Raw genomic sequence first — 67,251 nt, forward strand, 5'->3', positions numbered from 1 at the left:
GCTCCTTTACTCTGCCACTCCTTTGAAGATCTAACTGTCATATATAACTAAGTTGCACTGGGTGAATAATAACTGTATTGTTTTGGACATTTTTCTTGTGGTTATTCGTTCTCTATCTTTCAGACTGAGAATTCATGCCCAAGGTTATCGGCCCTCTGGGCATTAAGCCAAATCAAACCCAGCCTCCCCTCGGGCATTTCTTTATGTAGACCTACCTATGACTCCTCAGCACTGAATTGTTCTTTCAAACAAAAGTTTCTCTACGAGCAGAGAAAGGAATGCTGCATCCAGTCGCTCCGTTTTAATGATTAAACCCTGCTGAGAGGGTGTCAGTGCTTTAATTTCATTTTTGCTCCTCAATCGTTAACTTACATTTCTCTTACTTTTAACGCAATGTTTCATGACAGTTTAGAATTGATTAATATTTGTTATTTTATTTTCGTGTCAGCAAATCGCACTAAGTGCATTTCTAGCAGGTTATATAGTCCATTAAGAACATTCCTGTCACCCCCAGCATTTGCAAAAACAATCTCAGTTGTTAGTTCTTCCTGAGATTACAGTGATTGGTTCAAGCCAAATAACCTCTTAAAGGTGCCTTTTTGCACCTTTAAGAGGTTATTTGGAGGCTCAGCGTTTCTCTCTCGTAGCTGTGTAGTACACTATAGCAAGCAGCCAGTGAGCTTCCCCTCTCTGAGGGGAACAAAAATCCGTCTGTGCCGACACTTTTAAAGGTCACTGGGTACTATGTTATTTATTTGTCTTGTTAGAGTCTTTGTCACCTTGAGGTTGCCAGGAAGTTACTGTTCACTCCTCAGAAATAACCTGGCACTCCCTGTTAAAGCTCAAATCATTAATTTCTTTCTTTTCTTTTTTTTTAGTTTGGCTTTTCTACAGCTTACAGAACTGGCTAAAGGAGAAATTAACCAATAACTGGTTGGTTTTGGGCAGGTAAAATTATGTTTTCCTTTTTTCAGTTTTAATGTAAAAGATATGAAATTGCTATCAATCCCTAAGTCAACTCTCCAAATGCAAAACTACTGTTTTTAAAGAAGTTTAAAGATAAAATGTGTTCGGTATCTGGGGACTGAGTTAGAAATGAGTGTGTGAATTGTGGAATTGAAGCAGCTGTCATGCAGTCATTACATCCCACTGTTTCCCAGCTCTCTATCTGAAAGCTAAGCTGAAAAACAGGTGCTTCTGGACAGTAGGGAGAGTGTTCAGGGCCACGCCTTCTTCTTCAGGCTATACATTCCTATGCTACAGCACCAGAGGACCACCCTACACCCCCCACCCCAGACATGCGCGGGTCCTAAACACCTGCTGCATTTCCTTCCCGTTACACACACAAACCAAACACAGACATGTGAATCCTGACATAAATCCCCCCACGCTCATATGAACAAATGTGAGCATATACTCTCAAATATTTACACCTACACAGACACATACCATGAACACATTTGTATACGGCACAGATGCATGGAAAACTTCAAACGCCACACTCCCACTCCCAAATGAGGATTCGGCAAAACCGCAGAAACAAGGAAGATGGAAATCTCAGGCAAACTGTTCCATATATAATCATAATGTGTGTGGTGGCCCTTAAGGGGGTTCCATCCTTTGCTTCCTCAATCTCAAGCTAAAGATCTGTCTAATAATGAGATTTCAGTTGATAAAATGGGTAAAATTCTTGCCTTCATACCAAACTGTCAGTTGTTTCTTACTGTTGTGAACATTTGTTGGGAGATATAATGGGGCGATGTGACTATGACCTCTTTATGGACTGCCCTACAGTGGTGCTGTGCTGCCTGCAACTTTTTTCTTTAAAAACTAGCTACAATATTCACGCTTATGAGAATAAATGTCATATTATTAGATTACGCTCATGTTTTATTCATATTTTGTTATAAAAATAGATTACCCTGGGGCCAGACAGCTCAAGTCACACAACAGGGAAAAAATGGAGTTTGTTGTCTTTTATCTCCTGCTGGTTGGACAAAAGTTCACTTTATATAGGCACACTAAGAGTGCAGAAGAAGTTGTGTCCACACTGCTATAAAGAACACATTATTTGTGTGCTTTGTGCATAAATACTCTTTGGTTTCCTGAATAGATTGTGTTCTGTCCTGCGAAAGGTCATTTGAGCCCAGCAAGAGGACTTGCTGGAGTTTAAACAGACCACAGTGTCCTCGACAGACATTACCGCCGCTCGGAACATACTGCCTTCATAGCAACTCTCAGCTCCATGGCAACAAGCAGCTCAGCCGTCACCGGGCAGCCAGGGCTCGGTGTGAGAGCGTGCTGTGTTTCATATTTAGTCAATGTTCTGCTCTGTATGTTCTGTTCTCCGGTTCAGCTAATGTGGATTAATATTCATAGAAATTCAAGATGAGGATGCCATCTAGTTATGCTTTTAAAAAATCTGTGTAATTTCAGGTTTACAAGGCAGGGGAGTACAGTACAAAGTCCTGTCAGGAAGATTAATTATTATGGGACTGTTATGGAGGATAATCATGCCCTCACATTTCTGCTCTTTCCACAGCCCTCTACAATACACAAGTCCATTTCCACTATCAGGCATTCAGATCAGAACTCCACATAGCATCCACCCCATCAGCCTTCAGCATTCTGTCAATGGAGGCCTTCATAGAGCTCAGTTTGGAGTATGTAACAAAGCACAAAGCAGCAGGAAAGCTGAGCATGAAGATGCTATAAGCATATAATCCTAACCTGATGAATTAAGTGGATGTTCTGGTGCAGAAAGACAAACATTGTAGTAATTTGAATTAGGGGAAGGGTTGAATTTAGGTTTTTGAGTGGGTTATGCACTATGGTGATGGGGGATGGGATGGTGGTTGATTTGGTAGAGAAAAAACAAAACAGGAAGCCGGCAGATAAATTGCAAATTACATTCCATGTGTGTCTTGTGGGTTAACAGTTCCAGAACAGAGACTCTAGGGGAACCAAGTGTATTTTGCTCTTTTTCCCCATGGTTCACAGAGACTGGTGTTAGCTTACATGTGGGTCAGGGGAATACATATTTAAAAGTTGGAACATTTTTTTTCTTCCTGTATGTAGGGTCTTAAAGTGAACTCCTGTTTTGTGACTAATTTAGATATTTAGATATAGTTTTTGTATTTTTTAAACTCCCATTAATTCTATGAAAAGAAACAGAGTCATAAAAGTGATTTACAGCTGGCTGTCAGCGCAATTTCACATTGCTAATACATAGAGACAGGGTTTGCCATTATCTGTCAGCTTCCCAGGGGACACTTCTTAGGTGATAAAAAGGCAGGTCTAAGAGCTAAAGGGGTTAAGGATCAGATGTTCTGCAGCCCTTTTACTATGGAATGGTATGGCACAGACCAGTCTAAAGGGGGAGGTCAGGCTGCTCATCTCTTGTTCTTTTTTCGCTTTAAGTTCCTCTCAGGACATTTGTCTTCCGCTGAGTTGGAGCACGCTCGTATCTGTTTAACGTCAGCGCTGTACCAGATGAGTGCCTCGATAAGGTCACAACAGGATGTTGACACTGTAGACACAGACATTTTGTGCACTCACCTGTGTAAAAGAAGAACATTCATTTGCAAGATAGTGCCCCAAATGTACCAATGCTGCTATACTACAACTGATTGAAAAGTATAGGGTGTCAGACACATGACCTCCAACCAATTTCCAGGGCAGACTTCATGCTACACTAAAATCTGTGGAGTGCAACTTAACCTGCTCGTTGCAGTTGTTCTCTTTGTTTTCCAACACACTTTTTCTTGTGTATATCCAAACAGTGATGTTGAAGACCTATGAGCAGTTGCAATGACTAAAAAACCTGCACTAAATACCTGAGACACACTTTTTTCTTTAAAAATAGTAGATGAAGTGTTTGCAATTTGCCTGTGAAAAGTGCACAGTGAACTACAACCCCCCAAGGGGCATTATTTCACTGGGGATGAAGGAGAGAGTACTTCTGGGAGAGAGCAACTCCTAAAGGATGAAGGGGGAGAGTGGGAGCTTACTCCATCAATTAGAGAAGGTCAGCTAGGCCAGGTTTTAGCCAGTGGTCAGCCAATAAAGTAGACATGATGAAAGATAGCACATTGCTGTGGAGTACAGGAAAATAGGGAGGAGATGGAGCTGCAGTTTCTTGATAAAGAAAGGAAGCAAGTACAAAAAAAACCTGAGAGGAACTGGGGTGGAGGGAGATTTGAGAGAAGGAAAGGCTGCTTTAAAAACTCTGGCCTGTTCCATGAACTCACTAAGGAGATTAAGGGTTTAATAAACTTCCCATTGGACACCAGAAGTTTGAGCAATAGGCAGTGGAGTGAGGCAAACGGTGGCTGTCACAAGAGTGCTCATGTGAGGGGCGGGCCATGTATATCATGCAACTCTTAGATTAAAAATACTCAAAATATAAACTGAAAATACTAAAACAGAGATCATTTAGCTGGAAGAAACTCCTCTGATGGTTTCATGATGTTGATAAGCATATGGAAAAGTTAAATATCTTTTTTTTTAAGCGTCAGAGCATTCAAGAGTAATCCTGATGTGTGAAATGCCTGATTCAAATTAGCTGTCTGCTACGAGCGGAAATCCTTTCATATTGAGTTTTGTTTCCTTTTCTTTTAAAGCAAACCATTCGCCACTGCAGCAGTGTGTGTGTGTGTGTGTGTGTGTGTGTGTGTGTGTGTGTGTGTGTGTGTGTGTGTGTGTGTGTGTGTGTGTGTGTGTGGTAACAAAAATAGCAGACATTTCGGTACGGTGCCATTTAAGATGCAGTCCTTAAATCAAAAGCTACTTACGTTCGTAGCTTTTGTTTAGTGTTCACAAGTCTTCCTCTGTAGAGTGACTTGCTGATTCTGTCAGCCAGCAGAGCGATAGAGAGCAGGAACAGGAGGTTTATAAGAGTGACAAGTAGTTATAGTGACAGACGAGGTTTTCACACCATTAACCACAGTTACAGAATGTCTGCTAGAGGTCCAAATATATATTGATACCAAAGCTGGTACTGGTATCGGATCAATACTAGTGTGATAGGATAGGATACTTTATTTCTCTTCCCCAAGTTCAGTATTCACCCCACTGCACTGATTTATTTAAATAATTTTCTTGGCAATGAAAAAATATACCTCAAACGTGCACAATGAAAAAATCCTATACAGCCTATAGCACATTTAAACAACAGAAGTTGACATAAAGTGCTTTAGAGATAGGCACGTCTACATTTCAGGTCTCCTAAAAAAATTAGCTTCAAATTACATTAAAAGAGACGAAAAGCTGAAAGGTGTGTTTTGTTGTATCAACTAATTATTGTGGAAAATGAAAATCGCACCGATCACGCGGTCATTAAAATGTGTAGAGGATTTCCAAATTGATGATACATTTCATAAATCATAGCACACTGCTTCTCCCTGTATAAGCTGCCTTTACAAGTATCGGTATTGGTATCAACAAAACGGTCCATGTATTTACTTGGTTTCGGATTGATATTAAAATTCGCTGTATCGCACACCACTAGAGTCTGCAGCTCCCTGTAGTTAATGCACTTGCTTCTGAAGGATGTCGAGATCTGACAGGAAGGGAGGGACACCGCTAGGGGCAGGGCAGCGGAGCGAGCATGAGGCGCCGACACCTAGGCAGTGACTTTGCACAGAGGGGCTGTTAATGGGCAGGTCTCTGCGAAGCAGCAGCCTACCTGTTGGAGCTCATTGCGGCAGAGTTGCCACTCGGACCCCATGCTCGTTCGCTGATCGTGGACCTGCGAGAGCTGAGTGCACCTAACAAGGGAGAAAACAACGGAAACATGTCTGAAAGACTTTTACTCTGCGCTGTTTTGGCCGTGTGCCACTGGACGCAAACTTGCACTGGATTTAATATAGATGAACGGTTTCCTGTGATCAAAGAGGGGAAAACCAGGGGGAGCTTGTTTGGGTTCTCTGTGGCTTTGCATGAGCAGACGGTGGGCTCCAGACAGTATCTGTAAGTATAGTTGGATAATGCATTTTTCAGAAATTGCTTTATATTTTCTTTTTTTTTTTAATTTAGAGGTAATATGTCGGCAGGCAAACAGTCGTGGTAAAGCAGCACTTTCTGTTCACCTCGTACTGTGCACGGTTAACTGCGCAAAAGTAGGATACGACGCTTTATTGTCACCTGTCGAGCGTTTCTTTGCTCCACTTACATACTACCTGTGAGAGAAACAACTTGCTGGAGACCACGTCTGCAGATTTAGTTAGACCAAACCAGACATTTGTTCTAGTACAGTGAGAATATAGGACAGGTGCTCTACGCTCTTTGGAAGTAATTCGACGAAGTTCGTACCCGGCGGCGTTGTAAATCTTTGCCGTGCACTGTCAACGTGTAGAAAACGTGTCTCATAACACGTTCGGCCTGATGTGACCTGTTTTGAAAGCAAAACTGTTGTTTTTTTGTTTTGTTTTTTTACACGATCACCATATTACATGACTTTTACACAAATTTGTTTTATCTCACTGTCAGTTTTTTTTCTTACTTGCTCGGTTTGTCTTTTTTTATTCATTATTGCAACAATAATGAACGAAACTGAAAATCGCATTGTTTAAAGTGAATAGATGAGATTTATTTTTAATAGTTTCTGCTGCTGGTCCAGCTGTTGGTGGAAACACTCACAAACACACTTGTTTTTAACCAGCATTCACAGTTCTCTGAACACAGATAAATCCTGGTTTGTAAACCACGTGTATGCTTCTAGTTTGGAAGCCAGTCCTGGTACAATAAGAGCATTTTTATCCTGATGTGCATTTCAGTGCATTGTGATTGAACTTTCAGTCATGATGTGGGTGGCTGTATTATATTCAGTTATTAAATATTTGTAAAGTAAACATTTGCACATCTACTCACTCTGTATTTGGAATTTGGGTGGAACTATTGTTGCCGCTATCGGCTAGAGAGAACTTGGGGTTGTTTCCTGTTAAAGCTTTTACTGGCCTGTAACACTTCACAGCTTAACACCAGTGTGGAGCACTTGCAAGGATTTACATAGGAAGTGACTGCTTTTGTATCTGTTGATGTTCAGGGATGTCGCGTCTTTGCTGTCTTCGTGGCATTTCTAATGAGAGCTCCTCAAACTGTGTTACTGTGCAGTATAGGATTTCACTCGGTCAATTAGAGCAGCCCCTTCATCCATCCGCTTCCATGATCACACAGCATGTTTGTAATGTGCTGTTATCAGTGTCGTTCTGCTTTGAAGAGTAAAGCATGAAGAAACGTTTCAGATCAGAGCCCACTTCCTCTGTGCTCTCATCAGTGAAGTTAGATATAAGGTTTATTTCTCATTGCAAGTCATGCAATGACAGATTAGATTAGAAGACCAAACTCACTCTCATGTCTGAGCTGTAAGTATAAACCTAGATGGTTCTGCATAAAACTGGAAAGGGGAAGAAATATATGTCTGCATGAATTACCTGAATAACATACTCCTGTACTGCCAAGCTTAAGTCCATATGTGCTGGTTATTGGCCAGTGTTAGCTATGCTGCTAGCTCTGTTTAACCCATAAAAACTAACGTTACTGCAATATTAATATAATTGTAGCCTAAATCTCCCACTGAAAATACGTCTTCTGCTTAAAGATTCACATCACACAGCAGGGCATGTCATGTTGTGGGCATGCAGTGTAGCACACATCTGCAGGGAAAAACACAATGCTGTTGATGTCACCTATTTCATCTTACGAGACATAAGTGAAACCCGCTTTGATATGTGGTTTGGAGATAGTGGCGCTCACAAAACAATAGTTGGCCGAGTCAATAGGCGATAAGAGTGCATGACTCTGTAAAGACATAACAGTGTGCTGGTGTCTGCAATGTCTTAGAGGAAGGGATTTTAAAATAAGTTTCTTTTGTGGTTGCATATCTGTCTCAATGAACCCCACAGCTTTTAGCGACATATTTTCTCTGGCTGGAACTGCAGTGTGAATATCTGAAAAACGCCAAGACGTATGCACCAGTCATGACATGTACAGAGAAGAACACTGTTCTTTGTTGTCCTTGTGAGTCAGAGTTCAGGATACCAGTCGAGTCAAATGGCTTCCACTCCCATTTCTGGAATAAAGAGTTTGTTTGTTGTTGTTGTTTTTAATTGAAACCTTCTAAGATGCAGGTTATTATCCAGTTACACTAAATGGTTGCTGAGCTGAATTTCAACAATATATTTTGAATATGGGTTGCACATCCAATTAGTAGATCAGCATTGCTTCTTGTTGGGGATGGGCTTTACCCAAATAATCCAAGAACTACCTGAGGCCAATTTGTACCAACTATTCACCTCCCCACTCCCCCTATCTGTTTGGATCACCCATTTAAGGTCTCAGAGAGATTTTTTTCCCCGAGAAGGTCTTTTTTTTTTTCTCTGTTGTTTCAGGGAAGGGGGGGAAACAGGGCAGTCAGCTGGCCACCTATTGGCTCTTCCAGTCCCCTGACCTTATGGTATTTTAGGAATGTATTACTCTTCTCTGCACAGTTACAACCTGCCAGGTTTCAGGTTGAGACAAGACAGGAGGGCGAATGATTATCCAAGAGAGAATACACATAAAAACTCCAAATATTTGACTCAAACTGATCCAAAAACTGCTTCATTTTACAGATGAAAGCTGAAAAAATAACACATTCTTTTGACTGATGAATACGCCAGAGTTGACGTGGCTGGGATCGAGGATCATCCCTGTCTGACTGCAGCAGCCAGAGGCTATGAAAGTCAACGATTTAATTTGACGGGGCCTTCCCCTTTCTGCTGCGAGGTGAAAATTAAACTGGTCCACCCACTGTACACACATCTGATGTTCAGTTAGAACATGCACAGGAACATACGTCACCTTTCGTCATATGTTTCGATAGAAGTAAACTTTTCTGGCAAACCCTGTTTCTCAAAGCACCCCGGTGATTTTACTTTTTCAATCTTTTATCACAGCTTTTTGTGTCGTTTACGTGCTCCAGTACAGTATTGTGCAATGGGTTGTAAGCTCTGTAAGGGCCTTATACAGTCAATAGAACTGTTCACTGGACTGATCAGTGATAGAAGTCTGTGGGCCGTAAACGTGACTGTAATCCAACATTCCTGCTAATACATATGTGATAGTGGTCTTTGTCATTGACCGAGGTCTATCAAAGGGCTAGTGTCATGCCTCGATGCAACACTTTCATGTCTATCCCATGCAAGCCAGTAGGTTTTACACTGACACAGAATCTTTTTCAAATAGAAGATCAAATAGAAATTTGGAGTAAAAAGTAGGTTAAAATGGGGTTAAAGTGATTTTATGCTGAGTGACGGCTGTTGGTATAAAATCCCTTTACCATGGTTACGGGCCCTGATCTTAACGCAGTTATTCGCTGTATCCAATCAGCTGGTAATGACATGAGTTGCATTCTGTGTAGCAGCACAAAAACGGCTTCTAAAAACATGTTGAAATGGATCCCAGCACGGCTCGGGGTTCCTGCTAATCTCCACAGAGCAGATTGGTTATGGTGGCGCTTTCATTAGAAATACCTGCAGTGAGGACTGTTTTTATCTTAACAAAAGTGTAAGAGATCCCCTCCCTCTTTCCTCCCCCGGTTGCATAAATGCCCTCAGCTGCACAGAAAAGAAGCTAGCCTCCAGGCTACTGGGAGCTACCTGTAGCTTGAAAAACCCATATGCTCCAGTACCTCTCTGTCTTCATGCCATTTTTCACCTTTGAAGAGAGAAATGATCCACAAGTATTGGATTACACTTGGTATTTTTTTTAGGAAGTGTGCGTGTGCTGCAACTTGTTGTGCGTCCGTAAAATACAAATAAGTGCTGGTATAAATATAGGATGTTCCAACGCTTATTACTGATAAAAGGCTAAATAAATATTTATAAATAAATAGATGTATGAAATGAATATGTAAACAAAGAGAGATAAAAAAAATCTGGCGTTGGAAAATTTCCAGGCATTAGCAGGTAAAGGCAGATGTTTCATGCACACCTGCACTTCTTTTATATAAGCTGAGTAATATCTGAGAGAAACTTGGCACTGAACATGCACGCCAACATGGGTTGCTGTCAGCTCTGTTACAGCTGTGTGGCTGACTGTCCATCTGTGTCTCCCACAGCTACTTCTCTTCTTTTACATACAGCAATGGACAACATTTTAATAGTAATACTGTTACTAATACTGTGAGCCTCTTGTGATTTCTGGCTTCATGGTTCACTACTGAGGTATGGCGTCACTGAGAAGCATGTGGTCAGGTTTAGTCCAGCGGTATGTGTATTCCTGTTTACATGTATACATTTGTATGTACACCGTTCAGGCATAACGTTATGACCCCTGCTTCATATTGTGTTGGTGCCAAAACAGCCCTGACCTATCAAGTTGTGGACTCCACTTGACCCTTCAAGGTGTAGTGTGGTATCTGGCACCAAGATGTTAGCAGCAGTTTTGCAAGGTGTCCAGCACATCCCACAGATGGGTGATTGGATTGATATCTGGGGAATTTGGAGGCCAAGTCAACACTTTAAACTCATTGTTGTGCTACTCAAACCATTTCTGAACCATTTTTGCTTTGAGGCCTGCTGAAGAGGCCACAGCCTTCACAGCATTCAGTTTCCATGAAAGGTTGTACATGGTCTACAACAATGCTTAGGTATTATTGTAGACCATGGGGTGGCTTTTGGACATTGGAGTGTGAATGTGTGTGAATGTTAAATAGAAAGCACTTAGAGCATAGAAAAAAGGGCTGGGTGAATGAGGTAAGTTGTGTGAAGCACTTTGAGTGCTCTGATAGGATGGAACAGCACTATATAAGAAGCAGTCCATTTAGATGGTACATGCCAAGGATGTTACATTGCCCAAAGCATCAAACTGCTTTGGGCAAGCCTGCTCTGTTAGCTTGTTTCTTCCCATAGTGCAACCTGGTGCCAGGTGTTATACAGTTAAGCGATGCGCACAAACCCGGTCATCCAATTGATGTAAAAGAAAATGTGATGCATAAGACCAGGTCACTGGACCATTACTGTGTGTTGCAGTTCTCTTGCTTGCGTGCCCATTGTTGGTGCTTTAGGTGGTGGACAGGAGTCAGCATAGGCACCCTGACTGGTCTGTGACTATGCAGCCCTATACACAACAAACCGTGATGCACTTTTTGAATCAATCTGAGCTACTGTAGCTCATCTGTTGGATCAGACAACACAGGCCAGGCTCTTCAAAATTTGGCACTTGTCAAACTCACTCAAATCCCCACGTTTGTCCATTTTTCCTGCTTTTAACACATTTCTATTTAAGGACAAAATGTTCAGTTAATCCCTAATATATCTTACCTACTGACGGATACTATGATGAAGAGAAGATCAGTTATTTACCTTTAACTGTCGGTGGTCACAATGTTTTGCCTGATCGGTATATTTCTCTGTCAGTTATGTGTGTGTGTGTGGACGGGTATTAACATCTTCATGGGGACCAAAAATTGGTAGTTTACTATACTTGTGGGGACAAACACAAGTATAGGACAAACAGTTTGAAAGCATTTTTGAGACTCAAAATGTGGTTTTAGTGTCAGGGTTACAATTAGGTTATGGTTAGGTTTAGGGTAAGGGTCACGGTTGGGCATTCATTTTTGATGGTTAGGGTTAGGGTAAGTGGCTAGGGAAAGCATTATGTCAACGAGATGTCCCCACAAGGATATAAATACACGTGTGTGTGTGTGTGTGTGTGTGTGTGTGTGTGTGTGTGTGTGTGTGTGTGTGGAAGGGGGGGCTACACCCTGCAGCAGTACTTGACGATATTATTCATCCAGTGACAGGAGACAAACCTGCAACCACAAGCTGAACTTTCTTTGCCCGCTTCAGACTAGGTTTCACTTGTTGCCAATAAAAAGTGAGTTTCTTTATCATCAAGGGGATGTCCTGCCATGTTTAATTTGTTGAGCTGCCTCTAAATTAGTTTGGTCTCCTGTTACTGTTTCACCAAAGACAGATGGTGGTTTTCAAACAGGATGTTTGTCCAGCTGAGATACCCTGTTAGTGTGGGTGCCTGTCTACAGGTGCGGAGTCCTTTCTTTTTTCTTTATTCAACTGTATGACATTGTTGTCATCTCCTCTTTCGTCTGCACTTAATTTCCACTAAAAAAGTATCCTGGTGAAAAAAAGAGAACAAAGTTTATCAGCAGTCTGCTATGTGTGAAAGTGGTTTGCAGTGTATTCCTACATTTCTCCCTTTTGTATAAACATTTAAATGCACTAACAGTGATGCTTGTCATTATAGAGAGACATTTAATCTTAGTCTAGTCCATATTGCAAGAATGTAAATCTTTAAAGTAGATAATTTGACATTATGATAGTTGTAAGGCTTAGGCTTTTGTAGTTTGCTGTTATTGTTCATGCTGGCATTAACATATATATATATATATCCAAATTGCCCTGACATAAATATATGAAAATCCTGAGATGCAAAGTGAAGGTGAGTCTGTGTGAGCCATGTTTTCTACTTCATGCACACTCTTTCATCACTGTTTGACCAGAGATGAGTCATCGACTTTGTTCTGTAAATGCAGGCAAATGTTCTTTAAGTGTGTTAAGAACTAGGCGTGCTTACTGTGAATGATATGAAAGCGAAGTGTGTGCTCACCGCCTCATGTAGTTTCTTTGTTTCCTGAAAGTACAGTGACCTGGATTCATCACAGCTACTCATTGTTTGAGTAATTACTCAAAGAAGTAATTTATTACACATTTATTCGTTTCCTAAGGCATTAAATTACTCGATGAAGAAAGTCTTTCAGCATGAATGTTGAAAAGACTGAAATGCTTTGTTTTATAATTAGCACTGACTATAAAGTATAGGCTAAATTATGTGCATATACTGGCACAGCTCAGTAGACACAGGTACAGGTAGGAATAAAGGCTGCACGCTGATTGGCTGTGGCAGGAGCCGCTCACATTCCACTTCCCTCTGACTCTGGGTTTCTTCTCTACCTTTGTGTTAGAATGCTGAATTTGCAAGTGCTGTGTGTTTTTGGCAGTGGATAATTATTTCAGGCCTTTGTGAAGTCTGCACTTTAAAGTAACGTTCCCAATGGGCTGATGGGCTTCCTATGTTGCACTGTGTGTTTTCTACTTCACTCTCCATGTGTTTGATTGTTGGGTTTTGTTTTTTCATGTGAAGGGCCATTTAAATTTTTATATAGTTGTCTGAGGGCCACACTATTATGAACACATACCGAGGGATGCAAAAACGAAAGACCAACAAAAAGGTCTATAGCTACTGTGTTACTTAGCCCCATTAGATTTCAACTTCTTGGCTATAAATTGCACTCACCACAAAACCTGCACACATAATATTCTCGCTGTCAGTCTGTTGTTGTGTGAAAGATGCTTTTTGAGCACTCAAACTCAAAAAGATGAAGATTCATTTTGAGTTACGAGTGCATTTCTCCTCTCTACTCATCAAGTTTAGCATGTTTCAAAACTGTAGCAGCGCTCAACCTTTGCCCTTTTCATTATTGCCAGCACCTCACCACAAAGGAAGCACACTGGCTTGCCTTTCACAAAAAAGAAAAAAGAATTTGTTCATTTTTCCTGGAATATGCGGCATTCAGCATTCACCTTCATTTTCTTGAAAGCTGCCATGATTCATCCCTTGTCATCTTTGTCAGTCACAAACAGGTTATGACGTGCTGTATGTATCACAGATGATGTGCTTCTACAAGTCAAGTGTGCAGTAGCTGGGATAAGAATTAGCACCTCCAAGTCATCAGCCAGAAAAGGGTGGAGTGCCCACTCTCTGTTGGGGAGGAAGTTTTCAGGGTTTTTGTTCATGACTGGTGGGAGAGGTGGATCAGAGATTCTCATCGTCTACTGAAGTCATTATGTCATTAGAAAATCATAAAAAGATCTCACGTCTAGTCTCTTCTCATTGTTAGGCTTAATTCAGTCTGCAAACTGAGTCACTATTTAGCATGATCTGTATTTATTTTCTTCTTTAGTAGAAGTGGCAGTGTTTCCTTGAAAAACAATGAGGATGCAGTAGATGAGACCATGCAGGTTTTTTTGTATATATGTGTGTCTGATGTTGTGTTTTTAAGATAAAGGGTGAGGATTAATAATATTTTATTGCATTTTTCTTTGCTTGTGCATTTTGGGTAATTTAGTGACCCACCTTGTGTTGCAGTTAGAGTGAGACAGTGTGGTGTCACCATACTGTACCCCGATCCACAGACAGCACTGGTGTGAAAAATGGCTGTGCTGGTCCAGGTCAACAGTAACATATTTCATAAAACTACTGTTTTGCTGTGGCTACTGTATAATTTTACGTACAATAATATTATGAAATAGTATAATCTTTACCTGGTGTCATGACAATTGAAATGGACTGGTTCTTATATAGTGCTTTTCTACTCTGAGCACTCACTCACACCCATTCACAAAAGCAGTTCTTTCTTTTCTTTGGAAGTGCTTCTACTCTTACATTTACACACATTCAACTTGGGGTTAGTATCTTGCCCGAGGATTTTTGGCAAGCAGACTGGTGACTGAGCTACAATCACCCCATAGCTTCTCTTTTTTTTAGCTAATTTCAGTTTGCTGTGCAAAATCAGTATCACTTATGCAAACTTGACATGTCATCGGTGGCACATGGTTTACTTTTAATATTATTAAAAGGGCTGCATTCAAATCCTGTGACAGACAGGTTGCCTTAAGCTATATCCGGAGGGCAATCAATCACGCATGTTACAGGCAGCTGTAACACCACAGCATACACTCTGCAGGCACAATTTATTAAACAGCAGGCTTGAGGCAGAAAGTTTCCCACTTTGCTTTGTGTCGCTCACCTTTCCTTCCGCCATCTGAATCTCTTTGTGACAGTTTCTCTCCCTCACCCACTTTTAAATGTTTCCTGTTCTTCACATATAAGATAAAGGCCTTTAAGGGGAAACAAATACAAATTTGCCCGTTAAACACCTGTATCCCATGTCTCATAACGGCTCCGACTTGATCGACGTGAAGATGTGTGTATTCTTAATGAGACGCCTGTTTGACTGTAAACGTGACTAACTTGCGCTTTGTCTCGTCTTGATAATCTCTCAAAATCCTGTGAGTTGGAAAGGAAATGTCATCCCAAAAAGGGTTTAATTAAGTTGGATTTCCTGGTTTCACTGTTGTTGGTGTTATCTTAGCAGCAAATAGACATGTGGGGGGTAAAGATTATAGGTGAGCGTGGCTTAATTTTAATTAACTGCAAGAGAAGTTGTTTGTGTTGACTCTGACATTTGCTTACAATCAGCCCTTTCCCTTGCAGCTCCCCTCATTTGTTGAGAGACTTTTCCCACTATCTGTTCTTGCTCAAGTCAGAGGCTTTTCTGAGGCAGTGCCAGCTAACATGACTAGATAAATGAACCACTGTTTGTTTAACTTAATGGCTGACACAAATATACAGTAGTCCATCAAACTGTCTTCTTCTTCTAAGATTTTTAGTCCTGTTGTCAAGAATGCAGCCTAAGTAAGTCTCACCTTAGCTGGGTGTAGGGCTGGGTGATATGGCCTAAAATTCATATCGCGATATAATTTGAAGCATGTGCGGTAACGATATATATCACGATATATTCTTTTCTTCTGTATAACGTATTTTCCAAACTATAAGGCACACTTAAAATCCTTTAATTTTCTCAAAAATCGAGTGTGTGCCTTATATATGAATTCTGGTTGTGCTTACTGACCTCGAACCGATTTTGGCGTGCAGAAATCTGTTAAAAAATGTTTTAGTACAACTTTGGTAAGCCGCACTGCTTGATGGATTGTCAGAGCATTACGGCTGCCATAGTGAGGAGCTTCGCAGAGTAATCTGGGTCCAAAACTCCGTCCGCTTCAGGTCCCAAAGTCAAACGAACACTAAGAGTTAAAAATGATCTAAATTCTTTCATCTTTAATTAAATCATCAGCGTTGCTGCTTTATCGGGTGTAACAATTAAGTTTAACATCCAGGCATCCATGAAAACAGAATTTATTAAATTTAACGGAGTTAGAAGTTAACAGGAAGTTAGCTCGGTAGTTTACACCTAAACATTTCATACCATTTTCTGACTGAGAGATTTTTGAAACTAATTAAAACGTACAGCTCTGCTACCACTTCCAACATAAATGAAGACAGAAAACTAAACAGCAGTGGTGTTTGCAGGGTTACTGAAGTTGGACTACCTGGTATATAATGTTGTGCTACGTGATTGCTAGCGACACAGCTATGTTAGCATAACATTAGCACAGTGAAGCTGGAGGATGAACGCCAACTTTTTTTCCACTCATTAAAAGTTAACGTGACGGATTCTGGTGGTTAGAGACAAATGCAATCGCATAGCGGGATGCTATACACGGGCCAAACTTCAGTCAGGAGAACAACTGAGATTATTCATTCACAATACGAGGTTAGTTATTAATATACTGCAACAACATGGGAATAGAGCAGCTGCGAGAGAATTCAACATTAATGAATCAATGTTACAGAAGTGGAGGAAGCGCAGTTTTTGTCTTTCCCCATATTTCAAAAGTGCTTCATCTCTTTGCTATGACTGTCACCCGCCATAATTTGCAGATGATAATGGTTTTAGCCGCTGCGATGCTTTCGACCAAAACAGGCGCAGCTTAATGACATCATCAACATGCGCTATCGCGATAGAGCGATATAGTCAAAATCTCTATCGTTGGCCAAATTTATATAGTTTCTATCGTATATCGTTTATATCGCCCACTAGTGATGGGAATTCCGGCTCTTTTTAGAGAACCGGCTCTTTTGGCTCTGCTCACTAAAAAGACCCGGCTCTTTCGGCTCCAAACCGGCTCTTCAGGTTGTTTTGTTGCTTTAATTAATTTATTATTAACAACAATATAAAATTATGCACAAAAGGAATTACTAATGTAAAAAAAATTGGTCCTATTTATATATGTATATATATAAATATATAAATATATAGGGTGGCCCCTAGAGACAAAGCACGTACAAACTCCAAAACACATTTCTAGCGTTAACTGAACTTCCAAAACAGAGCTACCTATATCAGTTAAATTACACAATTGAAAGCATATGTGTATTGTTTGTGTATTTATACAGAAGCACTCATATATATTCAAATAATAATAATAAAAAAAAAGTTCACTTACCTGTTACTACCACACACCAAATCCGGTCGTTGGTACTTCCCGGCTTGTGTAGCCACTAGGTAACAAAAGCTCAACACTGTGGGGGGGGGGGGCACATCCTGGAGCACTTCTGTTGTGTTTTGTACGTGTTTTGTAGTTTTTACGTGTTTTGAAGTTTGTATGTGCCTTGTCTCTAGGAGCCACCATAAATATACTTTTGTTTATTCACTCCACATAAAATGTAATAAAGAAATCATATAATACAAAAACCAACCATTTACATTTCATCTTTTAACTATTTACATTTTTGTGTTGTTTCACTTTAAATTTAAACAAATTTAAAGTGAAACAACACAAAACACTGCAAACCGCAACACAATTAAATATAAATTAAAATATGAAAACAAAAAGAAGATGCATATTCTCTGTCATATGGGCCTGCATGAATAAACTTTCTGAATCCTTTATCATCCGCAACTGAAAATAGTTGTGGACCATTACTATACCTTTCTAATGTGGCGTTGTTGTCCTTGGCTCTCTTTCGCCGTCTCTCCCTCCCGCTCTGTTCCTGTGCTACTGCGAGTGTAACTACTGCCCCTCCCCCCTCTGCCCAGCGCAAAGCACATGGCCCGCATGCGGAGTGAAGCGGAATAAAAGTGCGAGAAAGGGTGAGAGACACAGAAGAAAAAAAAAAACACGGCTCGCGATAAGGAGCCGGCTCGCGTCGTTCACGTCAAAGACCCGGCTCTAAGAGCCATTTCGTTCGCGACCGACACATCACTATCGCCCACCCCTAGCTGGGTGCAAACAGTAAATGTTTGGTTTAGCCAGCCTTTTGGATGACTTCTTAGACAGAAGGGGCAAATTGCAACATGTCCTGGAGTTGGAATGCAGCTGCCTGCTTCTCCCTTTCCATTTAGCCGAGCCTTTGACAGCCTGTTTATGAGGAGGTGATGAGCATGAAAGGCGATAAGAAGGAGAGCACACAACTAGGACAGGACGGGATATGACGTGCGAGTCACCTCGTTGTTAATCAGTTGTACGCCAAGTTTATGAGGGTTACGTATGCAACAGAGAAATGTGGGTTCATCAAAAAAAAAAAAAAAGATCTGCTTTTAATGAAAAAGTTGACATTTTCTTGCAAGTTGTTCACTCAAGATCAGGAATGTGAAGGACGGGCTAGTAATGATGTTTAGTCTATGGTTCTGTGCTGCATTACTTGAAAAAGTGAAAACCTTCAGTTATTATTGTCCTCCATGCATCCATGATCATGAGGATATCAAGGTCATTTTTCAAGCGAAACTTTGGAATTTTGGAAATTAAGCTCGTTCTTTTTTTTCTTTTTCTTTTTTTTGCCAAAAGTAGCTACTCTTATGTGTTTACATTAAAAATTAACAGTGGCAGTCTGATTGTTGGGAGCACTGGGACATTTCTCAGTGGGATTAGGGTCATTATGGCCTGTCAGAAACAATCAAACATGCCCAGTGATACATTAACAAGCAGGAGTTGACATGTAGGGGCCAAATATGAACATAAATGCACGCGTCAAGCTTCTCTTGGAAGGACATTCATCTCCCTGATTCTCTACCGCAGGATTTAACTCGATCAAAAAATTATAAAAAAAGACTAAAAAGAAAAGTTGCTAAAAGATGCTAAAACTAGAGCCTGTCTAATTCATCTGTAGTATATAACTACGCATAAATGTTGCTAGGGAAATCCGTTTATGTGTCATGTCCCTGAAAGCAGGGACATGACACATGTCCCTGCTTTCAGGGACATGAAAGCAGGGACATGATATATTAGTCAATATATCAAAATTATGAGCATGTATTGCTATCATCTCAAAAATCTTCTAGCAGTCAAACTAAAGCTAAAACATAGATATTATTTATTACAGTGACTTGTGCAGCGTTTTAGACTGGTTGACTATAAAGATAGCCCTTTGAACCTTTGAGCTAACCCTGCGTCTCATTTATTTTTAAAAACAGGGGTAGGTTCATTGTGTCGTGTGTCTGGTACAATTTTTTGTTTATGTAGTCCTATACACATCATAGCATACACTGGAAGCTATGGAGAAAGGCCTTTTGGTAAACCTTTTGTATTTTGCAATCTGCAACACTTTTCTCTAATGACAAATAGCCTAATATATGATATATATTATCCTCCAGTATTGACAATAAATGATATTTAAAAAAATATTTATTGATTGTTCATATTTGCCTGACACGTGGAATTCTCATCTAACACTTGTCAGTTAGCCGAATTGTCAACCTGTTCTTAAATGTTCATGTAGCACGTACATGGACCTAAGGTAGCTGATAACCCGTCTTGTGTTAGATGTGATGGTATCACACAGCTTTGTTAAATTTCAACAACAAACACTGATGACCCACATGGCACCACTGAGATAGTAAGATGATGACAGTAATTTTTTTTTCTAGTTTTCTGCAATCAGCACCCTGCTAGCCAAGATCTTCAAATGCCCTAAAGCATGCATGATTAACACTGGACTTTGTACCCTACCCCGCTTCCTCATGATTTCTATTTAGAGTGAGAAAAGTTCAAACTGCTATCTGTGTGTCAAGTTTGCCCAGTCTCCGGCTTGACGCCATTCCCTTTATGAGTGCTTTGGATAAAGCTCCCATGAGGCCTTGTGTGGCTTTACAATAATATCTGAGTTAGTGTTTTGGGACACTGTGTCCTGCGGCTCAAAAACACAACAGTTTTACACGCCCGCTTCTCATCGGCTTAGTTAATCTGTAGTGTAAGACCACACACACACTCACACACACACACACACACACACACACACACACACACACACACACACACACACACACACACACACACACACACAGATATCTACACCGATAAACAAAAGAATGTCAACGCCGCACTGAATAGGACTCCTTTCCATGTTTCTGTTAGGTCCATCCACCACTACAAACCTCTGTGGTATCTTGTATCTTATTTACTGTCCACATTACTGAATAATTACCACACCCAAGGTCTCCTCTGACAGTTTAACCTGGAAACTGTTGGCCCTCAGCAGCCGTCTTGTCTCTTTGTGGTTGTCGTCATACTGAGAAGTGGTTGTGCTGGTGCCGGTGCTGTTATACTGCATTCATAAAACGAAAGGGATGATGTCTCAACTTACCTATAAACATATATGATTAATGTCAAGGAATTAGCTATGTGTGCCACAGCGTCTGATCTGAGTTCAGTGTTTTGTCAGCTTATGTGCCACAATTCATATACTTTTTAGAGTAATTTGATCTAAAATCAGTGGAAGTCGGGCCATGTGACTAATTTACATGTCTGACTCTCTGCAGGCTCAGGTGAGACATCAAAGAGACAATAATTTTGTCTATGCTCTTAGGCCTGCAGTCAGATTAAGATTGTAAATGTTTATAGGGGCATGTTAATGTCGATATCACTGTGAATGTGTGTATATATGTAGACGACTGTGGTGGAGTGGTGGAGCCTGGTACATGGGCTCGCTGTGTTTAAACAGATTGAAAAACCACGAAACCTGTGAGCAGTGTTTAATCAGGTATGACTAACCAAGAGCAAGTGCTAACAGACCCTGTTCAGTGATTTCCCGCTTTGTCTTCAGACCTCCAGTTTTTAGCATAGCACAGCCTTTTGCTGTGATTCATCTTTCAGGAGAAATGATCTCTCCCCAAGTTGGAGTAATCCCAGGCTGACTCGTGGGAGAAAGTGGGATTTGAAAGTACAGTGATTTTACTGTGAAGACTTATTTTTAACTTTACATTTGGGACCTTTATTTATTCTAACTTGTCAGTGTGAATAAGAGAGAAAGCTGGATTCCCACTATACTCGCAGTTAGGTCAACAATCGTGAACATCTTGACTTACTTATTTTTCTATTTCTACTCTTTCCCACAATACTGATAACTCATTGTCAGCACTGACAGCACTGAAATCATTTTCAGGACGCTAAAATGAGAAGAATGACATGCTTGTGTTACCCACTTTGACCAAAGCACTGAGTGCTTTCATTTCATGCGTATGTCACTCGCTCACATATTGTAAACTAGCTTGTCCACACCTTTCGCCCACAAAGTGGAGCTAATAAATCTTCTGCTGTCGGTAAATGGTGTGTTCCTGCACAGAGCCTCAGAGAGCAGTAATCTCTTTACTTCAAAGCTCTGTGGTGTGGTAAGAGGTGCAGATGCAGGGAGTGTCTCGATGAGTGGACAAAAAGAGCCAAGAAGCAAATTTCTCTCTATATATGTGTGTGTGCGTGCATGGGGGTGTGTGCGTGTGTGTGTGTGTACGCTGCCCAAGCTTGTCACAGGTCATGGTCCGACTGCTTCACTCTTTCTTTTCTTGTGAAATGAGTCTGCTTTTTTGTGTGTGTTTAGACCCTGAATCTTAACATCTCAGGTCACGTCACACACTCTAAGTGGGTAAATGCTGTGCATAAAAGTTGTGCCTTTAATCACAATCAGAATACTTTCATAATCCTTAAGGAAATAATGTGAGTTACAGTTCCTCCAAGACAACAACAGTAACAGACTGAACTAGTTAAATAATACAATATGTTAGAACATTTAGAAAAATAATAAATAGCTGTAATATATACAAATAGCTCAATTTCAAGAGGTGAAATATAAATGATTGACTTGTTAAGCTGCATGGTGTGCTTTTTTTGTGTCTCGAAGGTTATCTGATAAACCGTTGCTGATAGTGTCATAGCTTTGTCTAACACTGTGCCACACTTCCATTGTGATTTCATACATTGTTTGTCTCTTTCTTTCTGTTTTTCTCTCTTTGTTTTTTCTGTGTTTTTGTTCTTTCTGTGTTCCTCTGTGCCTTTGTAGGCTTCTTATAGGTGCGCCCAAAGAAAAAGCACAATCTCTACCGAAAGTCAATGAAACAGGCGCCGTCTACTTCTGTCCCATTACCACCGACACCACTGACTGCTCCAGAATGGACCTGGTTACCTCGAGTAAGATCACTGCGAAGCACTGATGTGATGAAGGGAATGCATGGTTGCAGTGTTGTAGCTGTTTCTGAACTGTTCCATTAAGAGATTTTAGCGAGCTCGAGGGGGGTTTCCTTTAAAATACTTCTATATATGTAAGGAAAATAATGATGAGATTGAACACCATTCTTCTTAAAGATGTTCACTTATTTGGTATTCTGATGATCGATGGTGAGTGAGAGCGCTTTTGAACATTTCTGAAGATTTTCATATTCAGTGCACCAGCGAGGAGCCGTCTTTCACAATACTTTAAAAGCACCTCAACTGAGTTTGTATAGCACTTCCATAGATTTGATGCAAACATAACAGATGGTGGTGCAAAATGAAACAGCAAACGCAGAGATCTCCAACAGAAGCAAATTTTAAAAAAACCCAGACTGCATGTTGTACGTACATTTTTTAAAACCCTCCTTCCTGACTTAGCACACTGTTCAGAACCAGTTTGGGTTTAAACTAAAATTTAGGAATCGCTCATATGATTGTTCAACAACGCTTACTTCACACAGCCATAGGAGACTCACAGCTCAGCTCTATTTAGGATTGTACTCCCTCAGTGAACTTCACGTGTTAAAACTGGTTTTCCCCTGCACAGGGCCTCAAAAGGATGTAACGAATGTGAGGAACAAAAAATAATAACCTTTAAATGAACACTAGCTAGCTTCCTCATTTTACAGTAAAGACTAAAGAACTGTGTCAGATCATTTCAGTAAAATCATCAAGCATCCTTTGGAGCATTTGGAATTATTTTGTCCACCTTTACATGAACAGACTGTTATTAAATGTTAGACCCCACCCCCCTCCCATCCAAACCTAGGGGCAAATGGTATAATAAGAGGATTCTGAATCACTTTTCATGTTGAGGTTAGAATGAGTGCTGCTGCAGTCTCAGCACATTTTTGTGGTTAATATTTGTCAGGGCATGATCCAGGCTGCATGAAGGTTTGCATTTACAGTTTGAGTAGGTGTTCTGATGACTGTGATCACCATAGCCATGCTGAATGTTTCTTTTAATGTAATAAATAGTCTGGAATGGTTGATTTTGTACTGCATGCTGGTTTGATTTGATTAGTGTATGATGGCAAATAGAAATCTGGTTGTAAACGGTCTATTGAAATAAAAGAACAAGAAGTAAAACAGGGAACATTATAAAGCAGAAAAAAAGGTAATTACTCTGTATGTAATGACCTTCCTGTCAGCACCAGCCTGATGACAAATTAAAACAGTTGCTTTAATAATTGACCTACCTCCTTATGACGCATCCACAGCAACTACCTCTGAGATTGTGGAGGGCATGTGGTTGGGTGTGACAGTGTCCAGTCAGAAGGGCCAGCCAGATGGACGCGTGTTGGTAAGATGACTTCCTGTTTTCTTTCTATGAGTCACTACTACCGGTGATATTATGTACAAGGCAGGGTGAGCTGACACACAGGATGTTTTCTTTTATTATTTAGTCTAAGAGATGACACATTTGACTTGTTGCGATGTTTAATTACTGTAGACACACACACACACACACCTGAGACAGGATGATACACACAGGGAGAAAATGCAATAATGTCTCATGTTTAGGGAGAAATTATATTTTGATCAAGAGATTTTTTTTATTACTTTTACATTTTAGACAATTACAATATACTGGAGAACACATTTTACTTACAGTGAGGGGAAACTAACAGCATGTTGTTCCTAGTCTGTCTTTGTCAATATGTTTCAGTTTTTGTTCAAGCACTAATTGGTGTAATCTCCATGTTTTTATTTTTCTATCTTACATATTAATGCATTTTTTAAATATATTTTTTATATTTATTTTTAAATAACACCAGATCACAACAGCAGTCATTTTATATTGTAAGAGGAAAAGACCCTGCAGAGAAAACTTCAACAATCAGACACCCCCCTATGAGTGGGCACTTGGTGACCGTGGGACGGAAAAACTCCCTTTTATCAGGAAGAAATTAATTTTAGCATGTTTCAAACATCTTTGACTGTTTAAACTTCTTTTAGAAGGCTAAAATTGATATCTGGCCCATAGAAAATGATTATTTTGTGTAACCGCTCAAAGGGAGGACCGTTTCCATTGTGTAAATTAAAAAGCAGCGACACTGGTTTCATTATATTGATGTTTGAGATTCTTCAGTTTACTTGAAGCTGTTTTTCCTAGTCACTGAATTGAGCACTGTCAATTTCTGATATGACACACTGCACTTCTTCAATACTTTCTCTGGTCTCCAGGCATGTGGACATCGATATGTGAAGGTAATGTCAGAGAATCAGTGGCGGATGTTAGGAAAATGTTATGTAAGGAGTAATGACCTGACCTTTGACCAAGACGATCAGTGGCAGGATGAAAATTATGACGTCTGCAATCCCAACAACGACCACAACTTGGACGGCATGTGCAACATGGGCATCTCAGGCGGTATATCGGAAACTGATGTCTATTTAGGCTCTCCAGGCAGCTACAATTGGCAAGGTGGGAACTGTCAAGCTAACCTGTTTTGCCTACTGCTGAAATAATGGGGTTACTCATTATTTGCACGCTGTGCAAGTCTGTTGGATTTGATTGGATTGTGTTATGTCTTGGATACTCTTGAAATGTGTATTAAGCTGATTTTAACATTGGTGTGTGATTCTGCTTTGTTTTAAAGGAGATGCTCATGTGATACGGATAGATCTACAAAACCCCTGGAACTATGCTGACAAACGCTTTGAAAGTCTAGAGAAAGCATATAGTTATATAGGTAAGTGTTGGTGTGTCTTTACAACATTTCAAATGGCAAATCATTGGGAACCTTAGTAAGATTCACACTCAATCTCCCTACCGTCAGATAACCATCCAATTGTCAAAAACAGCAGCTCTGATTCTCAAGCATTTTCATTCACAGGTTATTCAGTTCTCGAAGAAAAGAAGCTCCTGAGCTATGATGACTCGACAGTTGTGACAGGGGCTCCCAGATATGAGTCTAAGGGTGCTGTGATTTTTTCAAATAAAACTCAACCAAAGCTTTTGTTGGACCAGATCATCCTTGGGGAACAAGTGGGTTCCTACTTTGGAAACAGCCTGGCAGTGACAGATCTGAACAATGACAGGTGCGTTTCTACACCGTAGAGTGTAACTGTGGGGAAATGAACAATGATTTTTTTTTTTTTACATAGATGAGGACGTGATTTGCCTTTTTTATGCATATGGTGCATAACAGTGAAGCAGTGTGTGTCTGAACACAGATGATAATAGTGACTTTCTGTGGCAGGGATGAGGGATTCACTTTGAAATTATGAAGAAATCAGGTGTTTCTCTATCTAGAAATCTAGTTGGTCATTAAGATTCTAGGTAGTACATTCTTTTGAGATGCAGTTAATATACCTTTGGTGACTTGTGTTGAATGGTTAGCTATACTTAGTATTATGTATGTTTATATGTTTATAATTATGTATTTTTGTATTTACATGCATATGTGGATTTTTGTCTTGCATATTCTAGTTGGAATGACCTGATTGTGGGTGCCCCCTTTTACTTTGACCGTAAGAATGAAGTGGGGGGAGCAGTGTACATTTTCATGAACGAGAATGGATTTTTCCAGAAGACCGCCTCAATGGTTTTGAAGGGCCCATCTGATTCTGCCTTTGGCCTTGCCCTGGCCGCCATTGGCGACATCAACCAAGACGGATTCCAAGGTGTGACCATGAACCCAGCATCTCTTTTGGACCTACATCTGATAATATTCTAGTTTAAAAAAGTGAAATCAATCTGTGGTGTGAGCATAAAGCACGCTAAAGGAATATTTCTGTAATTTGAAATCATTTCAGCTGCAAACAAGAGGTATTTAACTTGTCGTGTTTCAAATGAGTCCTGAAAACATTCTCTGCTGCCACCTAGAGGACAAATATTTCCTATACACAAAGAGTGCCTAGTTTTCTTTTCTAGCATCTTTTCTTGTCATGCTTCCAGCACTTGTTTAACTGTAATGCTAATGTCTCCAGACTTTGCTGTTGGAGCGCCATTCCACCAGACAGGAATGGTCTACATATGGATGGGAAGCAAAAAGGGAATATCAAGGGAGCCTAGTCAGGTAATGTATGACATTCTGTGGTCATTTAAAAACTTTATTCAAAGTACTCTTCTGAAAACCTGTGTCAATGACTCCCTCTGCAGACCATTATGGGTAGGACGTTTGGTGAAAAATTCCAGACCTTCGGCTACTCCATCAGCGGAGGGATGGACGTAGATGATAACAGTTACCCTGATATCTTAGTTGGCTCTCTGGATGATCACATTGCCCTCCTCAGGTAGACACAATCAAAAACAAAGTTAAACAAGATATTTCCATGTTAGTTGGACCCCCTTATTGACATCATAGCATAACACACACTGCTGATGTATCGGCTGCACATTCATGATGTAAATCCTCACCTGCTGTTCCACCACAACACAGAGGTGCTCTTTGGGCAATTTTATTGTGATCTCGGTATCATTTGAGTGCAGCGAAGTCTTTGTTGAGCTTTCTGACGTAGTGTCATAGTACGTTATTCTGCTGGAAGGTTGTGGGCTGATCACTACCATGTGACTGTGTATTATTTGTATTAACAAGAAGTTGAACAAATGTACCTAACAAAGTGGCCAGTGAGTGTATATATAATATATAGCAATTTTCTACAGTGACATTTGTCTCATAAGTTACGACAAACTATTTTTATGACATCTATTATTTTTCAGTATTCATGGAGTTATTTCTCATATTATTATTATTATTATTATTATAATGATTAATTAATTTGTTTTGTTCTGTTTTGCTTTTTAAATAAGAGCTCGACCGGTTGTGCACTTAACCCAAGACTTCACTGTCGAGCCTAAGATTGTGGACGATAAAATGTGCTCTGGAGATAAACCATGGTGAGATGTCTCCTAAATTTATGTCATTCTGAAACTGGCTTATTGAGTGTTTTATCAGGTCTCAGTTCTTCTTCTCTTTCTCTTTGTGCTTCACAGCATTACAGCTACTCTGTGCATGTCTTTCACTCTAAGCACCGGAAATACAAATTTCAAGAAACCTGTCAGTAAGTTTTTCCGTGTTCAATTTTCTTTTTCAAATGAACAGTGTTTCCAACTTACAAACAAGTGCATCACCATGGAAATTCTTTGTATTGTAAGGAAAAATATATATATATATATTTACTGCATGAGCTTGCTTTAATCTTTTCTGTTTGTTTTCACTCTGTAAAGTGGTGACGTATATAGTAGAGGCCGACAGGGAGAGAAGAGGAAGCTCTCGTGTTCGTTTTCAGAATGACATCAACACTTACACTGGCAACCTGACCATGACATCTTCCAAAACTGCGTGTGAAACTCTCAAGCTGTTTGTAGTTGTAAGTGCGCAACGCAACTATTGCAGATGTTGTATTGACTGTGTTTGTGTTATTTGCAAATGATCATCTTGCTGAGTGACTGGAGAGAACAAATAAACTGCGGCTACCTGATAGTCCTGTGCTTATTGAGACAAGCAAAAAGAAACTCTTTAATTAATTCACAGGAACCTGTGAGGGACAAACTGGAACCAGTGGTCTTTTTCCTCAACTTCTCACTATACGAACCAATACCTAGAGCCAGACGAGCCCCACAGAACCTGGACTTCTTCCCAATTTTGAGCCCAGAGCAGAAATCCAGCCGAAGGACTGAGGTATGGAGTCTTGCATGCACTTCATTTACAGGTTTCCTTTTCAGTAACTTGGAGATGGTAAAGAAATGGTACGGTCCAGTGTCCCCTTGTAAGATTTGATATGATGTTGCTTATTCTATTTCCTGCAGATTCACTTTCAAAAGGCGTGTGGCTCAGACAACAAATGTACCAGTAACCTGCAACTAACAGCAAAGTTTGTTGAAGAAAATGAAGAAAAGCCTTATCCCAGGTAAATTTATATAGTGAGCAACCAAGCATCCTTTGAGTCATTCATGTATAGACACAAAGCTGACTTTTAAAGGTTAAAATACACTAGTTAGCTTGCTCAGTTAGGTTAGAAGATTGTTGCAGTGCTCATGTATATATATAATGCATATGAAGCTACCACCAGTACCAGCTTACCATTAGCTTAGCACAAAGAAAACAAAGTGAAATGTGAAATGTGTGAAATTGTGAGGGTTCCCCCTTGCTTATGGACTCCCATTGGAAAGGTCCATTTTAGCACTTTAGCCATTGTTAGCCATATTTGTTGTTTGTTTTTGTTATTGCTATGTCATGAATGTGTTAGTCAAGCAAAATAATCATTAAATAACAAAGCTAATACATGTTGTCCCTCTACAGTCAGGGCAAAGTTCAAGTGCTCCAGTTCAACAGCTCCATAAAGAAAATAGGGCTCGCGGTAAACGTTACCAACTATCAATCTGAAGGGAAGCTAGCTGAAGACGCCCACAGAGTCGTGCTCAATGTCACTATCCCTGATGTGCTGAAATATGCCAGTGTCAGTTCTTTGGTAGGTCCACTGGAGGGCAGAAGATGCCCATTTTTATTTAAATCTCCTTTGTTTTTTAATGCTACTCTTCTTACAAGATGCACACTGTATTGGTTTGGTTTGGTCATGTTTAGCCACATCGCTGGTCATGTCAGTTCCTTAAAAATTAAAACTAATTCTGTTTATTTCTTCTGTGTTTAGAATAACAAAGTTGAGTGCACTCTTCTTGATACAGTCATTTGTGAGGTGGGGAATCCAATTAGCAGAAACGAAAAGGTAGGTTTGAACAGGTGACAATTATTTTTATCTTTTTCTACTGGACAGTTGGGTTTGCAACAGTTCTCATGTGCTTGCATTGCTTTATTAATAGGTGTCTTTCCTGCTCAAGTTTGAGACCTCAGGAATCACCCTACACACACGAAAGATTGAGTGTCAGCTGCTGTTGTCAACGTAAGGACTTTATAATGTTGGTTGCACATTGTATTTTGTTCTTGCTTAATACTAAACAGGGAAAACAAGTCAATATAATACTGTTGTGTATAATAATTAAGTTCATTTTCTGCTTTTTGCATTTTTTTAATGAAGTTTAAATTCTTAAGCTGTTTTAAGATAATGCACACTGTTGTAATTTCTCCAGTCTTAGTGAGCAGAGTGACCTAACGCCTGTTCCTATGGCCTTGCTGATTGAAAACACCATTAATCCAGTCTTCAGCTTGTAAGTCCCAATCGCAAATGTTTCATGACATACTGTATTTCAAATTCAAAGTAATGCAGGTATTTAGCACATAAACCACCTGATTACTGAGAGTAATCACAGGCATCATGGGAAGTATATGCATTGCATTTACTATATTTCTTATACATCTGTTAGGTTAGGCATGTCTCCCGTGCCCCTAGAGGACTTTTAGGTTTTTTTATGTGGTTTTTTGGGGGAGGGTTCTTTCCTTCCTTCCATCAACCATCTCCCTAAATCGGTACTCGGTCATCAAAAAATCTGAGAACCCCTGTTGTACATGAAGGGTAGATAAATAAAATGGTCAGCGCATCATATTACCCTCCTTACAGTTTGTTTACTTACACTGTGTGAAACATATCTGTCTTTTAGCTTATCCAGTGAAAAGTCACAGGTGGAAACAGTAAAGTTTGGTGGGACAGTGATGGGCGAGTCAGCCATGGTCAACACAAGTGACGTGGGCAGTCTGGTGGAGTTCACCTTTACTGTGAGTCATCTTCACCACTCAGAGATTGTACATTGTATCTATAATGTGTGTTACTCACCCACATTTCCATCATCCCCACCCTGTCTTTGAAGCCAGCACTTCAGAAGTTTAATATTGCGTCGGCTGTGGATTGTTGTGTCAGCCATGGTTTGTGGTTTAAGTGTGAGCAGGGGTGGATACTGTTTAGGAGTTACAGTCACCATGTTGTTATTTCATACCATCTGATGTATTTCACTTCTATTTTTAATGTTTCTGACTGCTTCCACCTCTAGATGAACACAATGGGACAATCGCTGCAAGACATAGCAACCCTGGCTGTGGAGTTTGAGTGGCCCTGTGAGGTAGCAAACGGCAAGTGGTTGCTGTACCTGACGAAGCTTGTTGTTCAGGGGGATTCTGAAACGGAGTGTAAACCTCCTGGGAATGTGGTCAACATGCTTAACCTAACTGTAAGGTTCTTTTTAACACTTTTTGAAACGTGTGATATCTGTGAAGATGACCCAGAGTAAGACCAAAAACAAAAACTTAACAGCAACAAAAAATACACAAATCAAACTTTTAAGACATTCAAAAACTTGAGCGTCACATAAAAATGAGTCAACATCTGTGCTAGCCTCTCTGTGAAGCCATACAGAGAGGCTAGCTGTACTTTCAATCCAGTTCAGTCTGATGCAACCTTATTTATAAAACACATTAAAAAACTGACCAAAAATATTAATTTCACACAGTAAGAACATAATTAAAATATATACGCTTTACATACAAATAAACACTTCTATAACGCTCAAAATCACTAAGTGATCTGACGATGGATAAAGCTGTATATTTATGGATATATGTTTATCCAGTTTAAAATCACAGTTCACTTGAACTCCAAAGTTGATTACAGTGGGTTTAATATAAGGTTCCACAGAGCCCAATTTTGAGGCAATGCCAGCATCACTGGGTTTAAGTATCACAACCTCAGTTTTACTGTCACTGAATATTTAAAAATATAGAGCCATCAAGGGGTTTGATGTCCCTGAAACACTCTGTGTTTTTTAAAGACCTTTTTAGGGTAGGTAAATTTGATGATCATCAATATAAAAGTGTAAAGAACTGCCATGTCTTTTTAAAATGGATCCTAGGGGTAAATTGTAAAGGTAAAAAAACAAGCCTGGCCCCAGAATCGAACCTTGGGGAACTCCACATAGCAATCACTGAAACTGAAAAAAACCCAAAAAAAACGATGTACCTCGTTGAAACATGTCATGAGTTAAGTAAGTTGAGGGATTTTAATCAAAGAGTTAATTTCACTAAGCGTCTGTGACAGTTGTTAAAAATATTATCTGCTTGGTTTTTTTCAGCTTTTACAGGTCTTTGATAACAACGTGAAGTTTTCCTTAAGAATATCAAAAAACAGTTGTACTTTACCTTTTGCTATTGATGTTCTGTTTTCCTGCGGTCTCATCTGACACTGCGAACAGTTTCATTCAGCCATTGTTTAGGTTTCAGTTTAGAACAGAAGTGACAGTGTCAAGAATAGTTTGACCAACGACTGCGGTATCTAAACAAGGAGGACTCCATAGTCTCTTTGGCAGTGTCAAAAGACGCAGAGAATTAAACAGCAGTTTAAAGGTAAATATATGACATATACTCTGAGTTAAATTCCATCAGCATCCAAATAAGCTAAAGGGCTTATGTTTAATTCACTTACCATCTTTATTTAGCACATTAGCATGCTAGCTTTTACTCATTAGCACTAAACAGAAAGTACAGCCAAGGCTTATCATTACATTTTTTAAACAAACATCAGGTACTGAACCATAAACTGTGAGATATATTTTAAACCCATGAACCTTACCTCTAAATACAATTTCTCAAATATCAACCTTTGAGAAATTCATTAGCATGAATTCATTAAGCTAGGTGGGTCATCAACTTGTTACGAGTGTTGCTCAAGCCGATGTCAGCATAAACTCAAGTCAGCGCAGTGTGAATAAATGTCAATTTTAGAAAAGTGGTGTGAAAATGGTCTTAATGCCAAACCACTGTTCAGAAATACATTTTGGAAAAAAACATCTGTCGCCACACACAGACCTCACAAAGCCCCAAAATAGAAAGCCATAGTGTATGCAGCCTATATATAGACAGCTGAAATGACAATGCTATTCTGAGAAAAATGTAATAATGTCTTTATCAAACCAGTAATTAACCCTCTGATGTAATGTCTCTGTCTCCTCTGTTTCCTCTTTTTTCTTCCTTTTTCTTTCTTCTTTTTTTTCTCCCATCTTGCAGTTGTCAGAGAGAAGACCTAAGCGTACTAAGCGACAGATTAGAGTTAAAGGTGAGAATGACGTGACCCATTCAAATATTATTGAGCCACAGGCAGCAGTCACACTGTCTTCTACTCCCAAAAAGAGGTACCAGTTGGTAAGTCCTAGCTTTATATTCCCTTAACATAATCATGCGTATATGTGTGACATTTGTATGTGAGGAGTCTTGTGTACAGAATTTAATATCTTTCAAAATAAGTGGACTGACAACCTCACACTGTGGCAAATACCAACGTCAGTAGCATTAACATTTAATATACAAATTGAGTCATCCATTGTAGATAATAGGATTTTTCTTTTTAAATCTAGTCTTAACTGTCAGTATCTGTTCACTCTCTAATAGAGTTTCTTTCTTATGGCCTGTTAAAGGATTGCTCCAAGGGGACAGCAAAGTGTGTGACGTTTACCTGCCCGCTGCTCAATGTTTCGAATTCAGCCACGATTTATGTCCGATCCCGGTTGTGGAATAGTACAATGTTAGAGGTGAGCTCCCCAGCTAATATATATTGTAGATTCATGGAGATTTTTTAATTATATATCAAGTGTGCTGTTAGATCTGGTAGGCCAAAAACTCACTTGGCAAGGTGCTGTGTAAGCTTCTTCACACTTAAACACGTTGTCTTCTATTCATGCTGTGTCTCTCTTGATCACTGTGATATCTGCTGTCTGTGTTCTTCTCTGGCATGTCCGTGCCTCAGGATTTCCATGTGTGCAAATAGAAGGGCAGGAAGGTGCTTCCTACCCACTCATGCTTTCCTTGTACACATGTGGAAGGAGTTTATTCTAGAAAAGAGCTATATGACCAAATATAAATAAGTGCAGATTGAAATAACAATCCTATTTTACTGTTTATGCCCTGACATTTGGGAAAATGTTCTGATGTTGTGTCTGTGTGTGCCTACAGGACTATTCTGATGCATTTGTAGTTGAAGTTAAAGGCCAAGCCACACTGAAGCTTATTAATAATCAATCAAACATCAAGATGGAGAGTCAGACGGCCTTGGTATGTGATGATGATGGCAGGAATTAAAATGATGCTTATGATATGATAATATATTACGTTCTTCACTTTTCTTGTAGTTCAAAGTACAAATAGAACCAGAGGAAAGGGTGGAGACGCCCTATGAGCTTCCCCTGTGGATCATCATCTCTGCAGCTGTAGCAGGAATTGCACTGCTAGGAATCATCATTCTTATACTATGGAAGGTGAGATTGTGTTTTATTGAGCTTTAACCTCTGTTTTGACACCTTAGTCTAACCCCAGGATTCATGCGCCTTCCTCCAGTGTGGCTTCTTCCAGAGAGCCAGCAGGAGGGAGATGTATGAGGCCAAGGCCCAGAAGGCTGAGATGAAGATCCAGCCCTCTGAGACAGAGAGGCTAACTGAGGACTACTGAGGCCCCATGTCTCCCAACAGCATACACCATTGGGGCTTTTGGGTAAAAACACCCCTTTGAAAGGATTTTTCTGTAGATGCTGTCAGTGACAGCACCGAGCTTGGGATGTGATTCAACTAACCACTTCGACTGCTTTCCTTGCAGGCTAACACTGCACTGTTGATCTCTGTATGGCTAACTTTTTTTCACTGCTTCTTTTCCATCTTGGGGAGGATTCACATATACATATATACACTGCCTGGCTTTCCTTGCGCTGCTTTTGCTGAATACTTGAGAAAAATAATGTTATAATAATAAAAATAATAATGTTATTAAGAGAGATGGAAGTTGCTTGCACAGCTTTTTGTTTGGCTTGAAACTGGTGACATTTATGCTTGCTATAAATAATCACCATGTAGCATATGAACAAAGAGAGCTAACAGACAGCTAGCTTGTTTAAATGCTCATTCAAGCTCTGTTAGCTCGCCTTGGGACTGATTGGTTGATGCCACATCGATGATTGCACCAGCAACTCTTAGTGCATTCCAGATTAAGTTGGAAGACGGAATTTCAGAGTTCCCAGTTAGAATTTTCATCTGGAACACACACCAAAGTAGCCAACCCTAACTTGACAAGATGGTGGCAGTGAAGAAAAACAGTAGCAAAAATGTAAAACATTTGATCTCTGCTGCCACCGTTGTGTATTTATGACTGGTTAAATAAATGAATGAATGGCTCTACCTTGCTAAGAAGCAGAACAAAAACATTTTTTACGTGCTTTTCCAACTTTACAACTGGAATGCAGTCACCTTGGAAGTGACATCACTCCCAAGGATTGACATCTGACTTCCGAGGTATCTGTATAAGAGGATATACCTTAAAGGAACACACATATGTGAATCCTCCCTTAATCAGCAGGGTAGTGCGTATTTCTGTCTCTGTCAGCGTGAATCTACTCAGCTTCTAAATCCTAAATCTTCTTCTTAAGCCATTAAAAAACTCAGCTCTCAAACTTTTTAATGTCACCTTCTTCCTTTCTTTTTTTTTCCTGCTAGCTTGGCTTCTTCAAGCGAGCCATCTACTACAGAATAATGCCAAAACACCAGGGAGTGAAAATTCGCAGGGCTGAGCGTTATCAGTTCAATCTGGGGTTTCAGCCCGAGGAGCCACAGAAAAAGTATTGGATCACAAGTTGGACAGAGATGCAGCATTACTACTACTGAGGCCTTTGTTTTAAACCCTGAACTGCTCAGTGTCAAGAGGCCAAAAAACCCTGGGCTAGACTGAGCCACGTGGACCAACATGGACCAACTGTGGATGGTGCATTCATTTTTTTTAATGGTTTTATTTTTTATAGACTCTTTTTTTGTGCAATACACTGAACATTTTGTTCCAGAGATTGTAACTTGTTAAGCGCTTGTGAATGTGCATGTACTTTGTACATTAGAAGCTGTGTCGCATACAAAAGTAACTGGTTTTGATTGTGTTGTAGGAGCTAATGTACTGAATTTTTTTTTCTGTATGTGTATTTTTTTATATCTTTTTTTTCCCTAAAATTTCTGAGAAATGTTGCTGGTCATTTGTTGTGCTGTTTCACACCGTGCCTATTTCCATATCTAATCTGAGTGTATATATCTAATCTGTGATTGTAAATGTCCTTTCTGCTTCTATCACTTTGTGGTCAGGAGTCAGTGACTCTGTTAGGGATTTAATTCAAGATAAGCTGATTTATAGATCATTTTCAACCCCTACACTTAGAACATAATGACCAGCAGCCGCTCTCTTATGAGTGAATGTTCACATCAAATGTACCCTGACTTTGCGTTGGAATGGTTTTGGCGCTAGCCTCAAATGCATAAACAGCCCCAGCGGATGCACTGTAATTTCCTGCATTGAATTCCACAGCAGTGTACGCCGAAAGCAGGTTTGTAACAAGTTGAAAAGCAATAGCTGTGTGTTGATTTAGTCAGGGAGTATTATTTATTACATCATCTTAGGCTAATACATTAACATACATATCTAAAGAATGTCATACAGGGAGTCACAACACTGGATTAGTTTAGTAGGATGATGTCTTTGTGGAGACTTTACGATCCAGTATACATAGGTACGTATAAATTGTATATAGTAACAAGTTGCGTTAAATTGACTGTTTTAATGAATTTGTTTTCTCACTGTCACTGAGCTTTGTATTTTTAAAAGACAGTAAGCCTTCTCTTGGATTGTTTCTAGGCCTCTGTGGCCCCCGTTAAGGTAAACCTGTAATGATAGACTGCTGTTATAAGCCTGTTATTAAACAGTCTCTGATGAGACTAAGTGTTGCTTTACTGCTCCAGTCTGTGTTACCTGAGAGCCTGCAGGTACTGTGTTCTGTTGTGCAACTGTAGCCACTAAAGAGGTTGTATTGACTCTGTGAGTAAAGAGGGAAGGGCTGAAAACAGTGCACAAGCTCTTTTTTTTTTTTCATCGTGTGGTGTTGCCTTTTTTATGTTACTGTGCATTTTTTTTATTGTAATGAAATTGTTTTTAATAACTTTTGTAATTCATTCATGTCACGTCTCCAGAGGCAGAATAAATATTTAATGTCTTTATTGTAGAAATGCTGAGGATTCAACTTATTAGAAAAAAATCAAATATTCAGAAACACTTACACAATGAATGACTTTACAAATTTTCATTTTTTCATTTTAAAACTCTTCCTTCTTTAACATCAAAGCTTACAAATAAATTACAAAAACAAATTGCATGTGTTCTTTTGCATAGGCAAGTAAGGAATTTTGTGTTTTTGTGTATACAATAAATATGCAAAACTTGGTAGGCAGACAAAACATGAGGAGCAAATTTGTTCAGATGTTGTGCAGTACACAAAAAACACTGATGTTCACATTGAGGTTGGTATTGTGCCAGCTACAGTAAGTCAGGCTTCACTCTCGTCGTTCAGTCTTCAAACATGGCTAATCTTTTTGCTTCAGCTCCATAGTAGACAAGGACTTTTCAGGCTTTCTTGCCTTCCTGTACATGTAGGCCATAAGGATGGTGACCACCAATAGCAGCATGCCGAGGGCCAACAGGATCCACTGGCCGACTGTGGCAGCCGACCTGTTCACATTTAAACCCAGGAAATCCACTGTTTTAGATTCACCTGTTGGAGATTCACCTGTTGGGGATACAAACATGTTTAAATGGTTGTTTTTCACTCAGCAATTAAAACATAAAGGGTACGTGTGCAGTTATTTTCAAATGGCTTCTTCTTGTGCTTATTTTGGAAAGCAATGGGGAAGAAACGTTTCCATCTACAGAGATCAGTAAAAGCTGCTTCAACAAGAGGCCCAGCAGTAGCTAGGTATTTACAAGAGCTATTCCTCTTCATACCAAGAGGTGGCGCAGGTTGATATGTCTTAATTAGAAAACTGCTGTTGTTCTGTGAGTAACAATGCACATGTGTAACAACATTTCTGTGTCGGTACTAGTTTCAGATAATAATAATGAAAGATAATAATGAAATTAATACTTTTAAAAAGCATTAAAAATCATTTCCATACTAATTAATTTAGTTTTGCATCTAGTTATTGGTTTCATAATTTAATCTCTCCAATAAGAGATGCGTTCACTTTTCTCCACTATCCCTACCAGGGCCTTTCTTTCACTTTCTTAGTAATGTTTTTATCAATTCAGTCAGAGTGTGTGCATTGTAAAACAAAATGAGTAGGAGATTCATTTCAGCTGCAGCAGAGGAGAAACACACACACAAAGAATTCCCATGTGTGTTTCTTTTTTTTTCAGAGTAGGTGTTCAGAAACGTTTGGCCTTGACTATGGAAAACTTATTAGCAAAGTTTTGATGAGTGAATACATGTATGTGTTTCTGTTAACATACTAAAAGGCTTCCAGTCGTAATCTGGCCACCCGCGAACATCATTGTTCTTGCTGTTCTCCTTCTCAAGCCATTCAATGAGAGGTTGGAAGTACTCCATGAGTGGCTGGGCACTCATTTTGGACTCGCCAGTGATCATAGCCATAGCCTCAGGCCAGGGCTTGCTGAAGCCCAGCTTCATTACATCACTGAAAACAGCAATAGAAAGGTTAGAGAGAAGGTCAGAGAAGACTAGGATAACTAATAAGGATGTCTCGGATAAACAATTAAACTGCCAGTGCTGAAAACAAAAAAATAGCATACATATGAGCATCTCCACTTGCGTGTGTGTAAGTGTGCGTACTAACCCTAAGAGCTTTCCAGCTTCTTTGGATTGGTAGATGTCACAAGTGTATAAAGGTCCATTATGCTTGGCAGCATTACACAGAGCTTTGTGGAACTGAAACTGGATGACGAAGCTGACAAAATACCTGATTGAAGATGATAAAAAAAAAGTAGGGTCAGCACTATGCTCAGTGTACAGTTGTGCTACTGCACAATAGTAAGATCGTGTTGTGTTCCACAGCATATTTATCTTATCAATCATGATGAGGTGATGAGTATGGAATCATTTATCACTTATCGGTGATAAAATATCACATGCGTTTGTTCTTGAGAATCAGAAAGCCTTACCTGACGTAGGGAACGTTAGCTGGGATGTGGAACTTTGCACCTGGGTCAAAGTCCTCCTCAGTGCGTGTTACAGGTGGGCACAATCCCTGGTACTTCAATCTGCAATACAAAGAAAAGAGGCATGCATGCTTGTTATAATTCCTTAGTGAATCATCATCTATGAATGCAATAAATGCAATGTGATATAAACTTTACCTGAGGTTCCACCATTCTTTATTGTACTCGGTGTGTGGGATGCGTCCATCAAACACCTTCCACCTCCATTGGTCCATCAGGTAGCCGAAAGGTAGGAAGGCAATCTTGTCAAGTGCAATGCTCATCAGGAAGTTGATGTCACTCTCTAAATGAGGTGTTTATCAATGCCAAAATCATATGCTGTAATACAGCAACATGCATTCAAAGATTTTGCTTTTGTTGCAAACATCACTCACCATAGTTGTTCTCAACCTTGTCCAGGAGGCCGATGCTCTGCAGATGTTTGGGTGTCGACACAGACAAGGCAAGTACATCTCCAATGGCCTCATGAAAGCCGGGGTTGGCTCCGTCACGGAAGGACACGGGCTGGTTTTTGTACTGCAGGAAATACTGAATGTGGCCCATCTCGTGGTGCACGGTGATCAGGTCATCCATTGTGACAACAGTGCACTGCTTGATCCTGGAGAAGCAACCAAAGAAATCATTAGAGCAAATTATGAAAATGTTTCAAAGACAAACTCATGACTCCACCTCACACAAATAATACTAATAATAGACATAGTAAACATATATAGTTTATATGTTCTGCTAAAACAATATCCAAAGTAATACAAAAATACCCTTTTACTTAGCCATGCCTATCTTTGCCTTCTCAGAGCCAATAGTTTTTCTTTGAGGACAAACTGTGGCAGCCCAACAGGAAGGAGACATATAATATAATCTCCAACAGTTTGGAAATTATATTAGAAATGATCAAGGGTTGGAGAAGATTTGAGGTGGATGCCACAGTGGAGCAGCATGTTAGGGCAGTTGCTGATTCTAAACCAACCATATTAGTGAACAGAAAGCAAATGAGGCTCTTACATTAGCTGAACATGCGTGAAAAGAAGAAGACTATAAAAGTTTTTCGTACATGCCATCCCATTTCATTATCAGGCTTCTTCAGGGAGTGCCTTTGTTAAGTATCATATAAAGATTCTGAGATTTTACTGATATTCTGTAAGATTTTGGTAAGGCTTCCAGGCTGCTACGTGTCTCTTGATTCTAGCTTGAAGGGGAAAAAGGTTAGGCTCAACCTGAAGTCTTTTCGGTTATAGAAGTCCCACGCAGAGGCGTGGCACACCACCTGGCGTCCATCAGACGGCTTCTCCAGCATAGATTTGTTCCAGAATTCCGGCGGCATTGGCTCCAAACCAAGTGAGGTGAAAAATTTGTCAGATTCCTGAAACATTCTGATGGCATCCCATCCCTGAGTGAGAGAAATGAGAAAGACTGTAAGAAAAGATGCTTGCATATGTTTTCTGCATGCTTCCTTGGATTTGGAAGTGTGCAGTAATGGCTTTAAAGCAACGGCTGGTTCATGCATCGATTCACCTGCTGCACCATGGCTGGGGTAGCGTCAACCTGTGTAGCGTCTGGGTAGGGTATGACCAAATCCATTATGCCAGACCACGTCTGTGCCCACATGTTGCCTGAAAAAGAGAAAAAACAGTACTCATGTTCCATATTTTTAGTCTTAAGAAGTCAGGTAGAAGGTCATCGGCTGTGCCAGTGTTTAACCAAGTGGGATTTAGGACTGTGAGTCGCTCCAATCCCTGACCATGTGGAACTGTCACACACAATCTCACGCTTGATGCCCCTGAAAGCAAATTAAATCTTGGCTAAATCCAAACGCTTCTACAGTCAACGACAGAATATGAAGGGGCTACTCTCAGACATAAAAGGAGAGTTGTGTCTATAGTGTTAGAATACTTGGGATTCCAAAGTGAAACGCTGGCTGAAAAGTGGTTCTGTCCTGTGACCTTGCTATCATCAAAAAAACTAAATATCTGAAGTCCACATAGAGCCTCGAGTGCAGTCAAATCGCATTACTTACCAAGTAAATGAGCAGGAATAGGCCCCTTTAGGTTGATATAGTTGGAGCCATACTTATTGTATAGACCCCTTCGAACATAAGCATGCAAGTTTAGATAGAGTGGCTCCAGCTCCTTCCACAGAGTCTCCAGATCTTCTTCAAAGGTAGGCGTTTCATACAGGGAACGCCAGAAAGCTCCATTATCAGAGTGACCTACAGAGAATGCCAGAGAGAAACACCTTAATACTAATCAGAGGAATACTTTAAACATCATCATGTAAAGTGTTTTGATTTGGAGAAGTGATTTATTTCATATTACTGGGGTGTCAGAAAAAGGCTGCTGTTTATTTGAGAGTAAAAAATTCACCTAGCATGTTGCATAATCCAACAATTTTTAGTAAATAATTAACAGTATATATAGTTCAAATCTGCTGACTGTATAGCAGATATCTTTTTATTAGGTCTTCATTTCCTAAACACTGACAAGTAATGTGTAATCTTAAACTCTATATAAGATAAAGTGTGTTTTTATTACTATATAACGTCAGCCGCCTGGTGTGATAATACATTCTGCTGTGTCACTGCAAAATGGAAAAATCTCTTTGATAAAATACCTGACAGGACAATATTTTAAAAGACAAATTGTTTAAAATTTTAAAACTTTTAGGTAAAGAAAAAGAAAAACCTTGGGTGTGATGAAGCTTAGGACTCTGGCTGAGGATAAGTGCTGTGGAGCAAATGATTTAACTCCTGGTCTTGATAAAATGTGAATCTGTGTGCGACAGTTTACTGCAAATCCTTATATGTCCTCATTGTTTAGATATACCATCAGCCAAATACCCTGTGTGTACACACAGCTCTGTCACTTTGGAGATACTGTATATGTACACACACACTTTGTTAGACACACTTGTTCAGCTGCTCATTAATGCAAGCGCTTAATCACATCAGCCAGTCATATTAGATTAGATTAGATTAGATAGAACTTTATTAATCCCTCGGGTGGGTTCCTCTGGGAAATATGGCAGCAGTTCATAAAGACATGATCAAGACGGCCTGTTTAAGTTTAAACTGAGCATCTAAATGAAGAAGAGAGGTGATATGAGTGAGTTTTCAATGTTGTAGTATTTATGAAACTGCTGACCTACTGGATATTTCCCACACAACCATCTCTGAGTTTTATAGAGAATAAAAGCAGCAGTTCTCTGGGTGAAATGCCTCTCTGAGGAATGTTTCTAGCACTTTGTTGAATCTCTGCCGAGGAGGCAGCTCTGAATGCAAAAGGGGGTTGAACTCGGAACCTAACAAAGTATCTGGTGAGTATAAATATGATGGACTGACTAAAGCAGTTCCTTGACTCCACTTATTTATATTAACCACACTTTGACTGCCATGCATCTGAAAAAAAATCTGTTCTATAACTGCTGTCTCCATCAAGGCCAAACTTTTGAAAGTTTTCCAGCAGGACAGATTAATGAAGAATCTCACAGTAGGAGTAAAATTACATTTAAATGTCATACCATTTAGTGTGGCAGCTTTGTTGGCCAGTTCAACATATCTCTTATAATCCTGACGGAGTACTTTGCCAGCAGCATCTCGCCATCCTTTCCAGGCAAATAGCAGCTCATCGTAATCCCTGGACTCTGCCATGATCTTCTGGAGATCTGAAACAGATTTTAAAATATTTCATCATGCAAACTTTGCTCACTGTATACTCTCTAAGGCAGTGTGATAATAATTGTACTATTTAGCCTTATCACGTGTATCAGCTACCAAAAGCCATTATTTATCTGGAAGTCAATCTGCAGCATTTTTTCCATAGTCATACCTGGATCTAGAGGGAGGCATTCATTATTCTCTCTGCAGACCTCAGCCACGCTGTACTTGGTCTCCATGTTGGACAGGAGCGTATTGTACTAAAAAGGTAAAAAAAAAAAAAAAACTACTTTTGATCCAAGTGAAATTATTAGCAGGTTGTGACATTTATTAAATGTATCTGACAGATTTCTACAGCTGCTCTGGAGCCAAGACCTCATCAGATAAATGCATTTCTTTTAGAATAGAGTAGGGTTATTTGCACCTTCCTAAAACAATGCCAACATATTCACATTGGTGCAAGTGGGGTCAAAACAAAGAGACATTCCTTTAAATATATTTCATGTATAGTCTCTGATTGCGGTAGCTTATATTCTCCCTCCCTTTTGCATGTCCATCGTTGTTGAGGAACACTTAGAGGTGTTTTAAACATCAAGCAAGCAGCTCTGAATACTCTCACACAGGAATTTCCTTCACACCTCTTCCAGTTCTGCAGAGGGGAGCGCAGCCCTCTCGATGTCACTGAGTTTTTTAATGATGCGTTTGACCGAGCCATCTTGGAAGTCAGTGGTGTCGTATTGACGGGCCTGCAGTCCATACTTCAAGGTGTGTGCTGACATCTCCAGGTTCTTTTCAAGCTAAGGAAGAATAATGAATAGCATTTATTTTATATTAAACAATTTTCATTATATGCCAATGAAAGCAGGATGGATGGATGGATGGATGGATGGATGGATGGACGGACAGATCAACAAATGGATGGACAGATGGATGGATGGACCAGTGTGTAGGTAATTAGAATCATGCACACATGCATTTATTAGTGACACATTAACTCAATCAGTTATTGATTCATTGACACAGTTTGATCAAGAAAATTCATTTTATTGATTCAGCAAAACTATGAGCAGAGCTGGTGCTTGAGCATGGTTAAGGTAATCTCCTTTGAGCTGGTTGGTCAGTGGGCCTCACCATTGCCTGCTTATTGGCTTCATTGATGTCGGTGTTGTACTTCCAGGAGGCCTCAGTGTATGCATTCCATACCACCTCAGCTGTACTGTTGTACTCTTCCAGAAGCTTCTGCGCATCAAGCTCATCTGTGTTCTTGTCTGTGTAAACAGGAAAAAAGAAAGTCAGTTAAAAATAAGTCACCGAACTAATGTTTCATATGTTTCTAATGCTGCCACTTGTGATGACATTTATAAGATGTAAATAATCTTTGTTGTGCTCAATCCGGTAACTTACCGATATCTTCTGGGTAGCCTTCAGGCATAGGTGGGACCCAGTTGAAGTCTGGCCATCCCAACGTCTCATTCACATTTTGCTTGTTCAACCACTCAATAATTGGCTCAAAGTACTTCATGAGTGAGCTGGCATTTAATTTATTAGTGCCTATAGCATCCTGGAGCACAACTGGCCAGCTTTCAGATGAGCCGGCCTGAAGGACTTTCCTGGAGGGATAAGAGTGAAATTGCATTGCATCTTTATTTTTTCCTTCATAAGCCATTAATTATAATCCTGGTATTTAACTTGAAGGTATAATCAGCTCACTTTAAAATGGCTCCCGCCTCCGCAGACCGGTAGATGTCACATGTGTGCAAGGGACCTGTGTGCTTGGCTGCTTCGCAAAGTTTTTCATGAAACTGGAACTGAAGGATGAAACTGACAAAATATCTGCAGGGGGGAAAAGAAAAGCTTTAACTTTTGCAAATGAAGGTCGTATACCAAACAAGGTAAAAGAAAAAAAAATTAAATGACAGAAAATAATGACTATTTAGAGGATACGAATTATGTAAATTATGTGTTTGAGGCCACACATATGAAAGCTCTGCAATCTTTTTCTGTTAAAGTAACTGTGTCTGTGATTTTTATTTCCATCTCCTAAATGAAACCAGATGGAGTCAGAGGATTTTCTCATACCACCCCAGCTTCTGCTACATTTCCTGCTATTGTAGGCCCGTAGTATTGTTTTAAAACCGCAAGAAAGTGCCGCACACAATACCATACTTTCAGCTTGTCAGGCATTGTTGCATGTTCACTGCCTTTACTTCAGCCACAGAGTTGCCCTTCACACAATACCTATTATTAAGGCACTAATACAGTACTGTGCAAAGTCTGCACACATGGAAATGCAGCACACAAGGCAAAAACATAGTTTGTGTGATTCGAACAATGAAAGTCAATATTTAATATGATCGTCTTTATTCTTCAACACAGCCTGAACACAGAAGTCTTCAGGAATAGTTCTCCAAACTTCTTCTTGAGAGACATTCAAAGCTCCTTTTTGGATGTTGGCCGCCTTTTGTTCTGTTCTCTGTATAGATGATCCTACTCTGCTTCAATAATGTTCATGTCCGGACTCTGGGGAGGCCGATCCATGACTGATCTTGTTCCATGTTGTGGTTTTTTTCTATCCCGGTACACTTTTAATGTACTGGCAGTGTGTTTGGGATCACTGTCATGCTGAAAATGTAAGTCATTGCAAATCTATAACATAATATTACACGGTGGATTAAAGATTTCATAATTCCAATAATACTGACAAGATCTCCTTGTCAGACTGGCTGAAATCCAGCCCCAAACCATGACAGAGCCTCTATCGTGCTTTACAGATGGCTGTCCTGAAAATATCAATAATCCAATCAATCGTCTCCATCACAGGATGCTTACCTGATGTACGGCGTGTTCCCAGGGATGTGGTATTTTGCCCCAGCATCAAAGTGCTCCTCTGTACGCCTGGTGGGTGGGCAGATGCCTTGATATTTTGTTCTGTTAAAAGAAATAAGAGACAGGTTAATCCAGCAAGACCCCTGCTCTAATAATTATCAGTTTGTCACATGTCAGTCATTGTAATTGGCAATCGTTTCCCTCCAAGATGAATAAAGCACTAACTTTCTTGAGTCTATGCTGGTTGCCTAGCACCCAAAGATGCCTTTTGTTACTCGACTATAGGCTTATCAAGAAAACCATTCTGTCCAAACATATTTCACAAGCAATTCTTTTAACTTGTACAACAGTTTCTATGCATAACCTCCTACCTGAGATACCACCAGTCAGCATTGTAACGCTCCGGAGGGGTCTTTCCACTAAAGACATCCCATCTCCAGAGGTCAATAAGGTAGCCAAAGGGAAGGAAGGCTATCTTCTCCAGAGCCATTTTTAGCAGGTAGTTGGTGTCAGTTTCTAGAGAAACACAAAGCGTCATTTAGTAAAACCAGACAAACAAACAAACAAATAGGATAAGAAAGATATTGATATAAGAATTCATCTCAGTTGTCTGAGTGTATAAAAATCGGGATTTTATTACACTTCTGGTATTAGAGTCTTGGGGATAAATTACACAGTGTTGCAGTGTTGCTTCTAAAAGATGCCCTTATACGGAAGCCTTCTTAGTTATGGTACTGAAGCCCACCAGAAGGGATGTTGGTGGTATGGAAAGGTTTTATTTCTGTGTTCATGCTATTACCGATGTCAGATGTCACAGATTCCAGAAGATTAATGGTTTCCAGATGCTTGGGCGTAGAAACCGAAAGGGACAAAACATCACCGATAGCCTCGTGAAAACCAGGGTTGGCTCCACTGCGGAAGCCCATAGGCTTGTCCTTGTACTGCAGGTAATACTGAATATGTCCCATCTCATGGTGTACAGTGAAGAGCTGTTCCATCGTGACTGTGGTGCACTGCTTAATTCTTAAATAGGGAATGCAATGTGAATAGAATTTTATGTTTTATTAGCAATGAAAAATATGTGAAGCACAACTAAAATTCATTTTACCTGAAGTCCTTGCGATTGTAAAAGTCCCAGGCAGACGCGTGGCACACCACCTCTCGACCCTGAGGCTTAACCAGCATGGATCCCTCCCAGAACTCCTCAGGCATCCTCTCCAAACCCAGAGAGGTGAAGAACTCCTCGGCCACACGAAACATGTGTGTGGCGTTATAGCCCTGCGAAGTGGAAACAATCAGGCTAGTCGCAATTAATGCTGTTTGACAAAATTATTTGAATTGCAGTGAAAGCTTGATGGTCTGGAAGAACCAGAGAACGTTCTTTCCCCTCCTCCTTTAACCTAATCTAGTTCCATAAAAGCTTCCCGTCCTACTTACTTGTCTGACCATTTCATCAGTCACATCAATGTTAGGTTTGTCAGGAAATGGGATCATCATATCATAAATGTTGTTCCAGGTCTGGGCCCACATATTTCCTGGGGGTGAGGAGGAAAACACACTTAAGCAACAGTTCTGACTTACTGTGTTGTGGACCACTCACAAGCACTGTAGGAAATGCCTGCTGCAGCATGTTTATGCACAGCAGTGAGATAAGAGCATTATACTACTCCCATGGTGTGCCTGCATCCTAATTCTCTGATCTTATATTGGCCATGGCATATGTGTTTACTACAGATGATTAAAAATTACTGTTTATGTTAAAGACATTAATGTTAAAAATAAATACATCGTAATAAATTACAAATTAAAGACCACCCTGCCCTTTCTCATTTTTTGCTATATTTTTTTGGCCAACCAACTCCTAAGTAATGCATGCATGTACATGTAGCTCATATTGGATGGATACTGCATGCATTTTACCTAGCAAGTGAGCAGGGATAGGTCCTTTAAGGTTGATGTATTTGGGGCCATACTGGTTGTAGAGCTGGCGGCGCACAAAGGCGTGCAGATTCAGGTAGAGCGGCTCAATGGTCTTGTAGATTTCTTCCAAGTCCTGCCTAAAAGTTTCAGTCTCATACCAAGAGCGCCAGTCATCTCCAGTGTCCTGAAATCCTGAACAGGGCAAAAATGTTAATGTGGTCATTTCTACTTCTGTGTCCTCACTCTGCTTTGCTTCTTCTTCCCTCCATTAGGAATCTCCTGCTCGATATCAACAGCTAGAAAGGAGTACTTACCATCAGCTCGCGAGGCTTTGTTGCTGAGCCCCACAAAGCTTGGATAGTACTGTTTGAGTGGCACGCCTGACGCATTGTGCCAGCCCTCCCAGGCATACAGCAGCGTCTTGTAGCTCCTGGAGTTAGCCATGATCTTTGTGAGCTCTTTAAAATAGAAATGCAAAAAGATGTGGAAAAAGTGTTACAATCAGGAAGATGCTAATCCGGTGCATTACACTCAAAAGCTTCAGGTTTTCCTGAACACATGGTGATGTGCTGGTGGTTAGATTTCTGTCTGCTCGCGTTATCACAGCAGGAAGACTTGTGATAACTCAGTGTTATTTTGACAATTACTTAAACCAACAATTTTCTTCAAAATCCCAGAGAGAGGAAATGAAGGTTAGGAAAAGGTGAGGTGAGCTGCACAGAAAATGGCAGGGAAAAGCGACACCTGGAAGTTTTTGTTATGATAGAGACAGTAGTGTTTTTGTGAGTGGAATGCGTCATGGAGTAACCCAAGATGGATGATTTCCAAGAATAAGAAACCAATAACAGGGACTGCACCTTAATGAACGCATTTACTTATACAAACAAAAAAATTGTAGCAGAACTGATTGGTTTTGCACTCTTGCCTCACTGTTACTTTATGAAGTTTTTGCCAGCAAAGCACAAAGGACTATTGTTCACAATTAACACTGCTGAAGTTAAAAGCTACCCATGTGTTTTTTCTCTAGATTTTCACTCAACATAACCACAGCACTTCCCCCGGAGACCTCCCTGAAGTGAATATCCCCATCCTGCTACTTTTAAAAGCTGATAAGATCTTAATCGCTTAAAAGTGTTTTCTTCCCCGGGCATCGTTGACTTGTTCATATTCTTTAACACTGCCTTGTTTCGCCTTGAACATCTTAAAAATTCTTGCATCATATCATTTGCTTGTCTTGTTTGATCTTCAAAACTGAGCATTTATTATAGTGAACTCACCAGGTTCCAGACTCCAGCTGATGTTTGGCTGTGGGTGCACCTTAGATGTCGAATAAATATTGTCCATGGTGCTCAGAATGGTGTTATACTGTAGAGAATTTTTTTTAAAAAGATACAAAAGAGTTTAGCAGTGTCACAAACATGGTTACCGACTTGTTAAATATCTGACAGACAAACCTCCTCTCTTTCTTTCGGGAGAAGGTTGGCAGCACCGAGTAGCATGATCTTTTCCATCAATTTTTTGTCTTTAGGGTCAGGAAGGGTGTCGAGAACTCCAGAAGAGAAGACCTGCTTAGCCTTGATCCCCCATGCCTCCACGAATGCCTGTTCTTCAAGAGATGCACTTACCTAAAGACAAAACAAGGTAGACGTAAATGATACGGCTACTAAATATTTTAAACAGTGCATTGATAGGTCTCTCAAGAGGTAGCAATAAATAATAATTATCAATAATGTTTATGGCATGTGTTTTTTTAAACCATGAAAAAGCCAAAGGTGCAGGATCATTCTTTTTTTTCCTTTCTTTTTTTTTGTAAATATTTGAATTATTGATATCTGTCAAGAGCATAAGTGAACACTTGAGAAAACTCAGACTTGGTGAAAGTCTCTGTTGAGCTGTACTGTAGGAACTAGCTGTTGGCACAAAGTCATACGGGGTTGGACTCTTATTACCAGTTTTTTGTGAAGACTGTCATCCTCCAGAAAATGAAAGGACGGATCAGTTTTACAAGCTGCTATTATAGACCAGAGTGCACTTTCAAAGCAATATATCTGCCAGCATCCGTGTAAAACATATCTTATGCAACGCGGGTGTCTTTCTTCATCTTGCATCATGAGTCTGCAATTCATTTTTCCGTGGACCCACACGAGAAACTGGGACTGTTGTGGAGGGCTGCACCAACTCAGTAGGACTGAGTCTGGCTTATCGGTGTGGCCCTCCATAACAGTCCCAGTTTCTCGTGTGGGTCCTCGGAAAAAAATGTATTGCCCAAGCAGCACAACTACAGTGGCATACTGAAATACGCAGTCAAACTACTGAGCCTGAACTAAAAAGTGACTCCCACATAAAATAAATAAATATTTATGTTTACAATCTATTAGAAATAAATAATTAAATGTAAAAATAAGAGCAATAGCCTACATTTAGTCTCCCTTAAAGAATCATGCAGATTTCTTGAAATTTGATGGATGGCTGAACATTGAGTTTGATGCAAGGATTTAAGCTAATCTTTATCATTTCTACTTTTTCATCTAATGTCATCATTTTTCCAGTTCTTTAACCATTTGTTTTACCAGCCTTCTGTCTTTGTCCCGTAACTGTGTAACTAGAATATGTCTTCAAGTTGCTGGTTTATTGATAGCTGTAACAATACATCTTCCCCGTGGTGGCAATAAAGAGCTCTACCTATCTACTGAGCAAGTGCTAAGTGAAATAACCCTTGTTCAAGGATAACATCTCTAAAAAGAAAAAAATGCTATAGCTACTCAAGTCCACATGCTTATCTGCTGCTCCAGTAAGTGTCAAGAGCTTCTTTTTATAGCAATCATGAAGACATAGGTCATGAACAATAAGCCTCAGAAGAATGGATGCACTCAAGGCCGCTGTGCCATTCAACACTCATTTGCTCCTCTATAAACTGTGCATCTTATATGCACCTCTGATTTTTTTTGTAAAGAATTCCTTTAATGGTGTTGCAGCTTTTTATTATTTGTAGTAGGTGTAGAGAAAATCAGACTAGCTTCTATAAGTATGAAAAAGATTACAAAATAATTGCACACGCATATTGATGCAACCATTATTTGCGCCTCACACATGCTGACAGAACAGTAGCTTCTCACAAGTAATGTTTCCACTGTAAGCCTTTCTTATCTGCTTCTTTAGCAGCCTTCCCTAAAATAACAGGCTGCAGGAGAAGGAAAAAAAACAAAGAAATGGTGCGGCTGAGAAGCATTAACTCTGATCTTTGTGCTCTACCTCTCAATCTCTATTTTTCGCAATCATTTTCTGTCTGTAAGCTTGCACTCAATTTCTGCTACATTTATATATTTTCTACTAGTAATAAATTAGTTTACAAATTTAAATTCAATTTTACCTTTTGGAATGAGCTGTCTCACCTATTATTAGCATTTAAACTGATTACAGAAATACAGACTTTACATTTCAATTTTTTAAAGATATTTTTAAAACATCTGCATCTCAAAAAACACTAATGTCGAAGAAAAATGTGCACTAAGTTATGCAACATTTTCTATAATATGAACACATACAAGTAGCATTGAAAAAAAGAAGCTCTGTATGTTTGTAATGAAATGGATGCCAAAGCCTCTGATTTTGACATCTGCTGATATCTAACTTTTTTTCCTATTTGATCCTCTCCACGTACAAAAGTTTAACTTGCAATGACAATCACCTTTGCATCCATTGAAGCAACAAGTAAAGTGTGTTTATGCACATATTTGCTTTTTGTGAACGAGCAGTGTGCAAATATAACTTTTCAAAATATTTAACTGCACAAGATTCGCTGAGCAGCCCATATCGCAAAATGTCTCTGTCAAGCTGACTGGTTACCAGATTAGATGGAGTTCTATGCTCAGATTCACTTTGATCCTTCTTTAAAAAAACTCAGAGGAGGAAAATATGCTCACGCGCAGCATGTGCGAGGCTGCTTGTCTTTCAACTTCCATCACAAAAGCAGGCTGCGGAACAAAACACATTCTGTAGATTGACCCTGTTCAAGGAGTTCAGTGTGGGACACCTGTTGTGTGTGTGTTTGTCAGGGAAGTAGTGTTCAAAGCCTAGATAGTTTACCAAATTCCTGTTTCAACAGCTGTCCAACAGGACTTGGATGTTTGACTATTTCATGGGTGTGATTTTTCCACACCGCAGCAGCTTTGTTGGTTTCTGACTCCAGTCTCACTGTACTTTTCTGCTGCCTTACTGGCTTTATCGTGTCCCTAAGCTTTTAATGCAACTGTCTCTCAAACCTGTGGTAACATGCAGTTTTAGAACAATTGCAATCTGATATTAACGTGTCGCAGCTCCCTTCTAAGAAACACATTTTGAAATTGCTTTAAAAAGGCATTTTACTGGCTGCAAATATTGCCACAACGGGCTATAAAGACTACTGGTGTGTGCAAAACTACATTTAGTAGAGAGTGCTACCATAAGGACAAAATACTTCAAGCAGAAGAATCATAAAGCAAACAGTTACTCGAGAAAAAAGGCCAACATAAGAGCAGGCGAGACCCATTAGAATTATATTTTAAAGACATTCACACCACAGGCATTCAGATCTCATTTATTTTCCAGTAAAGCGCAAGCAGAGTTGGCTGCGTTGGGAGGAAACTGAGCATGCAATGCTGGAGAGAGATGAATAGTAGTAATCTCCAAGTCAAGCAGAGCTGAGTTCCCCAGAAAACTCTGCATTTCTGGTGACAAGATGCTAGTACTGACAAGAGTGATGTACAGTGGACAATGAAACATCAGCATGAGAGCAAGAGTTGGCCACCGAGTTGTCTTGTGAGCTCGAGACTGCAGATGTCTTACCTGAAGCTTTGAGTTGTGGTCTGTTATGTTGGTGTTGTAGTTCCAGCTGGCAGAGACACTGTGGAAAAACACCTCCTCGGCGGTGCTGTTGTAGTCACTGAGGAACCTTTGTGCATCACTGATGGTGTCTGAATATTCCCCAGGCAGCCAGCTTTCTGGCAGAGCCTCAGATTGCCCAAAGACTGGCAGCAGCAGCAGTACTGACCACAGAAACCTGTCCAAACCAGTACCCATGGCTAGCCCCCACCAAGACACAGTGGAAGAAAAAGCTGTGAAGTGAAGTAGTTGAGTGGAAGGGCTAAAAATACACTTGCTTCAATGAAGTGAGAGTACACCTTCCCCCTGAAGCTGTTGTCTCATCCACTCCTTCACTCGTCCCTTCTTTGCCTCCCAGCCTGGCTGCTGGTGAAATGCACAGGAGTCAACGCAAGCTTCTTTTTAAGTGCCAGTGTAACCCAGCCCACATTTCCCTGCAGCCTTCCCTCTTACTACTTTACACCACTGAACAAAGTACCCCATACACCCCCTTCCTCTGTAATTTTCTCCCTTCCCTTGTTTCCGTTTCTGTTCACCAGCCTGAGAGGATTTGGATGGCTGGCTGATCAGAAGTTTCGGTAACAGAGCAAGATGAGATACAGACTATGACACACTGGTGCAGTGTGCCTGCCTGCTTGGCAGTGGCTCCTCACTAACCAGCAGTGGAGTGTCTGGGAGGGACTCCACATACTTTGCTCTCAGTTTCCTCCTTTAGCTCAGTCAGGAGGGAGAGTTATAAAGACAGGGCAAATGAAAGAGGGGATAAGGGAATGAAGCTGGGGGGTGGGGGGATGGCAGGACTCTGGAGAAAAGGACTGAGAGATCAGCAGAAAAAGGAAGCAAGTAACAAATAAATGGTGAGCAACTTCAGTTGAATATTGTGGTCAGTGTGCATCATGATCATTATGTTCTTGGTTCCCACACATTCATAACGCCACTGTTTAGATTACCTAGAATGAGGATGTTTACACCACTCAGGCTATGCGACACAACTGCAGTTAAGTGTACAGTCCCACTATAATGTAGCATGTAACAAGCCTTATTTCACTGGCTGTTGCACAGCAACCGTCAGAGCAATTTGTGCAAAACCATAATAGTGGAAGCTTATTCAGTAAAGGGGAAATATTCTGAGACATTTCTTTTCTCTAAAATAAGAACCATGTGCACGTGTTCCTGCCATAATTGAGTAGACAAACCAAATTCACTGAGTTTTTCTTCATCCCAAGCCAAGCTGCTACAGTAATTCCCTGACAAAGCCATTTGAATAAAATTACAGTACACACAGCATTCAATGAGCAGAGTAATGTGAAATCATCTACAGCTTATAAATACCTAAGAAACAAGACAAAAACTATGTTTGGCATTCTTAACCCTGTTTACAGCCCAATACATACATACATGTATTTTCACTGCCTTTATTAGACCTTCAAAGTGTCATTTAATGCTGTGTGAAGAAGACGGGGTAGGATCCAACATGCAGGAGACTGACAAAAACAGGAACTCAGGAATACAAACTGACAGAACACACAGTAGAGGGATGAAGGAGATTATGACACTAGAAAGAGATTGATACAGACTATCTATATACAAAAGGGAATCGTGGCAAAGAGGAAACACCTGGGGAACACAGCTGAACATAATCTAACTGCACACACGTGACTATCAAAATAAAACAGGAAGTGACCAGCACACTGAGACTGAAACAAAGACACATGAACTTGACAGAAAAAAGCAACTACAAAGACAAAACTGACTAAACACGGGAGATAACATAGAAATGCAGATTAGGCATGGGGGGGAAACAGATGGGCAGGAAAAACTTAATAACTAACAAGATCAAAATGAAAACATAATTTAAGCAAATGTAAAATCCAAACTGAAAACTACAATGACAAAACACAGGATCATGACACAAGGCTGAAGAAGCCAAAGAGGTAATGCTGGGTGAGAGGGTGTGGAGAGGATGGGGGTATGAATCAGGTATGTTAACAGTTAACAGCTGCACGAACATAAGCCGACACTCATTAACAGTCATGTTTTCCATCACCTCATGATTAAAACCTCATAGAGCTTTGGATAGCTGTCTCTTCAGGAGTCCAATGTTCCACTTTGTTCACCATATTCTTTAACTTTCTCCAAGCACTGGTTTGCGGTTTCATTTATTGTCACCAGTTTTAGCTTTAAACTGACCTCAAATTTTAAACAAACAAAAGTAATAAACTGTTCTAACTGAATCATTTTAGCTTTGTATAAATGTTTGCATTCACTGCTCTCCAACATGGTTTCAAGCATACTGCAGTCACCCCTCCTATACTGCGCAGAGTTACAGGCTTGTAGCTATGTGACTCACCGTATTGCACCAGCAGGTGCATTCATTGTGTCACCAGGTATGCACAAACAAAACAGTCCCCTTAAAAGGTAAATTATGTTGCTGTTACATTCACACTTTTATGTGACATGAAGCTACATTGAGACAGTACTGAAATATGTCAGCTGGCTTTATTGCTACCAAGCAGCAGATCATTCACCGGACTTTAGTTACACTTTAAATGAGATCTTGGAAAAAAATTAATCATAGTGTTAAAAAGGGCATGTTGCTGCTTCTTACTTTTATATCATATGTGTTGGCTACGGGGGGAAAAAATGAATGGGACGGTTTTAATCAGAGTATAGTATCAAGTCAGTTCAACTTGTGGGTTATTGATCTGGTCAGTTAAGCAGCAAGGGGGTTTTAAACTGTTTCAGTTGCTTTGGTGTAAATAAAAATTAACAACAGAGTGATAACTATGAGAAAAACCCCAAAACAGCAATGGGTCAGCATTACTACTGGTAGCATGAGGTGATACCTGGAACCCACAGAGGTTGCACAGGTAGTCCAGCCCCTCCAGGATGGCACATCAGTATGTTCCATTGCTAAAAGGTTTGTTACGTCTCCCAGCACTGCCTCAAGAGCATGGAGGAGATTCTAGGATAGCTGGACAGGCCTGAAGAAGGTCCTCAACTCATCAGCAGGATGCGTATCTGCTTCTTTGTGCAAAGAGGAACATAAATAACAGGAATTTTGTATGACACAGACAGAGCCCTTAAAAATAGCTTCCAGCAGGCCACTGATGTGAGTGTCTCTGACCAAACAATCAGAAACAGATTTTAACGTGGTCTGAGGGACCTGTGCTCACCGCTATTGGCATTTGTCATAGGAAACAGAACTGGCAGGTCCACCACTGTCACCCTGTGATTTTCACAGATGAGAGCGGGTTCACCTTGAGGACATATGACAGATGTAAAAGGCTCTGGAGAAGCTGTGGAGAACATGCTGCCTTTAACATTATCGTTCTGGGTAAATGATGGCCACCAGGTTGCACCTCAGACTGTCCAGGAGCTGGGAAGAGATCCAGTTCATATCAATATAGATATCCAATAAGATCTGATGTCTTTTCAAAGCGTTTCTTAAGCTAAGATGTAAGCATCGCTGCTGCTGATGTTGAGCCCACATGTGAATGTGCGTTAAGTTTGAAAACCTGACATTTAAGGAAGGAAATCAGATTTTTTTTTTTTGTTTGCTTGTTTTGTTTTTGATTTGTTGTTGTTGATGTTGTTGTTTTATCATATGCACTCTAGAGTCCTGTGACAAAATGAGGGATTATGTCTTTAAGCCACTTGGGTAGCACAGGTAGTGAGTGCAGTGACTAAATGGGGCCATGAAACATCTGATCTAAACCGCCTGATCTTGTATTGCAGATGGAAGGGATCGAGTGAAGAACAACATTTTCTTAAGACACTAGTTTACTGTTTTGTTTTAAATAAGGCACCTCGATCAATCATATTTTTCTATAGGTCAAGGCATCAGTTGCTTGTTTAAGAGTCATTTATGCTTGCAGCTTATACTTCTTCATACTAACCTACGGCATCATGTACTTTGATTTATAACAGCTGTTAAAGACAGTTAGCAAAGTCATTAACCTTGATTTTAACATGACTACAGTAAATTAATAGATTAGGGCTTTAAAATGTCTAATCCTTTTATGTTAAGGGGGTTGGAGGATTGGGGGGGATATAAAATTAATGTCTCGCCAGATGGCTATACTGGTGGAAATTATTGCACTCCTGCTGATAACATCTTCCCTCTGAAGCAGATAACAGCTGTAATTGAGTTGATGCTGACATTTTATTTACGAGGTAAATGAACTCTTGAGCACTTTGTGTGAGCTATAACACGTTGGCTAGCTTATTATGATCGGGTCACTTTAGCCAGTGAAGGTAATTAACATTGAAATGACAACCGCAGTGATGATCCCTGTAACAGAAAATTAAAGCCGAACCGACTGTTAAATCAGAGCCATTCTGTCTTTGGAGCTAAGTGGGCAACTGTGTGACAGCAGTTTAGGTTGTACTGTCCTGCATGTGAATCTCCATCGATCTCACTAAGGCAACTAGAAGTCATAGATATCTACCACACCACATAGCTGATATCTTGAAAGAGCTTTTAATGTTCCTGCGCTTGGACTTGCTGACCTCTTTGAAAACGTGCGCCATATGCTGAGCACGTGCAACGACCCTGAACACTTATTTACTGAACACTTCCTAGCTGAGCTGATGGAAATCTAATCAGGTATGACGGTGAGAGACTTTTCATGTCCTCACACGTGTTTCTGATAGCATCTTGTTGTGACACTGACTGTACTTAAGAAAACCACAATCTATATAAAGTGTAAAGAAAGCTATTGTATCCTGAAATAATGACACAGCTGTGATAAGAAAAGAAATTCATCAAACGCAAAGTTCTGAGTTTTTGTAAGCCAGTGGCTCATAGGCTAAAAACTGTTTAAGACTAGGGCAGCAGGTGCCGGAAGACTAACTGGAATTGAGTTGTCAGTTGCGCGTACCCAGAGAGACAATGAAAGAGTGTTAACTGCTGCCTTTTTTGTGTGTGTCTCTGTGTGATATGTGTCCCTTTAATGCAATCTTCCTGCACTCCCTAGAACTATAATTAAATTTGGCTTTTCGTTTAATGGAAGTCTGTGAAGTGTGGAGAAACTGTGATAGCCCAGAATATCCAATCTTCACATACAGCTATACAGGCCCGGCCCTAACCAATCTGGCGCCCTAGGCAAGATTTTAGGTGGCGCCCCCCTACATCGGCAGTGTAGTGTATGTACTCACAAGAAACCGAATAGCTTTGTCTTTGACCTTTTTTTTTTTTACTTAAAGAAAGCAAATTCACAATCAGAATAATTAACAAGATAAAAAAAGATATGAATAAATAAATGAATACAAAAAATAAAAAATGAATATATGAAATACAATAAATTTTACATACATAAACACAATAAAACACAATAAACAGGGGTGGGATTTAGAAACTTCAACAGTGCATCTGAAGAGAGGAGTATGTGACATCACTGAGTATTAAAGTCTAATAATAAAAACATATGATTCCAGGAATAAAATGAAATGATATAATATAAATGAAAAACCAAAGAGATATATGTATGATGTTAACTCTTATGCAAATTAGATTAGATTCAATTTATTGTCATCATTACAGTGAAATGCTGAATAGCAGAATGCAAAGTAAAAGTATAAAATCATATGAGAATGTTATGTTATGATTATCTTTGACCGAATCACAGCAGTGCTCATATTAAAAAACAGCATTCCCTCTCATGTGATATTGCTTAATTAACATTAATGATGTGCACTTTAACAACTAGGCTTACAACTATAATATATACAGGGGTGGAAAAGTGACTATTACCTGCAGGGTAAACGTTAGCTAACCAGAAGGCAATAACAATGTAAACAAAAAACACCTGCTTAAAAGATGAATACAAATGAGGAATGGTGGGAAAGGTGGGAGTACTGTAATTACCTAACGTTACATTATTATTTTCCATAACAATTTAGCCCCCTCCACAATATTAACTGACGTTAAAACAGTTAACTAGCTATTTATTGATTAGCAATTAGCGAATCATGTAACATTAGCTTAATCCTAAAAATTTAGGTTACTATCACATTCAGACAAATAATTTCATGTAGGCTAACGTTACCTACCTCTGTCTTTTTCTCGTTTCTCCTCCTCTTCTTTTCTCTTTTTTCTTCCCTGGGCACCTGACAGTTTTGGCCTTTTTGACATCTTGTGTTGATTTTTTGATGTGGTGACGTCCAAAAGGAACCATGATACGGGAAGGGAGGGGGCGCACCGTGCGGGGAGGGGGGGCATAATGTTGTAACAAATAATGTTTCTAGCGTAATGTTGTAACAAATAATGTTTCTATTAAATAAGCTTTACTTTGCATTTTAATTAACGTGGGATTATTTTTTGTATTTAGAAATAATAGTACCAACTTTTTTTTTTTTTTTCAACATTTATGGCACTGGCGTGGCGCCCCCTGATGGACGGCGCCCTTAGCATTTGCCTATACGGCCTATGCCACGGGCCGGCCCTGCAGCTATATGTTGGAAATGTCAGCTGCTGGGCTGTATGTGTGTATCAGTGTATGCAGGCAGGTATGGCAGCGTATAGGATGACATTAAGCCAAACAAGGATGGAGTTTCTTCACTTACAATTACAACAACCTAAACTATATTTAGGCATCTGTATTATTATTATTATTCCAGATGAATCAACATTTGTCTGACTTATTCTTATTGATGAATAAAGGAATCTCTATACGTCTGTTATTCTTTCATCTGTCTCAAAGACAGTTGATCCAAACTTGGTAGGTGTAATCCTGGCATTAAAAGGAACTCTCTTTTTTTTTTTAATGGTCAGCAAATTTTCACAGTGATGTAGTGGTTAACGCATTCAATTACATTTTATTTCTATAGCACCAAATCAAAACAACAGTAATCAACAGTAATTACGTTTTATTGTAAGGTAAAGACCCCACAATAATACAGAGAGAACCCCAACTATCAAACAACTCACTATCAGCGAGCACTTGGCAACAGCGGGGAGGTAAAACTCCCTTTTAACAGGAAGAAGCCTTCAGCATAATCAGGCTCGAGTTTCTGCTGAAGCCATCTGCAATGATTGGTGAAGGGAAGAGGGGAGGGAGATAGGACAGAAAACACACTGTGGAAGAGAGCCAGGGATTATTAATAACTAATGATTAAATGCAAAGTAGTGTATAAACACATGGAGAGTGAAGCAGAAGAAGTGAATAATGGGAGATCTCCAGTTCATGACTCAAAAAAAAGCATCAGGGGGATTTCAGGCTAGTTTACTCCTAGTACCAGTCCCAAGCAGAGATAAATAGGAGCGCTGCGTCATGAAGAGCATCTGTTATAAAAATCAGACATGGTTGTCTATCTACTGCTGCAGCCCCATGGGAAACAAGGGCCCAGCCAAAATAACCTTTCATTAAGATTCATAGAAGTATCAAAGCAGGGCATTAATCGGAGCAATGTTGCACAAAAAAAATCCTTGAGTGCAACATGAACCACATCCAGGCAATGGTTTCAACAGCTGGTAGCGATAACATGCCAACAGAAGTAAAAATAGCCCAAAAAAAGGCACCGGAGGAGAACACTGCTCCATATAAACAACGTCAAATTGAAAATATTTTTAAATGTTATGGAAACTGTTTCTTCAACCCTCATGAATACACCCAGGCATAGAATGTCAACAGAACATTTATTTTTAAAATTTTTGCTTCTGTTCAAATAAGTATGCAGCATGAACCAGCGCCAGGGACCGTAGATTTGTTCAGTTCAAGAGGCTCGATTTCACTTTTCTTGCAATTATTACAAACCTAAACTATATGACTTCTTCTTCGGGTTTGTTGATGTTATATTAGTCCCAGCATTGCTCTACACATTTGAACCTGGCTTGCTTCTACCAGGTTCTTTGATATTTAATTAAAATGACCAAGAATATATTTTTCCATGCCCTCTAGTGAATGGGATGTATTTTGAGGGACTACAAGCAATTCCATTTTAAAAAATAAACAGCTTCACACTTGAATAGTTTCACGGTGTAAACAAGACCATAAAACAGCAGTTTGTGCTGTCCTGACCGATATGGACGTTGGACTTAGATTTGAATACTACTCATTTGCAGTGGGTTGGGGTTCACTGATAAAAGCAACAGTTCAGATCTTATCAGATGGTCAAAGCTAAAGTAGCAAACTTGTTCATTACTTAACACTCTTCACACATACCTTTTCTTTTTCCAGTACCGAGAGGACTAAAGAAGCACAGTCACAACCATTAATGAACAGGTTAAAACACCACAGTTGTGCATTTAAGTTGACATAATGTCTGAGGTCAGTGAGAGTGCAGAAAGGTAAGTATAGAGTGTTTTCCCTTTCCTCGGCTGCTCTGTAGTATGTTATGTTGTGAGCCCACAACTTCTTGTCTTGGCATAGTGTGTTGGATCACTACTGCTTGTCATGACTGGGGAGCTTAGATAAAGTGCTGCTGCAGCACAAGGCACAATTTGCAGAACTGGTGTTGGCATTCATCAAACGATCAATAAAAATAAAACAAAAGAAATGAAAGATCTGCTCAACTGAAGATAAAGCCTAAAAAATCTGACCTTTGTTATTTGCCCTGTTGAAACCAATTGTATTATACCTGACATTATTTTAAGTATAATTATTTTTTATTATTTGTATTTTTGTTCATATAATGCATTTGTAGCATTCATTTCACTGTTTAGTAAATGGGTTTAAATGTTTAGTAATGCTAGCAAGCAAAAAAAGGTTTTGATCATCAGTCTATTTTATTTTATTAAAAATTAGACTTATTCAGAAACACTGCACACATATTTGAAATGTTATGCCTGACTGTAACCTTTTATTGTAATGTGATTTTATGAAATTCCCTCAAATGCCTTTATGTTCAGGTCATTCTATTGGCTTCTAAAGACAGGTCAGAGGTCAAATGGGACATATTTTAAATCTGCATACAGTGCTTTCTATATATTCCCAATGAACACTAAACTTCTGAGGCTTTTTGTCAATTTCCCACCAATACATGAGCTGACCTTGTAGACTTTACTGGATGTAAGGCAAATTTTATTTGATGGTTAACTCTACTTCCCTAAACGTTTTATCAGAATTCATTCAAAACATCATTCAAAGTTATTGTGGTTACAGACAGAATGATGGCACGCATGCACACAAACGCTGCCAAATATAATAACCAAATAAAAAGAAGAGGAAGAAATGTTCTTTGTATAGTGCTTATGAAAGCCAGCCTTAAAAAGCCCGTCCTGCACTCTTACAGATGTATTAACAACAACACATTAAGTGCTAACACGTGTTGCATCAGCTCAGGGACAACACACGTTGTGTCAGATTTGTCACACACGTGTTTATTTTGAAAGTTGTTTGAAGGTAATTTTAAGCATTTTTTACACATGTTGCGTCAAAATTCACGCAAAAGGTGTTGCACATGTGACAACACGTTTCTGTGTTACTTTTTTAAGTCCTTTCAAAGAGTGCAGAAACACAGAAAATCAAACAAATTTGGAGGGAATTTACATATCAATTAAAATATAGCCTTTAAGACTCAAGTCAAGCTAAGGATAGGAATAAGATCAAATGTCTGACAAATTAAAATAAATTAAATGATAAAGATGGAGTTCATTAATCATATGATAGCTTTGATATTGCGCTGAGTATGTGTGCATACCTGTGTGGATCAGCATGCTTGCATTCCAAAGGTTTCTCCATGTAATGATCTGCTAGGGAGTGTGGGGGGGCCACAGCCCCGTCCTCCAGGGTGTGAAGCGGGTATGGAGGAGATCAAAACTCCAGACATCCAGAGGCCCCCAGAACACAAGAGACCATGGAAGACCAACAGAGGGGCAGCCGCGCCACTGTTCCAGTAAGAGCTGAGGAGAGTCCCAGATGAGGGCTCGCCCAGCAGCCGCGGAGCAGAAGTCAGGGGGAGTTGCAGTGACGCGCCCGTGAGCTCCGCCGGCCCCCAGCTGTGCCTGAGTGACCGAGCCCCAGGCCGAGAGGCCGGGGGCACCCCACCTCCAAAGGGGCCCGAGCGAGCCCCAGGCCCCAGGCCCCGACAAGCGGCCGCCAAGGAGTGAGCCGGTGTGTACCCGGACGCCCACCCCCAGACACAAAGAACCACCAACGCACCGATGTCTGAGGGAGTCCGCCACCGGCAGGGGAAGTGGTGGTGGGTGGAGATAGGCCTCCAAACCTTGGAGGGCCTGAGGTGTCCCCAGAGAGGTGGCGTCTGATACCCAACCTGACATATAGACACAGACATACAGGCACACACAGACACAAACATCCATTCCCACCCTCATGCTCTCATATGCACTCACTCCACACTCAACCAACGTGGAGACAGACATAAAGAGACGCTGTACACACAATCACACTCCCCAAGCGTACTCTACCAACCGGGTCTAGGTACCCTTGCCCCTGGAGGGGGGAATTGCACCCAGACCCAGGTGGTGTTACCCTTTTCCCTGCGGTGGGGGGAGGCAGACCACCCCGACTCCGCAGCAGCAGGGAGGCCCCACACCCCAGACCGCAGTCGGACGGCCAACTCCTCCTACTAGCCCTCCCGCTCCAGCAGGCCGCAGAGAATGGGGGTGGGAGAAGACTCCAAACCTCCCTCCACCCGCTCATTGTAGTGTTGATGCATGTGTGTTCTAAGGTGCATTTAAAACCCAGGAGGGCTTGGAGCTACCTGCCAAGGAGCAGCAGGTAAGCGCATAGTCCCTCCTGCTAGCCCTCAATGTCTAAGTGTATTTAAAATTGAGAGGTGGGCAACGACGTCAGGGGTGAGGTATACACCCTGATGGTAATTTGGACTCCGTAATTGTGCCCACCCCCAAGATCCTATATGTATGTGTAATGAGAGTGTGAATAATGTGAATGTCTAAGTTGTGGGATAAAATTGAGGCAGAGGCAGCCAGAAGGGGGGGGGGGGGGGGGGGGGGTAGCCTCCTCTGCACCCTGGTGACATACCCCCACTCCAAGGCCCTGCATGTGTGGGTGGTTGTGGAGGAGCGGGAAGAGGGAGGCAGCTGGAGATGGGGAGGGAAGGAAGGGAGGGGCAGGTAACCCCTCCCTGGGGCCAGCTCCCCCGCTGACCCCAGTAGGCACTCCCACCCTTCGCGACCCGCCAGGGAAGGGGGGCCCAGGCCCATCAGACCGGGGCCCAGTGCAGTAGCGCCCTCCGGCTCCACAGAGCCCTGGACAGTCCACCCAACCCCACCACAGAGAAAACTGCACCCACCCCACCATCCACACATCATCCAGACTACATAAGACGGTAAACGCCCAGGCTGAGATCTTCCTCCACCTCTCCTGTATCTCCCCCTCCTGCAGAGAGTTCCTGAAGAGAAGAAAGCTCCTGCAAGATGTGACCATCCCCCCCACCAGTTGAAGAGCCCCCCAGGCGGCTCGACGCACCGGCGGCACCCTGCTCCAGGGCCGGGCCCCCATGCACCCACCCGCCCACAACCCCGGCAACACACCAACCAGGACCCAAGCCCCCGAGGCCCGGCCCGGGCCCCAGCCCAGAGACGGAGCGCCCCCAGAACCTCACGCCCATCCCGGACCCACCCAGGGGCAGCCAGGCTACCAGGTCAGTAACCCACGTCCGTCAGCAAATTTTATTTGATGGTTAACTCTACTTCCCTAAACGTTTTATCAGAATTCATTCAAAACATCATTCAAAGTTATTGTGGTTACAGACAGAATGATGGCACGCATGCACACAAACGCTGCCAAATATAATAACCAAATAAAAAGAAGAGGAAGAAATGTTCTTTGTATAGTGCTTATGAAAGCCAGCCTTAAAAAGCCCGTCCTGCACTCTTACAGATGTATTAACAACAACACATTAAGTGCTAACACGTGTTGCATCAGCTCAGGGACAACACACGTTGTGTCAGATTTGTCACACACGTGTTTATTTTGAAAGTTGTTTGAAGGTAATTTTAAGCATTTTTTACACATGTTGCGTCAAAATTCACGCAAAAGGTGTTGCACATGTGACAACACGTTTCTGTGTTACTTTTTTAAGTCCTTTCAAAGAGTGCAGAAACACAGAAAATCAAACAAATTTGGAGGGAATTTACATATCAATTAAAATATAGCCTTTAAGACTCAAGTCAAGCTAAGGATAGGAATAAGATCAAATGTCTGACAAATTAAAATAAATTAAATGATAAAGATGGAGTTCATTAATCATATGATAGCTTTGATATTGCGCTGAGTATTAGTCTTGTGAAACAAATATCCAATAAAGAAATAAAGTTATCAAAAACGTCTTAACAGTCACCACTGCTCCTAATAACTCTGTAATATCAGCTAAACTGATAACTGTACACACTGTGGCAAAAATCTATTATACTAGCCAAACATAAGCATGACTTGAATTCTAGGCTCAAGTTAAAAGATAAAGAAATTTATAACCAGATAAAAAAAAAAGAACAAGATATCTCTGGGACAATTAATCATTTTAACTTCAGTACCGTAAATGTTTATAGTTCAATTTATAATCTCATGTGCTGTGAAAGACTGAAAAAAGCAGATGCCAGTTAAAATAATGATAAAGAAAGAATACATTTATTTTGCGATGGCTCCTACTTCAGGATAAAAGTGTGATTAGGGCTTGAAGCTGCATGGAACCACATCCAAAAGGGTTTCTTTTTTTTTTTTCTTTTTTTTTTTTTTTTTCTAAATGACATCAGAAACAGCAGTATGCGACATTACGTGATGGCAGAGCTTCAGTTCATCCTTTGTCTTTTTTTTTTTGTTTTTTTTTTTTGTTTTAATAAATAGGACAGGGGGAATGAATGAGAGAAAGAGGGGGAGAGAAAGAAAGAAAACCAAAGGGGAGAAGAGACGGTGAGAAGGGGGGGGAAGAGAGAGAAAAAAAAAAAAGAACTCCTGGGTCACCTGTATGGAGAAAAAAAAAAAACAAACAAAAAAAACAAACAGAGGAGACAGCAAACAACAAAGAGCAACATAATAATAGAGAAAACAAAGCACCATCACAATAAACTAGCTAGTCATAGATATCAATATTTACTAAATAATAAACGATATTGTGCAGCACGCAAGATAGACAGCGCACAGTGTGCTTTGAGGCAGCAGCCAAGAAAGCTTTAGTCCGCGTCTGTGAATACCCATGTGTGCATACCTGTGTGGATCAGCATGCTTGCATTCCAAAGGTTTCTCCATGTAATGATCTGCTAGGGAGTGTGGGGGGGCCACAGCCCCGTCCTCCAGGGTGTGAAGCGGGTATGGAGGAGATCAAAACTCCAGACATCCAGAGGCCCCCAGAACACAAGAGACCATGGAAGACCAACAGAGGGGCAGCCGCGCCACTGTTCCAGTAAGAGCTGAGGAGAGTCCCAGATGAGGGCTCGCCCAGCAGCCGCGGAGCAGAAGTCAGGGGGAGTTGCAGTGACGCGCCCGTGAGCTCCGCCGGCCCCCAGCTGTGCCTGAGTGACCGAGCCCCAGGCCGAGAGGCCGGGGGCACCCCACCTCCAAAGGGGCCCGAGCGAGCCCCAGGCCCCAGGCCCCGACAAGCGGCCGCCAAGGAGTGAGCCGGTGTGTACCCGGACGCCCACCCCCAGACACAAAGAACCACCAACACACCGACACCTGAGGGAGTCCGCCACCGGCAGGGGAAGTGGTGGTGGGTGGAGATAGGCCTCCAAACCTTGGAGGGCCTGAGGTGTCCCCAGAGAGGTGGCGTCTGATACCCAACCTGACATATAGACACAGACATACAGGCACACACAGACACAAACATCCATTCCCACCCTCATGCTCTCATATGCACTCACTCCACACTCAACCAACGTGGAGACAGACATAAAGAGACGCTGTACACACAATCACACTCCCCAAGCGTACTCTACCAACCGGGTCTAGGTACCCTTGCCCCTGGAGGGGGGAATTGCACCCAGACCCAGGTGGTGTTACCCTTTTCCCTGCGGTGGGGGGAGGCAGACCACCCCGACTCCGCAGCAGCAGGGAGGCCCCACACCCCAGACCGCAGTCGGACGGCCAACTCCTCCTACTAGCCCTCCCGCTCCAGCAGGCCGCAGAGAATGGGGGTGGGAGAAGACTCCAAACCTCCCTCCACCCACTCATTGTAGTGTTGATGCATGTGTGTTCTAAGGTGCATTTAAAACCCAGGAGGGCTTGGAGCTACCTGCCAAGGAGCAGCAGGTACGCGCATAGTCCCTCCTGCTAGCCCTCAATGACTAAGTGTATTTAAAATTGAGAGGTGGGCAACGACGTCAGGGGTGAGGTATACACCCTGATGGTAATTTGGACTCCGTAATTGTGCCCACCCCCAAGATCCTATATGTATGTGTAATGAGAGTGTGAATAATGTGAATGTCTAAGTTGTGGGATAAAATTGAGGCAGAGGCAGCCAGAAGGGGACGGGGGGGGGGGGGGGGGGGGGGGGTAGCCTCCTCTGCACCCTGGTGACATACCCCCACTCCAAGGCCCTGCATGTGTGGGTGGTTGTGGAGGAGCGGGAAGAGGGAGGCAGCTGGAGATGGGGAGGGAAGGAAGGGAGGGGCAGGTAACCCCTCCCTGGGGCCAGCTCCCCCGCTGACCCCAGTAGGCACTCCCACCCTTCGCGACCCGCCAGGGAAGGGGGGCCCAGGCCCATCAGACCGGGGCCCAGTGCAGTAGCGCCCTCCGGCTCCACAGAGCCCTGGACAGTCCACCCAACCCCACCACAGAGAAAACTGCACCCACCCCACCATCCACACATCTTCCAGACTACATAAGACGGTAAACGCCCAGGCTGAGATCTTCCTCCACCTCTCCTGTATCTCCCCCTCCTGCAGAGAGTTCCTGAAGAGAAGAAAGCTCCTGCAAGATGTGACCATCCCCCCCACCAGTTGAAGAGCCCCCCAGGCGGCTCGACGCACCGGCGGCACCCTGCTCCAGGGCCGGGCCCCCATGCACCCACCCGCCCACAACCCCGGCAACACACCAACCAGGACCCAAGCCCCCGAGGCCCGGCCCGGGCCCCAGCCCAGAGACGGAGCGCCCCCAGAACCTCACGCCCATCCCGGACCCACCCAGGGGCAGCCAGGCTACCAGGTCAGTAACCCACGTCCGTCAGCAAATTTTATTTGATGGTTAACTCTACTTCCCTAAACGTTTTATCAGAATTCATTCAAAACATCATTCAAAGTTATTGTGGTTACAGACAGAATGATGGCACGCATGCACACAAACGCTGCCAAATATAATAACCAAATAAAAAGAAGAGGAAGAAATGTTCTTTGTATAGTGCTTATGAAAGCCAGCCTTAAAAAGCCCGTCCTGCACTCTTACAGATGTATTAACAACAACACATTAAGTGCTAACACGTGTTGCATCAGCTCAGGGACAACACACGTTGTGTCAGATTTGTCACACACGTGTTTATTTTGAAAGTTGTTTGAAGGTAATTTTAAGCATTTTTTACACATGTTGCGTCAAAATTCACGCAAAAGGTGTTGCACATGTGACAACACGTTTCTGTGTTACTTTTTTAAGTCCTTTCAAAGAGTGCAGAAACACAGAAAATCAAACAAATTTGGAGGGAATTTACATATCAATTAAAATATAGCCTTTAAGACTCAAGTCAAGCTAAGGATAGGAATAAGATCAAATGTCTGACAAATTAAAATAAATTAAATGATAAAGATGGAGTTCATTAATCATATGATAGCTTTGATATTGCGCTGAGTATTAGTCTTGTGAAACAAATATCCAATAAAGAAATAAAGTTATCAAAAACGTCTTAACAGTCACCACTGCTCCTAATAACTCTGTAATATCAGCTAAACTGATAACTGTACACACTGTGGCAAAAATCTATTATACTAGCCAAACATAAGCATGACTTGAATTCTAGGCTCAAGTTAAAAGATAAAGAAATTTATAACCAGATAAAAAAAAAAGAACAAGAT

General features: G+C 40.8%; 2 protein-coding genes across 2 annotated transcripts; one reads left to right on the plus strand and one right to left on the minus strand.

Moving 5' to 3' along the window:
* Positions 1-5,633: 5,633 nt before the first annotated feature.
* On the plus strand, positions 5,634-34,668 carry itga3b (integrin, alpha 3b). The gene is made up of 26 exons (XM_085416015.1): positions 5,634-5,970; positions 21,955-22,082; positions 23,384-23,466; positions 24,351-24,591; positions 24,767-24,859; positions 25,004-25,208; positions 25,600-25,793; positions 26,100-26,188; positions 26,272-26,405; positions 26,923-27,009; positions 27,106-27,173; positions 27,340-27,482; positions 27,647-27,793; positions 27,922-28,022; positions 28,415-28,583; positions 28,764-28,838; positions 28,933-29,012; positions 29,200-29,277; positions 29,668-29,782; positions 30,055-30,231; positions 32,060-32,194; positions 32,467-32,580; positions 33,002-33,100; positions 33,178-33,303; positions 33,383-33,535; positions 34,528-34,668. The coding sequence occupies exons 1-25, from the start codon at positions 5,795-5,797 to the stop codon at positions 33,491-33,493; spliced, it is 3,168 nt and encodes a 1,055-aa protein (XP_085272141.1). The 5' UTR covers positions 5,634-5,794; the 3' UTR covers positions 33,494-33,535; positions 34,528-34,668.
* A 1,239-nt stretch (positions 34,669-35,907) lies between these two features.
* Positions 35,908-51,954, minus strand: ace (angiotensin I converting enzyme (peptidyl-dipeptidase A) 1). Its single transcript, XM_085416014.1, has 25 exons — positions 51,294-51,954; positions 47,924-48,094; positions 47,747-47,834; positions 46,784-46,927; positions 46,470-46,661; positions 45,987-46,084; positions 45,658-45,827; positions 45,349-45,572; positions 44,921-45,065; positions 44,553-44,651; positions 43,434-43,556; positions 43,128-43,333; positions 42,855-42,991; positions 42,362-42,520; positions 41,896-41,983; positions 41,588-41,731; positions 40,089-40,280; positions 39,587-39,684; positions 39,289-39,461; positions 38,449-38,672; positions 38,213-38,357; positions 38,018-38,116; positions 37,693-37,815; positions 37,349-37,533; positions 35,908-36,629 (listed from the first exon to the last, which is right to left on the minus strand). The coding sequence occupies exons 1-25, from the start codon at positions 51,525-51,527 to the stop codon at positions 36,427-36,429; spliced, it is 3,864 nt and encodes a 1,287-aa protein (XP_085272140.1). The 5' UTR covers positions 51,528-51,954; the 3' UTR covers positions 35,908-36,426.
* Positions 51,955-67,251: the final 15,297 nt, after the last annotated feature.

Source organism: Rhamphochromis longiceps, linkage group LG8, assembly GCF_057381845.1.
Source record: "Rhamphochromis longiceps isolate RC_006_pf linkage group LG8, R_longiceps_female_GT1.1, whole genome shotgun sequence".
NCBI lineage: Eukaryota > Metazoa > Chordata > Actinopteri > Cichliformes > Cichlidae > Rhamphochromis > Rhamphochromis longiceps.

What these genes read in the sequence shown, in the direction of transcription:
- itga3b (XM_085416015.1), top strand. Translation starts at nt 5,795, where the DNA reads ATGTCTGAAAGACTTTTACTCTGCGCTGTTTTGGCCGTGTGCCACTGG. An exon ending in AGGCAGCTACAATTGGCAAG is followed by an intron (nt 24,592 to 24,766) that starts GTGGGAACTGTC and finishes TTTGTTTTAAAG; the next exon opens with GAGATGCTCATGTGATACGG. An exon ending in GAAAGCATATAGTTATATAG is followed by an intron (nt 24,860 to 25,003) that starts GTAAGTGTTGGT and finishes TTTCATTCACAG; the next exon opens with GTTATTCAGTTCTCGAAGAA.
- ace (XM_085416014.1), bottom strand. Translation starts at nt 51,527, where the DNA reads ATGGGTACTGGTTTGGACAGGTTTCTGTGGTCAGTACTGCTGCTGCTG. An exon ending in ATGCCTCCCTCTAGATCCAG is followed by an intron (nt 41,732 to 41,895) that starts GTATGACTATGG and finishes AATCTGTTTCAG; the next exon opens with ATCTCCAGAAGATCATGGCA. An exon ending in CCCCAGCCATGGTGCAGCAG is followed by an intron (nt 39,462 to 39,586) that starts GTGAATCGATGC and finishes TCTCTCACTCAG; the next exon opens with GGATGGGATGCCATCAGAAT.